Genomic DNA, 72,089 nt, shown 5'->3' on the forward strand with positions numbered 1-72,089 from the left:
CAGTAGAAACTAGTGGTAACAAGATTTTTGAAGAAAAATTTGTATACCCAGGCAAGCTATTAATCAAATGTGATTGACCTAAATAAAGATATTTTTGGACAAACGAGCCTTCAAAAAATGACTTCTGACTTTCATAACAAGTTCCTTAAGGATAATACTCCATCAAAAATGAAGGAGATCAATCCAGAAAGAGAAAAACATGGGATCCAGGAAACAGTGTCCAAACTAGGAAATACATTTAGAAAAATCCCAGAAGGACAGCTATACAGAAGACAGCAACAGGTCCAAACTCAGGAAGGAGAACTTAAGACCAGGAGAAAGACAGGGACTCTGTAATCATTGATATATTTGAAAGGCTTTGTAAACTTGAGGCTATGATAAAGGCACGTTCTCCATTTTGCTGAAAGAAAGAAGGGAGGGAAGGAGGGAGTAAGAAAGAGAGATAAAAGATGGGACATGTTAGAAAGACGAAACCCTAGACGAGAAAGTGGTAATCCAAATACAAAGCGAAGTAAAATGTAACATGATTTTAAACACCTGATAGATTGAAAGAAAAGAAAAACCATTTGACCTTGGTGTTGTTATGCCTCCTCTTTTCTGAGTAGCCCATAATAGTCCTGACATTGGGCGCTTAAAGAGGGACTTGGAATCCTAGCATATCGTCCCTCCCTGCAGTGGGCAATAATTAGTTGATCATAAGCAAATGCCTTTTAGTGGGTATTAGCTTTTTAAATCAACCATAGGGAAGCCTTTATTGTAACAGTAGAACTAAATGCAAATCTCATTAATGTTGACTGCATAAAAGCATAGGTATAGCTGAAAAAAGGGGCCCTAGATTAATTCAATGGGTGGCTTATGATCCCCATAAAAATGAAATTGCTGAGGAGGAATCCAGAGCGATCACATCCATATGAAATGACAAAATGCTAAATTTGGTGAATTTGTAAAATTTGTTATTTACCACATTGCATATTAGAGGCTTGGGCTACTTGTTACAGAAGGCGAGGGATGAAAGAGTGACACCTTATCTTTCAGAGAGGGGAGGAAAATATTGACTGAAGCTAAAAGGGCAAGAATTGGAGGTTTAAGCACATTATTTCAAGTTAAACATATCAGCAATGAAGAATATTTTTTAAAAAATAATATAACTATGAAACATTAGGAAGAGAAGCGGTAGGAGAATGCTGGGCCATGTAACCGAAATCCTCATCTATTATAGCAAGAAGTCAATAGAATGTTCTAAAACTGATGAAATTAGGAAACAGGAATGTGAGTTTATTATTTTGAATTATGAAATAAATCATGGAAGAATGAAAAATGGAAACCTCTTAATAAAGGTTTCATTAGGAGTATGGTACTAGGGCTTGGGAGAGCTAGGGCAGGGAGTAATGTTTTCATTATAAGCTTGTTTATGCTGCTTGACTTTTTACTAAGTGCATCACCTGTGTCAATAATGGTGTTGGGGTGTGTGTGTGTGTGTGTGTGTGTGTGTGTGTGTGTTTTCATTACAGAAAGAACCATATCTCATCCATCATTGTTTCCCTAGGTCTATCCTAATAATAGCAATAAAATAATAGTAAAATTGTCTGTTTATTAAGCCCCTACCATGCCCCAGACACTGCCACGTGCTGCATGCACATCACTGTTACTCTTTCCACAATTCTGCAAGGTCAATATTTTCTCCATTTTTCTGATGAGGAAATGAATACAAAGGAGTTTCAAAACAGAAGTTGTCCCAGGACATACAGCTAGTTAATGGCAGGATTTGAACCTAGATTTGACTGTCTCTAAGACTTTGGGCTTTTTTTTTTTTTTTTTTTTTACCTAAACTATCATTTCAATAAATGATCGTGAATGAATGATTATGAATAAATGAATGAATACAAAATTTAAAATGAATGTCAGTTATGTTGTTCCATGTCTCAGAAAATACCATATTATCTTGCCATCTAGATCCAAAATGCTATAGGCTCTTAAACTCACTAAAATAACTTGAAGGGGATATTGGGATATTGTGAAGTCATAAGTAAGGCCGGGTGGGAGCCAGAGGGGAAATTTAGATTCTCAAAAGTGAGTGGGGAGATTTTGTCCAGTAATAGAACAAATTGCAATAATCCATGCTGAAGGAACACTAGGTAGTAAATATATATTGAATCAACCTCAACATTTTCAGCTTCCTAGTTGAATATACTATTTCATGCAGATTTAAATGGCACAGGCATTAGGGCTTAATGCAAAATTAGTTTGCCTAAGTGGCTGTGTCTTTGAGCCCAAAGAAGGTCACAGAAATGCAAGAGCCTGTCCTGCCTCAGCAACAGGGCGTGAGTGGCAGGCCTTTCTGATCACTTATCCTACCAATAAAAATGGGGGTGCACACATCCCACCTATATATGCATTTATAAATCATATTCTGATCTACTTGATTAAGATATGCATTTCAGCACACATACAAAAACAGAAAATTTGAAAGGCTGGAATAAATTCAGCATAGAAACAGAAGTTCTATTTTTTCTTCTTACCCTCTCATGGGTAGTGTTGTGCAACCCCAGCTGTACCCCACTTGGGGGAACACTGGTTTGTAGGGTAACATCACACACTCAGCAAGTAGCCATGGAAGACAAGTTGTGTATAAAAGAAAAAAATATTACCATTGGAGCCAACATTTATCACACTCTTACATTTTGCTAGGCACTGCTGTAAGCAATTCATTTAATCCTCACAACAACTTATTTTTTTACTATTAACCTCTCAATTCACAAAAGAAAAAATTGAGGCACTGTGATTAAATAACTCACCTGAGGTCACATAGCTAGTAAGTGTTGGGTCCAGAATGCCTTTTTTAAAAAAAATAAACATTTTATTTTGGAACAATGTTTAAATTGTAGAAAAGTTGCAAAAATAGTAGAGTTCCTGTATACCCATTATACAGCTTCCCCCATGATTAATATCTTACATAACCATGGTACATTTGGCAATGTAAGAAACTAACACTGGTACCTCACTATTAGCCAAACTCCAGACTTTATGTGGGTTTCACCAGTTTTTCTAATGTCCTCTTTCCGTTCCAGGACCCAACACCTATGGTGTCATATTGCATTTAATTCTCTTGTTTCCTTAGTGTCCTCTGGTCTGTGACAGTTTCTTGGCGTTTCCTTGTTTTTCATGACCTTAATATTTATGGAAATTATGATTCAGGTATTTTGTAGGAATGTTCCTCAATTTGGGTTTGTCTGATGTTTTGCTCATGTGAGTTTTTGGGGAAAAAAAAACAATGGAAGTGAAGCGTCCTTTCATCATGTCATATCAGGGTACATGGTATCAACATGACAACGTCATTGATGCTGCCCCTTATCACTTGATTAAGGTGGTGTTTGCCAAGTCTCGCCTCTATAAAATTGCTACTTTTCCCATTCTGCGTTCTTTGGAAAAAATCACTGAGCCTATCCCACCCTGGAAACAGGGGAGGGGATTAGCTTTAGCTTCTGGAGTGAGGGGTATCTACTGGAATTTTTCTGTAAGGAAAATTTTTCTCTTCCCCCCAGTTTATTAAATCATCTATGTATAGCAATATGGAGTCATATGCTTATTTTTACTTGGCGTTACAATCCAATACCATGTTATTTATTATTGCCCAAATTATTCTACCTTTGGCCATTGGGTGCTTCTTCAGGTTGGCTCCTGTGTCCCTTGGACACGCCACCATCAGCATGGTTGGGCTTTTAGGTTTCATTTTGTTTTAGCACTTTCTTATTTTCTGGCACTGCAAGACACTCCAGGCTCATCTTTTATATTTTCTGTCCTAGACTTTAGAATAAGCCATTTCTCTAAGAAGCCCTGGTTCCCTTTATTGGAGAACATATTAGAAACCAAGATCTGGATGCTGGGAGTGCTCATTGCTACTGCAGTGATATTGTTTCTAGGGCTTCTTAGTGAACAGAGCAAGGAAATACATGTGTGTACACGTACCCGTGCACACACCACACACATCTCTGTGATTGCTCTTATGTTTGTATATATTAAGCCAAGCCTGAGTTTGTATTGATGGCCTTCAACTCTCATCTGGGCCACAGGGTATACTGTAGCCTTTCTTGCCTGCTTATCTGTAACTTCCCTGTCTGACAATGAGAAACCTGGCTCCCCCACCTGCCATCCATTTTCTTATTTGTTCAACCCCAGTATACAGATAAAGAGTTTTTCAGAACTGTTAACCCATAAGGAATAAATTTTCCAAGCAAAGTACAATGTTTTTGCCTTTAGCCTTACAGTTTCTAGTTAAAATATCTTTTTTTCCAAAGTTACTTAGGTCAGCTCCTTTCTTCCCCACCCCCTTTCATTGCTGTTATATCAGACATTGTGCATCATCAGCAAGAATTCTACCAGAGAAACACAGCCACAGACCCAGAGGGATAAGGAGACGCACATATATTTCCTTGGCTTATGTGACCTTCTTATTCCTGTGTCTTCTCATCGTCTTCTTTCTATGTATTTCTGTGTCCAAATTTTCTACTTTAAAAAAAAAAAGATTATAGCCATATTGGATCAGGCCCCATTCTAATGACTTCATCTTAACTTGATTATCTGCAAAACTCCTATTTCCAAATAAGGTCAAATTCACAGGTGCTGGGGATGAGGACTTTAACATCTTTTGGGAGTATACAGTTCACCTCCTGACACTAGCCAGGCCTAAAACCCACAGGGAATGAAGTCAGGAAGCCTTGGCCAGAAATCCTCAGGCAGCAGCTGGAGCTGCTGTCCCCAGGTAGAACGTCTTCAGAGAAGCCTCAGTTCTGCTCTAAATGCCTTTCAGCTGATCAAATCAGGACCGCCCAGATTATCGAGGATAACCTCCCTTGCTTAAACCCAACTGATTCTGAACTTTAATCACAGCTACTGAATCCCCCCACAGCAACATCTAGATCGGTGTTTAACTGAGAGACTGGGGACCATGACCTAGCCAAGCTGACACATAAAGCTGACCGGCTCATGTTGCAGTACATTTAGACTCGTTTGCCTTGGTCTGCATTCGATAGGATGCCTTCAGAGCTCAGAGAATACCCAAAGCCACTCGAGAAGCTACTATAACTATGAGCATCAACTGTGAAATCTTAGGCATCTACAAGACTTACTAATGCCAGACTTGTTCCACATGCTTTAGCTCATTCAACCCTCCTAGAAGCCTTTGGCGTTAGGTTGCCAGCCTTACTTGATGAGGACCAAGAGGAAAAGATACCTGCAGTGGCAGAAGCAGGACTGAAACCGAGGCAGGTCTGTTTGGCTCCAAATATCTAGGGTCTAAAACCTTAACCACGAAGTTGCAGTGCCTCTCTACTCCCTAAATGGGTCTTTTCAAACATACACAAGAAAACCTCCAGGGACGTATTTAAGCATTTTAAGGTCATGTGATTTGCATTTATCAAAAAATAATCTCATTTATTCAATTCAGTGCACCAGGCATTTCTACAAGAGGACAAAATTTGCACATAACATACAATTTACTATCTTAACCATTTCTAAATGTACAGTTCTCCCTTTGCCTCTTGAGATTAAACAGGTATGGGTTTTCTACAAAGGCCAGATGTTCCTCCAAAGTCAGTTAGTTTATTATTAAGGCTGTGATGACACCTCTCCTGGCGAATAGCAAAGGAGGGAAAATTCATCGAGTGGCATTCACAGGCAGAGGGCAACGGGCTTTGCAAGGCACGTGCTGCGGGAGGACCAGCTTCGCGTGGGAATGTCAGGATGGCAGCTCTTGGCCAGGTGGCAGAGATCAAGTATCCGAAGGGCCCTAACACACTCTACAAGGTTCTGCCGAGATGTGATATGAGTACTGTATAATTTTCTCTTCATACCTTCCTGATCCATTAATTATTGTCAAGTTTGCAAGTAAGGATTTTGATCATCCACCAAAGAATAGCAGAAACAACCTTTGGCTTGGTGTGGATCACCAGAACAGCAGTTAAGGAAAAGCATTCCCCACCACCCTACTTCCTGCAGGCAACAAAGGATTCACAGTCTTAAAGCTTGGTCATTAATCAGCCTAGTGTCCCCAGCAATGTCCAAACCCCAAGTGGGGGTGCATTTTATGCTTCTCTATACTTTATAGATGTTTGAACAGAAAGGAACTATTTTTTAAGAAAGAGCTACAAGGTGGTTTCCTTAAAATAGCTAACAAAGACGGGGGCAGAGTCTTATAGCGGTAGAAGGAGCCTCCAGCTGCTCACCTGTACCTCTCACCTGCTAACCTGTAGCTCTCGCCTGCTCCCTGCAACTCTCACCCGCTTCACCAGCAGTTCTCACCTGCAACTCTCACCTGCTCACCTCTGGCTCTCACCTGCTCACCTGCAACTCTCACCTGCTCACCTGCACCTGTGCTCCACAAGTCACAGGCTAATATCAAGAGCAGGTGAAAATTTCAAGATGAAACAATAAATTTCTCAATACTGGAAATCTGTCTATCCTACTCCAATTCGCCCACCCCATCTACCCCCTACGGATGAGAGCTAATGCTTTTCCCTCCATGGTATGCACAGTGAACTGCTCACAGACCACTGGGAATAACAGTGACCCAGTTCTATCCCAGACACCCTTGGGCATCTGCAGGAAATCCTCTCCTGCTTTCCAGCCGGAATCTCAGAGCTGTCTGAGAAGGGCAGAATGAAATTATTCCCCTCTCTGTGGAAGGAGCTAGCCTGGAGTCAAGGGTGTTACAATGTGAGGCTAATTACTGTAGCCTTTTAATATGCTCTTCTCTGAGGCCCTCCCGGGAAGGATAAAATAAAACGCTGCATAATAACAGGTGAAATGAATGGTGGACTGGGAACCTTCAGTAGCTCTGTGACCTTGGACAAAGTAGTTGACCCAGACTTGCAATCTTCTTAACACAAAGGGAGAAAGAGAAAGGCCCCCTTCTTTTCCTTGCCAGAGTGGAGGATCAGGGAGGAGCCAGGTGTCTCAGAGAGGACTCACCCAGGAAGTAGGCTGGGCAGGCGGTGAGCCCTGTTGGAGGCACCATGCGTGGCTTCTCAGCCTTGGGTTCTCTATTACTAATACCTCACATTTCCCCACAATTTCCATTCACTTGAGTCTCAGTTTTATTTGCTTTACTGCTGTTTTGTTTTAATTGTGAAGTATATCATACACACAGAAGAGTATAAAAAGCTTATGTAGGATTCAGAAACTCACAAAATGAACATCAGTGTATGTATTCACCATGGAGGAACAGAAATAAAGTCTTCCCATCCCTTAGAATCCCCACACACCTCATCTCTGTCACTCTTTCCTCCTTCCCCCAGAGCTAACTGCTGGCCTGATTTCCATGTTAACAGTCCCTTCACATTTTCTTATCACCTCTGAGTGTAACCCTAAAAATACATTGATTAATTTTGGTTTTGATATTTACATCAATACAGTCATACTGTTATGAATTCATGTGTGACTTTCTTCTTGGGCTCAAGTTTATGTTTTTAAGATTTCTTCATGTTATTGAGGGAAGCTGTGTATAATTCATTCATCTTCACTGCTTATCTCATTCCTTCATATATGGAATCAAATGGACCATAATTCATGTATTCATCTGCCGTTGATGAGCATTGTGTTGTTTCCAGTTTGGAGCTATATCAGGAGCAATGCAGCTATGAATTCTCCTGCATTTGTCTCCTGGCCACACATGTATAAGAGTGTCTTTGGGTAGGGGTGGAATTGCTGGGTCATAAAATATGTGAATGGTCAGCTTTACCAGGTAATACTAAATAATGCTGTTTTTCAAAGTGGTTGTACTAATGCATACTCCCACAAGCAGTTAATAATAGGAGTTCTGGTGGCTCCTCACCCTCCAAACACCATAAACTGTCCACTCTGTTGTTGTTTTTGCCAGGTTGCTGTCATAAAGTGGTTTCTCGTTGCAGTTTTAATTTGTAATTCCCTGGTTAATAATGAGATGGGGCATCCTTTCATATGACTAAGTCATAAGTGTGCTCCTCTTCTATAAAATGCTTGCTCATGTCTTTTGCTAACTATTCTATGGTATCCTTTGTTTTGTCAAATGACACCATAGAACAATGATTGCTTCACAAGAATGATTATATGTTCTGGAAGTCCTTTGTGGTTCTATATTGCAAATATCTTCCCACCGTTTATATCATCTGCCTGCTCACGATTCCTTTTCCTATCTCAGATATTCCCTCCTGGACCATTTCCTCCTGCCTGAACCACATGGTGTAGAATTTCCTCTAATGGGAAACTTCTGGTGATTAGTGATCCATTTTTGTTTGTTTTATTTGAAATATCTTCATTTTGCTTTTATTTTAAAAAATCATTTAGATGGATTTAAATTTTTGTTAACAATTATTATCTCTCGGCACACTGAAGAGAGTATTCCACTGCCTCCTGGCTTCCACTATGATGGGCAAGAAGTCATCGGTGACTCTAATTGCCATCCTTTTGTGGAGGGTCCATCTTTTCTCTCTGGCTGCTGTTAAGATCATCTCTTTTTCTTTACTTTGTACTTAATAGAATTGTCTCTAAGTATGAGGTATCTAGGTGTGTTTTATTCTTTTATCCATTCCCCCCTCAGATTTGTTGAAAATTAATGTCTTTTGAAGAGTTTTGGAAAATTTCAGTCACTATCACTTAGAATAAAATCTTCTCCTCATGCCTGGCTAAAACTTCTAATTTGTCTTCTCTCTTTTTCCCCCACATTTTCTAACTTCTCAGATTTATAAACATGATAATTCCATTGCATCCACCTTCATTATTTCTAACTATATTTATTTTTCAGGTTAGTCCATCCATTGAAGTTTTAATTTCAATTATCATCTTTTTAATTTTTAGAAGTTATCTTGTTTGGTTCGTTTCCAAGTCTCCTTGCTCCCTGCTCAAACTTTCAAGCTTCTTGTTTAAGTTTTTAAACATATTTTGCAAACTTATTTTACTTTTGGTATTCAATATAGCCAGTCTCTGAAGCTCTTGCTGATCTATTTCTACTACCTAAAGTTTTTTCCCTCCTGGTTCTCTCAATCATAACATTTGTTTCCTTGTGTGTTTTGTGATTATCACCTATAAGTTGCTCATTTTCTTTGGACATCTATCTGTGGGAATTCTGAGAGGCAGCAGGATTCTTCCAGAATATATTTTTATTTATTCAATTGATCATGTGAGGTTGTACCAAATTGAGAACACTTTAAATTTTCAGAGTTATTATAGCTATTTCAGACCACACATATGGCATGAATTTACAAATGCAACTGAGAGTATTTTGTGCCAGGCCAAAGTGATTGTCTGGATTGAGACAGACTTTTCTTGCGTCTCTTTCTGCATTTACCAAAAACATGTGTATTCCTTTGGGATTCTAGCTTTATTTGAGAATCCCCTATGAGGTACTCTACTTTGTCAAGACCTGGACTTAAACTCTTGTCTCCTGTGCTCATATAATCTCCAAGGATGAAGCCTGAGGCTCTGGCGTTTGGCAGAAATTGCCAGGGTGCAAGCAAGTTTGCATATTCAATTACCTCCCAGGGTTCTTGGTTTCAGTTTGTTTGGAGCTCAGAGAATTTCTTACTTCGACGTCAGCTCACAGATGCATTTTAAAAGATTTTTAAAATATACTTTATCCAGCATTTCAGTTGTTTTGGAAGGGAAACTGTTCCAGCTATCTAATTTACTGTATTGCTGGAAACAGAAATGATGGCGCTGGTTTATTTTTAGCCAGAGCTCATTTCCGGATCACTCTGCACCTGTGAACCTGAACCAATTTGCATGAATGTGACTTCTTTTCCTAGCTAAAAAAGAATTTCCAAAGAGGAAAACCAATGAACTTCAATTTCCAAAGTGAAAAACAAATAGCATGCCAGTCTACCTGCCCCACTGACTCCCAGAATGATGACCCTAACCTGCATTCGAAACCATCGAGTCAAATGTACTGGTAAGAACAGCTGATGTTCATCAGGGTAAGGCTTATTAGCATTTGCCAAACACTGAGTGTATTATACATATTACCTCAAGCTTCACAGCAACCATCTGAAGTAGTCATTATTATGAGCTCCATTTTACAGATGAGCACACTGAAGAGCAAAATGTTTAAGCAATTTGTCCAAAGAACGTGGTAGAAGTGGGAGGCAGCTAGGATCCAGAGCGCACATTCTTGGCCTTGCTGTTCTGCTCTCTGTTAGAGGAAAAGCAACTGGTGAAAATCCAGCTGCCTGAGAAATACAGCCCATGTTGGATTGTCCAGAGAAAATTATTCCTCTAGCATCATGGTTCTTAACCTGAGCAGCCTGTCAGAAGCACCTGGGGAGTATATTCAAAATACATCCTGCACTTTCCACGTCGAGATGCTAATTTCATTGGTGTGAGGTTGGGCTCTGACCTCTTTACTTTGTCCAGTCTCCCAGGTATTCTGATGAACCACCTTGGTTAAAATCGCCCCTCTGTGAGTTATCCAGGGCTACCGCCCTGGAGAGCTGACTCTCTGCCTTCGTTTATGTTGGATCACTTTATCAGGGTTCAACTTCCCAGAAAAATGAATGTGGGGCAAGAAAGAGAGTTGTCGTCCAATTTGTCACATCTGAATGTCCTCAAGCAATTCGCCTTTCCCTAAAACTGAGCCTCAGTTTCTTCCTGTTGAAAATGAGAATGGTTTAGTGCTAATATTCAAGACTTGAGAGTTTCTGAGTGGTTGTTGAATAAACCCAGTGTCTTTTGAAAATTAGCACTCTGTATGTGCAGGCCAGCCTGGGAGGAGGGCAGCTCTGCCTTAAATTAGCTATGAGGATCGTTATGGCTTTCATACATCCATCACTCCACATGCGTGAATATTGGGGAGTGAGAGTCACCATAGCATGCTGCCACCTTAGTGATCCTGAATGGTTTCCAATACAGAAGACCCTCGCTGAAAGCTCCGAGCTCTCTCCTTCCTGGTTCAAGTGCTTTCAAAAAAGCAACAAGTGCAGTTTGACTGGGGAAGAGTCACTAAGGCACAAAGTCCTAAAAAAAAGGAGAGGCCCAGATTGAGAATGCCGCCCACCGCCACACACACACACACACACACACACACACACACACACACACACACACACACACACACACACACACACACGCCCTTCTTCCAAGGGTGCTGAAGCCATCTGGACAGAAAGAAGCTGCCTCTAAGGAATTTGGCTTCGTCGCGCCTGCGTATAAGAAATTCCATCACACAAGTTCCTCCGCGACAGAGCACCTGACTGCTCTGGACCCATGTGGTGACAACTCTCCTTCTCTGGCGGGTTCTGGCTCCAGGTTCTCATCACGGGCTTGGGCCTTCTATTCAGAGCCCCTGGCCGGGGCCCTCCCAGCCGGGCCGGACCTCTCTGGAGGGGACACCCCCCCACGGCCCCCCACGGGGTTGCACCTACCGCCTCGCCGTGCTCGCCGCCACGGGCCCGCAGGGCGGTGTGGGGCTGCTCGTTACCCCGCGTACCCCCGGGCTCTGCGGGGCCAGGGACGGAACTTTCCCCGCAAGCCGTCAGGTGCCGGAAGAACATGCTGGGTTTTCTTCCTGAGGCCCCCTGAGCGGCCGTGGGCCCCGCCTCATAACGCAGTCCCGTGCACGTGGGGGCTCCTCCCGGGCGACTGTCCCACCCGCCCCCCGCCTGTGTCCGGGTCACCAGCTAAGTCTGGCTCCGTCTCCGGGGCTGCCGGTGCGACAGGGCATACGTTCCCGAGGAGAGGCGCGGGGTCCTTATTCTGGTTCCCTCACAGCAGAGGTTTGTCAACCTCAGAGCTGGCTTGGAACGGCCGCTGGGAACTCTCTGGGGGAAGAGTGCAGGGCACAGGCGGCGGCGAGAGGACCTGGCTGGAGGTCAAATGGGGTAGTGCGCTCAGCGTGTCACCTGGCACCTAGCAGGGGTCCCGCACACCGGTGCCGGCGGGGCGACGGGTCTTCCACACGCTGTGGGGAGAACTTTACATATATTCCCCCTGAAAGCCTACTGAAGTTCCTGCAGGGTAAAAAGGTATCCTATTATCACCGTTGTATAGATGAAGGAGCAGGAACTTAGGTTAAGGGACTTTTCCAGTGCCACGCAGCCACTGGCAGAACCTGGTTTCAAATAGCAATGAGTTTTGACTCCAAAACCCAGATTCTCTCCATGGTTCCAGGCTGTCTCATTTCCCCTGGGAAAAAACACCAAGTTTCCCAATGCGTTTATGTCTTAAAATAACTAATAAAATAATATTTTTTTAAAAAATGTTAACAAGCGCTATGAGGAAAAAAGTTGAAATGCCAGTCATTACAATCAATGCGGGCATTGCAATTGAGCATAAAACTATGCCCTGGTTGCTTGAAAGCCCAAAGAGGGGGGAAAAAAATAAATAAAATATAAAATAAAAATAAAATAAAAATTTGTCTTCCCAGCCCTCCTTGTCTGGTGGCTTTTCTTTCTACCACCTCTATCCCTCAGCAGAAGGGTGCTAGCGCTTGGCACTTGATCCCCAGGGTAGCACCCCATGCCCTGGCCCCTCTTTCTTCCCCCAGCCTGCCAAAGATCATTTCTGCCTGCGTTCTTCTGGGCATGCATAGCAATCAGAGAATAAGCCATGTGCGACAAAGGGCTGAGCAGGCGGCACAGGCGGTTGCAGACCAGGGCAGAGTGTGGGGTTTGCACAGGAAGAGCAGTAAGCTCGACTCCAGTGGAGGAGGCGTCGCCCGTAGTTGGCAGGGCTGTAAGAGAGAATTCAGAACTGGGGCGTCTTCTGGGACCCTACTTGTTGCATCACGAGGTCCGTTGTCTACCATGGGTAAGGTTGCTCGTTCTCTTTGCAAGTCAGTCCAGGTCAAGCAAGCTTTACCAAGCAATCCTGGAAGAGCAGGACTGTTTCCCCGGACACCAGTGTCCCCTTCCTCCTGAGCTGGTGTAGGTAGGGCAAAGGCAGCTAATTAAATCCTCAACCCCAAGGCGGAGTAGGTCAACCTGTGGCTCCCACTTGCTGGGAGCTGTGCAGATATTTCAGGAGTCTAAGAATCCATGTGAGCACCAAACATTTCCTGTAGACTGAATATGTCTGCCATTATTATGAGCCACCATTTCACAAATGTGTGTGGACACTGTTAGGCCAGAGAGTTCCAGCTAGAAGAGAGTGTTGAACACAGCAGGCCCCATGACAGATATTCCACACTTGATTGCACACCTGCAACATACCCTTCTTTCTGCACAGCTCCAGATCCATATATCCTGATGACTACACACATCGCTGCACACAACTCACCTGCTCCCAGCAAGGAGGTGACCAAAGACATATGTTCTGCAGGTGCTGTGTGCAGTGGCCAAGTCATGTGGCCCCTTGTAAGGCTGGTTTTCTGCATCAAGCCCATGATCCTCTGATGATACACATTCCTCCAATGTTCCCTCTGACACCCTTTCTAAGGGTCATTCCTCATCATTCTATGAACTTGAGCCAAGTGGTGAATGTATATAATACACACCCCCAAAACACCTGGTAAACATGGCGGAATATAAACAGAACTTTCTTAAGCTAGCAATAGCTAAAGTGATATCTATTTTGTTTTTCAAAAAAAATAAGAGAGGGAATGAGGTATGATTACCCAATTTTCAGATACGTTAGCAGAGAGGGGAAAATATACCTGAGAGAGAGAGAGATCATGCCCTTACTTCTACACCTGGTCCTGAGGCTGCAGCTACCATTTATAAATCCCTTCTTTACCTTTTCCAGGTTCCCTTTGCTTTTTGCCCAATGGGGTAACTCTAACTTTTGCTATCAGAAAATCTTTTGGCTGCAAATAATATAAAATCCAATAGTGACTTGAACCAACTGCAAATACTGGAAAAGCTAACAGTGGCTTAAATAAACAAGGATTTATTTTTTTCAAACAGTAAGACATAGAAAGCAATTTCTGGCATTGGTATAGCAGGATTGGCAGGTCTCTGGGTCACATCTTCATTCTGCTCTCTCCCTTTGCTTCATGATCACGAGTTGGCCACCATGGGCATCACGGCCACATTCAAGGCAGGGAACCTGGACAGGAATATTGACACCAGCCTGCTTTATCTGGACTTTTTATCAGCAAAGACAAAGCTCTCCTAGGAGCTCCCAGCAGGCTTCCCCTATGTCTTCCCAGCCAACACTGGATCACGCCACCACTTCTGGCTGTGAAATCAAATGTGTAGCAAAGAGAAAGGGGAATGTCCTATTAGCTTAAACCAAACGTGATTCTTTAGCTGGGTCATGGCAGATAACCTTCCACCAAATAAAATGAGCAGAAAAGAGTAGGGGAATGGCTGGGGAGATAGAGCACCTGCCTACAGGGTCACAATTTTCTACTAACTTTTAGAGTCTCCTGCGCCCTATTTTACAGTAGCACCTTTCCTTGATAATCAACATCAAGCTCCTCTGCTACTACCTTGTATCTCCACCATTTAATCAAATTGCCAGTGGCAGACCTAGCCCCAAAGGATTTTTATCATGTCTCTTAGTGGAAGTGTCTCTCCACTGTGTGGTGAAACTTGCAGACCAGCAGAGTCTGGCCACAGCGGTGAGATTGCATCAGCAGGTGTAAGCACAAGAGCATCCCCACCTCCACCCAGACATGTCTGGATCTTTCCTCCTGGCTGTGGGAGGAGATGGCGCCATATAAAAGAACTTAAAATTACTAATGAATCTGTGGTTGCTTTTTCTCATTATGTCTTTTCTCAACCAATTGTTACCAGATCAAGGGTTATATGAGTGTCTGTGAAATAGTTCTGACTTTCAAAAGGGCTCCTCATGCTTGAAGGAACTTGAATTCCCACTGGTCCAGTGGGAGGATCTCTAGGAGTTAGGAGACTTTCGTGCTAAGCCTGGCTCTGCGGCTAGCTAACCAGCTATGTGACCTGGGAGAAACCATCTCCCCTTGGTGGACCTTCGTTTTGTGCTCTGTAAATTTGGCAGCTTGGACCAGAAAGTTGTGAAGATCCCTTCCAGTTTTACATTTTTCTACTAATTTATTAGGATCTTACAACTCTAAAATCCTATGATCCTATTACTTTCAGGGTTGAACCTTCTTGTTTTTCTTAGTTTGCCTCCACTTCAGACACCAAAAAATGGACATCTTCTCATTTCCCCTAAAGGGACTGGGCTTTTTCTCTGGATTAATTATCCTGAATGTTGCAGTAGTATGTAAGAAGACTCCCCGTGGTCAATGGTCATACTGTATTAATCACAACTTCCATCTTCAAAAATAAGAAAAAAGGGAAGAAGGAAGGAAGGAACTCCATTCAAAAAGTCTTAAATTCCCCAAAAGTAAAATAAAGCCAATTGAAACTGTCTGGATATTATTGGGGCCTTTCACCTTCTAGACTAATTGGCAATGCATCAAGAGTATCACAAGTTTCTAACAGAATTCATTAATGCCAAAGTTCATTCATTTACACGTGGTACAAAAACGGTGGTGTACTATGGCAAAATAAACCTTCATTTAAAAAATAAATGTTAAGACTGTTTGAAGATTTTTTAAAAATTAATTGTTTAGTTTTTCATGCCTCTCTTTCTTGCCCATAAATGACTTCCGGATGGGCTTACAGAGAACTCTGAGCTGGGAACCAGTTATCAAAACTGCTGGTTGCACTAAATTTATAATCTTAACCAAGTCCCTTTGTATTGTTTAGCTTTAAAAGAGAGATGATAATAATTAACACTCAGAGTTTTGGGAAATAACATGATAAAATATGCCAAGGTTTTTATAAACTATAAAATTAAAATTAAAATCTCACGGTCTAAAATGGAAATGATGAAAAAAGAATCATTTGTAAGATATATGATTTGTGATTAATAATTTTGTTTGAAGTTCAAAAGATCCTGCATATCTGAGAACTTTTTTTTTTTTTTTTTTTTTTTTTTGAGACAGAGTCTCACTTTGTTGTCCAGGCTAGAGTGAGTGCCGTGGCGTCAGCCTAGCTCACAGCAACCTCAATCTCCTGGGCTCAAGCAATCCTCCTGCCTCAGCCTCCCGAGTAGCTGGGACTACAGGCATGCGCCACCATGCCCGGCTACTTTTTTATATATATATATATCAGTTGGCCAATTAATTTCTTTCTATTTATAGTAGAGACGGGGTCTCGCTCTTGCTCAGGCTGGTTTTGAACTCCTGACCTTGAGCAATCCGCCCGCCTCGGCCTCCCAAGAGCTAGGATTACAGGCGTGAGCCACAGCGCCCGGCCCATATCTGAGAACTTTTAAGAGATGTTTGCCAAAATCCAAAGCAACTGACTGTGTATAGATACACACATGCATAAATACTCTCCTGTAGTAGGATTTTAGAAATTTGTTTTCATTTCTTTGGAAAAATATTGTTTTGCAGGTATATACATACGCCAAAACTTAATCAAATTGTACACTTAAAATATGTGGAGTTTATTATATATCAATTATGCCTTAATAAAGCTGGAAAAATATTAACTCTAAAATGTCACGTAATATTTAGAAGTAAATCCTGGTTAGCCCACTCGTCTGGCTTCCTTCTCCTGGATTTTCCTTTGTTAAAGTGGCTGAATGTCTATACAAATGGTGGTATTTTAGAACGATGGGGTTTAGGATAGGCTACCCCAAAATATGGCACCTTGGCATATTGAATGTTTTAAGCTGAAGGAATTTGAGAAACAGCCTGTGTAGGAAGGACACTTTGCCCTTCTCTTGAAGCAGGTCATAGACTGTCATGTGAGAGGTCCCCTTCTTATACCCAGAAGAAAAGAGCATCTTTATCTTCGAACACAAAGAGACCTAAGCTAAGCTAGGTTTCTCCTAGTTCATTACACTTAGCTCAGACCTCTTTATCCTGTCATGTTTTGCCACAACTTTCTACTCCTCAAATTGACCATAAAAACACTGGGGCTTAGCTACTTCCTTGGGTATTCCTTTCTTTATGAAGTCTCCTATGTCATGTACAACTTATGTTAAATGAATTGGTACACTTTTCTCCTATTAATCTGTCTTTTGTTACAGGAGCCCTAGCCAATGAACCTAAGATGGGTAGAAGGAAAAGATATTCTTCCTCCCCTATCAAGAGACAAAGGATAATAAAGAATCTCAGAAAGGAAAGAGAAGGGAAATAATTAGTGAGCACTTGCTATATGTCAGACATTGCACATAATCCTTTGATTTTTCCAAAATGCTGATGAGCTGGGTATCATTGTCTACTTTTTACTGAGAAGGAAACTAAGAGACAAAATAATGTCATAAAGTAGTATTCTTGACTTGTATGCTCGGTGGGGGTCACCTGGGGAGCTTCAATGACACTGGGTCCCACCCCAGAGATTGTGGCCTGGACTTTGGCATTTTTAAAAGATCCTCCAGGGATTCTATTGTGGGGGCAGTTTGGGAACCACTCTCCAAGACTACTTGGTGGAGATGTTCATTGCACCAGTTCTTTCCTACTCTCTGGGCAGACATTCAGCTGGGATACATCCGTGTGGCCATACAAGTTGTATGGATTTTGAACTAGCTTCATATCAGTTGGTAAACAGCTGCTGCCTCAAGCCCCTGTCCCCACCCCATCCCCCATAACTCCACTTCCTTGTCCTGGCTCCCTAGCCCCTCCCCCAAGATATCTCAGCCCAGCAACTAAAGAGTTGGAAGCCTCTGATTGGCTCTGCCTGTGCTAGAAAGGTTGTTATCTACCTTGAAGGTCACCTCTGGCAGTTTTAATGCTCATTCTCTTTTTATAATACTTCAGTGCACACGGACAGAGTCAGAAATAAAATTTTGGGCAAACAGCTTTGTGAGCGTAAGTTTACAAAGCTGAAGACCCCCACCCCCCACCTGTCTTTCATGCTGATACTAACTGGTAATGCCAACAGCAAACTGGGAACTTGGCTCCTCTTTTGCAAGAGACTGCTCAGAACTTTGAGGTCAAAACATGTTTTGCCGCTAAAAATATTCCAACAGCATAGTCAGGTGGACTCTGTGAGTTGTCTGAAAAACAAGAAACACTAAGAAAACAAAAGGAAAAAAAAAGAAAGACAGAAAAAAGATTCAGGAAATGATCTCACCTTTCCCAGCCAACTCCATCTTCCTGTGATACAAAGAAAGAGCGGGTCCAGCCAGTCAGAAGTTTGAGCAAGACATTCCCGTCCTCTCTGGGGCAAAGAGCAGGGCTTGCAGCCTTCCATCATTAGCCAGAGTAAACCAAACCGCATTACATAGGATGATGAAGCAACGTGCAAGGACAAGCTAGAAGCACGTGGCCTCTGCAAATCTGGTCAGAGATAGCAACGACAGAAAACGGAAACAATACGTTCCACTATTAGCTCATTCCCTTTCATAATTATTTGCAGAAAATATGAGCAGGGATAAAGATCTTGATCACCTCCTCTCTCTCTTTCTGCATCCCTAGCTTTATTGTCTTCAGAAAGTGGGACTTTCTTCATTCGTCGGCTGAGCAGATACCATTTGCCAGGAACTCTGCTAGGAGCTAGGGTGGAATTCAAGCCTGAGTGAGACATGATGTTGGTTCTCAGGAGCCCACAGATCAGGAGCAGACATGCAAACAAATAATTATACTGCACGCCGGGGTGAGCTGTAACAGACTCTGTGCAAGGTGCATGGGAACTCGGAGCAAGGAATAATTAGTCTGGCTGCTGGGTTAGGAAAGACGTCATGGAAAGGCAGTATCTGAAATCACACCACAGATGGATGGGTCCACATGAGCCCTGTGGTTTAATCCAACTCTGTCTTCAGATTCTATAAAAGAAGAGAGAGTACAATGGAGACACACACTGAGAGCAGCCCTGGACAGAACGCGCATATTCCTTAAAGGCTCAGACCAAGAGTCAGAACCTCTCTTTATACATCACTGAGCACCCAAGAAAGTGGTCCGTTAATATCTGCTGGGTCTTGAAAGGTATCAGACCAAGGTATGACTTAGACATGATATAGCAAAATTAAAGAATCAACCTTCAGTGAGAAAATGGTGGGTCCTCTTACTATGAATTATGCATTTCCCAGAAATGTCTTGTTCCCAGAAATTTCCCTGGAAAAACTCCAAAATACACTAATGAACTATTCCAAATGGCACAGGTTTTGATCATTTTGGGCCTTGGAATTCCAGTAAGGAAAACTGGGCATTCCAGTAAGGAAAAGTCCCATTGAAGATTTGGTTGGGTTTCATTTTTTCACTACCTTTCCCACTGTTTCTTTTTATGGGTTTTGCTGGGAGTGATGAAAGAAAGAAAGAAAGAAAGAAAGAAAGAAAGAAAGAAAGAAAGAAAGAAAGAAAGAAAGAAAGAAAGAAAGGAAGGAAGGAAGGAAGGAAGGAAGGAAGGAAGGAAGGAAGGAAGGAAGGAAGGAAGGAAGGAGGGAAGGAAGATCTTTAACTTCTGAAGGAAGGAAGGAAGGAAGGAAGGAAGGAAGGAAGGAAGGAAGGAAGGAAGGAAGGAAGGAGAAGGAAGGAAGGAAGGAAGGAAGGAAGGAAGGAAGGAAGGAAGGAAGGAAGGAAGGAAGGAAGGAAGGAGAAGGAAGGAAGGAAGGAAGGAAGGAAGGAAGGAAGGAAGGAAGGAAGGAAGGAAGGAAGGAATGAAGGAAGGAAGGAAGGAAGGAAGGAAGGAAGGAAACCTCTAAATGGAATATTCCTAAAATGGAAATTATTCCTAAATGGAAACTTTGAAAAAACCCTGACAACCCTCTGGGAGTCTAAGTGGCGTTGCTGAATACTCTTCCCTAAAGAGCAGCCCCTTTTCGAGTCCTGGTGTGTGGGAGCTAAGCTGAGCAGAGAGCAAGGCAAAACCCAAGAGCAGACTTTGGTAGAGGGGAAAAGAATGAATTCATCAGTTCTCGCTCCTCTCATTTCTGCCCAGCCATCCCTGCAGGGAGGGGCTTCTCCCGGAAGCTCAGCAGGCGTTTCTGTCTAACGGCCTTCTCACTGACATCCATGCAACCCAGGACGCAGCCCCCATGCAGGGGAGGAAGCAAAATACAGAGGTCAAGGATGAGGCTGTCAAAGGAACTTTCACCCTAGACATAGACAGATTGTCCTGATTTATGATGGTTTGATTACGAGTTTTCGACTTTAGGATGGTACAAAAGTGAGACACATTCAGTAGAAATCATATTTCAAGTACCCAAACAACCGCGTTGGTTTTCGCTTTTAGTACAGTATTCAATAAACCGCATGAGATATTCAGCACTTTGTTATAGAATAAGCTTCGTGTTAGGTCATTTTGCCCAACTATAGACTGATGTAAGTGTTCTGAGCATGTTTGAGGTAGGCCAGGCCAAACTACGATATTCGGTAGGTTGGGGGTATTAAAAGCGTTTTTGACTTAATGATACTTTCAACTTGTAATGGGTTGATCCAGATGTAACCCCATTGTAAGTTGAAGAGCATCTGTGCATTGAGTTTATTTAAAAAAAAAAAAAATCCCAAGCAAAGCATGAGGGCAGTGCTGAGTCTCTTAATTGGAATCTGGCACCGGGTGTGCAAGGACCACAGTGAATTCTGTGCCTGAACATGGACAGTGTCAGGGAATCCTGCCAGGTCTGGGGCAAGGAGAGCCACTGGAGAACGAGGTGTTTGGGACATTCCTCTCTGCCCAGTTCCTGGGAACCGCTCTCCTCCTCCGGGGATGTGCTGCCATGGGTTCAAGGCGGCCCTCAGTGTGTCAGGGCATGAAGGCATTTGCTAAGTTACACTGAGGACAGTGAGTCTAAGGGAAGAGGAATTGCTGACTGAAGAGCTTCACACCATAAAAGCGGGCAACAAGAGGTCTGGACACCTGGCCTCACAGAGCTGTCAACCTATCACCAAGAGTAAGCAACTCACTCAACCTCTTGCCTCAGTTTCCTCACCTGTGACGTCACAGGTGGGTGAGACCATCTCTGCATTTCCTCCTCAGCTTCCCCAGGACCTAGGTGAACTGTCCTCCAGGGGCCTTCCTGGGTCCCCCTGAGGCTCTCACAGGAAGCCAGGGTGACCAGCATGCCACCCCAGGAAACCAGCCCGCAGAAGGAAATGAAGGCCCCGGCTGGGAGAAGAGTGGTCCTGTGGGAACGTCTCTGTTGTGAGTTAGTGAGTTGCAGTCGTCTCTACAACCTTTCTCTGTCTTCCAGAGCCCTGCCGGGTCGGGGTCCCTGAAAGGCTGAGGGACTGTCGCTGGACTAATATGCACCCCCAGGCCCTCCTGTGGGCTCCCCTGGCAGTCCCCATTCAGGTCACTTTCTTCTCTTCGTTACCTGCTACATGCTCGTCTGCCACTTACCGAGCCCCCCCTGACCCGGGAGCTTACGGTCTATTTGGGGAACTTGTGCCCTCCCAAAATTTATAAGTTGAAGTCTAACCCCTAGTATCTCAGAATATGACTTTTTCTGGAAATAGGGTGATTACAGATGTAAACAGTTAATATGAGGTCAATAGGGTGGGCCCCAATCCAATGTGACCCGAGTCCTTATAGAAAGGGGTGATTTGTGTACAGACACACACCGGGGAGAACTCCGTGGAAAGAGACACGCAGAGAAGACAGCCGAGCTGAGGGGCCTGGGGCAGATCCTTCCCTCACAGCCCTCACAAGGAACGACCCTGCCAGCACCTTCGTCCTGACTTCCAGCCCCCAGAGCGGTGAGACAGTAAGCCTCTACTGGTGAAGCCGCCACTCTGTGTGCTTTGCTTCCGCAGCCCTGGGACACCAGCAAAGAGGTGTCCCTGAAACCAACCATCAAGACGCAAGGCAAGGCCGAGGCCTAACTCAGGATTTGGCCGGTAGAGAAACAACCCGTTTTAGGCTCAGCTGACCACTGCTGCAGAGTGAAAGGAAGAGTAGCCAAAGATGCCAGCTCCTTGGGGGCCTTTGTGCAGGGTGACGCCAAATAAAAGGGGCCAGATGCCTGAAGCACAGACAATGGGACACGTCCTGTTGAGGACCCAATGTCCTCTGCAGCTGAGAAGTGGCATCCCACAGGGGGAGGCAGAAAGCCTCATGCCTCGTCAGAGCCCGGGAGGAGATGAGCAGCTGTCACAGGACAGCCGCCCCCTGACACAGGAAGGAGAGGGAGAAACGCCCTGTCGGGACTCCTCCAGGGTGCCAGGGCACAGCTGTTCCCCGCAGCAGCACTTGTGAGAGGAAGACGATGCAGCGGCAGGTCAGGGGCTCAGCCTCCAGGCTGCACAGGGAGGCCGGCGGGACTGGCTGGCGGCTGAGGGCTTGCAGGATGCAGCTTCCTAGGAGTGAACGTAGACCCAATGTGGGCTGTCAAAGAATGAGCTGCCTGCTTTTGTGAGATTATCTTTTTCAGAATTATTGGCATAGGGCAGGTGCAACATGCAAAATCTAGAAAATCAAAATAAATACAAAGCTCACAGACATAATGCTGAGCAAAAGAAGCCAGACACAAAAAGAGCATGAACTTCTTTTTTTTTCCCCTGAGACAGGGTCTTGCTCTGTGGCCCAGGCTGGAGTGCTGAGGCATGATCACAGCTCACTGCAACCTCCAACTCCCAGGCCTAAGGCAATCCTTCTGTCTCCTGAGTAGCTGGGACTCCAGACATGTGCCACCATGCTTGGCTATTTTTTTTTTTTAGAGATGGGGTCTTGCTATGTTGCCCAGGCTGCTCTCAAACTCCTGGCCTCAACGGATCCTCCCACCTTGGCCTCCCAAAGTGCTAGAATTACAGGCATGAGCCACCACACCCAGCCAGAAGAGCATATACTTTATGAGTCCATGAAGTATGGACTCATATGTGTCTATGAGGTTCTAGAACAGGCACACTCAACTAAGAAGAAAAAAATAAAAACAGAGCTTGCCACTTGCAGGGAGCGTAGAGACTTGAAACAGTCACAGGGAACTTTCTGGGGAAATGGAGATGCTCTATATTGTGATGGGGGTGGGAGGTACACGGGTATATTCATTTGTCAAAATTGTACAGTTAAGATGTGAGCATTTTGGTGTGTAAATTTGACCTTAAAATGTATAAAGACAATAACCATCACCCAAAATCACATGAACCCAAGATAATCTACGAATACTTTTTTCATTATCATATAGCCTTTTTTTTCTTATTAAGTTTATAAAGTTGAGATCATACTGAATATACAATTTAGTTTGCTATTTTATTTTTTAAGTTTACATAAAAAAAATTTCCCATGTCATTAAACATCTTAGTCCCCATCATTTTTAGGGAGCCGCCTGGCTTCCCACCGTTTGGGTGTACTCTAATTCACATGCCATTTCCACAGTACTAGGCACTTAGGTTGCTTTGGCAAAATAACAAATAACACTGTGATTAACATCTGTGCCCATACGTCTTTGTCTGCATTTCTGATTATTTCTCTAGAAGATTCCTGGAAGAGGACTTGCTGGGTAAAGAGTATGAATATTTTAAGGCTTTCCTGAACGTACTCCTGTTGGCCGTGTGGGCGTTGTGCTTTCCTCCCCGCTCTCGCCGACCTTGAGTAGAGTCCCAGTATTAATCTTGAATGATGCAAGAGGGGAAATGGTATTTTATGGCTGTGATTTGCATTTCTGTGCTTTCTGGTAAAACTGGGCATTTACCCATATGTCATAAGCCATTTTTATTTATTTCCTTATCTGCAAACTGTCTGTTCATGCTCCCTACCTACTATCCTATGTTGATGTTTTAGTGTTTTTATCCAAGTAGAAACTCTTAAAGACTGAGTCCATTAACTCCTCTTCTATCACATTTGTGATACATATTCCCAGTTGGCTTTTGGTTTCTCAGGTTGGGGCACACCGTTCCCCAGCTGAGCTGCCCATTGCAAAGCCAGCGAGAGCTTGAGGTGCTCCCAGTCTCAGCTGAGATGTGCCGTGGGTGGACAGCACATCCAGATTCCAATGAGTTAGTATGCAAAAAAGAGTATTAAATAATGTTTATTATTGATTGCATGTTGAAATGCTGACATTTTGGCTACATTGAGTTAAATAGAATATACCATTAAAATTTAATTTCACCTGTTTTGTTTTACTTTTATAATGTGGCTACCCAAACATTTAAATTGCTGTGTGTGGCTCCCATTCTATTTCTACTGGGCAGCTCTGGAATAAAGTCGGAGAACAGCCTTCAAGGACAGACCCTGACGTTTACCAGCGGAAGACCTTGACAGTGGCATTTCTATACTCCGCAGACCTTGTGCTGGGTGCTTTCATCTGCGTCTCTTCATGAGATAACTCACAATCGTCCTGCGAGTCAGCGCTCGTGGTCCCCACTGCGGAGAAGAGGGAACTGAGGCTGAGACCTTCAATAACATGAACAAAATCACATTGCTAGCACCTGGCAGAACCAAGTCTCGTCCTGCTTCTGGCCCATGACACACAGGAAAGTCACTTAGGCTCCCTGAGCCTCAGTTTCCTCATATTTAAGGGCTGTGTACGGATCAAATATATACTGAGGAAATAGATAATGAGAATATATATTATATATAACATATCCTTTTATATATATTATGTCCTTAATGTAAGGATCAAATGAAGGTATATAAAAAGAAGACATCTATCGAAATGTTATTATTATCTTAATTAAATAGTGAGTTATTACATCCTTCATGTATAATTGTGAGCTACTAATTGTTTTTAAGAAAGGTAACACCATGGTGATATTGACGTTCAAAGAATAAGCTGCCACCTACGTAGGAGATGGTTTCTAAATTAGAGATACAACACAAAGAGACTTGGTGGTGCTCAGGAGTGGTTCTTGCTTGAGTTGATGGAGAGCTGGACCTAGGTAATGGAAATGAACAGAGAGAGAGGCTGTAGAAGCTGTTTTAAGGGTAGAATTAACATAAATCGATGACTAGTTATATAGAGGGAACTAGTTTGAAGCCTGAGCTGTCAAACTTGGGTGGCAGGAAGTTAGAAGTGCCATTTTTGAAGGAGGCAAGGAAATTGCAAAAAGGACAAGATTTTTCAAAGGGTAACAAATTATATTGTTGTGAGCAGCTAAAAAGATAAAAGTCTCACTGTTGTCTTTCAGAATGTGAGTGGAAGCCCCGGACATAGGCAAACATGCCCAACAAATAAAAAGTACCTTCTCACCACATTTGCTGCTCAAAACCAGTGCTCAAAATAGCCAGAAAACACTATCCTAAAAGTAATCATACTCCATTATAGTTGACTCTTAAACAATATGGCTTCACACTGTGCAGGCCCACTTAAATGTGCATTTTCTTCTGCCTCTGCCACCCCTGACACGCTAAGACCAACCCTCTTCTTCCTCCTCCCCCTCAGCCTCCTCAACAAGAAGACGATGAGGATGAAGACCTTTATGATGATCCACTTCCACTTAATGAATAGAAAACATATTTTCTCTTCCTTGTGATATTTTAAATGACATTTTCTCTTCTCCAGCTTATTTTCTTGTAAGAAAGAATATAGTATATAATACAGATAACATACAAAATACATGTTACTGGATTGTTTTATGCTATCAGTAAGGTATCCAGTTCACAGTAGGCTATTCGTAGTTAAGTTTTGGGGAAGTCAAAAGGCATATGCAGATTTTCAACTGTGCAGGGGGTCAACATTCCTAAGCCTCACGTTGTTTAAGCGTCAACTGTAATTGATATCTTACCTTTTTCCAGAAAGAGTTGAGATTGACTCACAAAAATGTGTAAGATCTATCAAATCAATAGTAGGCAAAAAAAAGATGAGGCAGAGGAAAAATGAGAATGAGGACATAAACAGAGCCAGGAATATACAAAAATGCATATACAAAATGCATGCCAAGTATTTCTATCCCCTTGCTAAGAGTTGGTGCTAAACTTTTTATCACCTAAGAGTGAAAAGGTAAGAAAGAACTTGGTAAATCAGAGAAAGACGATGGGAGGGAATTGGGGTGGGTGTGGAAGGAGCTAGAGAATACAGAGTAAAGAGGTAGAGTCTCGTGAGAGACTTTGACTAAAGTTGAATCACCTTCAAGGGAAGGTGCTGGTATTGTGGACTCAGCATGTGGGAAACAAAACTTCACCTCTATATAGTGATGTATTAAGTTGGCTAAAGAAAAGTACAAGATTGACAGTACCTGACATTTATAGAGTCTGGAGGACAGATTGCACCTTGAAACATGTGCTTCTGGCTGGGCACCATGGCTCACGGCTGTAATCCTAGCACTTTGGGAGGATGAGGCAGGAGAATTGCTTGAGCCCCGGAATTCAAAACCAAACTGAGCAACATAGCAAGACCCTATCTCTACAAAAAATTTTAAAAATAGCCAAGTGTGGTGGCCCATGCCTATAGTCCTAGCTACTTGGGAGATAGGCAGGAAGATCCCTTGAGCCCAGGAATTTGAGGTTGGAGTGAACAATGATGATGCCACTACACTCTACCTCAGGCAACAAAGCAAGACTCTGTTGAAAGAAAGGAAAGAAAGAAAGAGAGAGAGAGAGAGAGAGAGAGAGAGAGAGAGAGAGAGAGAGAGAGAGATGAAAGAAAGAAAGAAAGAAAGAAAGAAAGAAAGAAAGAAAGAAAGAAAGAAAGAAAGAAAGAAAGAAAGAAAGAAAGAAAGAAAGCTGCAATTCTGCAAATGACACTAAGCTCTCTAGGCACCAAGGTGCCAAGACTACCAGAGTGGGAAGCAAGAAGATCACCGTGGCCTACACATGTGGGCACCAGATGGGCTGACAGCTATTGGTTCAAACACAGATTGTACCATGAGACTAAGCTCCCTGTCTTCCAGGGAAAAACATCACTTGGATTTTCAGGTTCAAGTAATGGCACAGTGGATAATTTAGACCAACCTCCCAACAAAGATAATTTAATGCGAGACAGCAATCATCTTTAATGTGGAGCACAAAACAATTGTCTATACTAAAAATCAATAATGGGATCTACAAATGCTGCTAGACCTAGTAAGTGAGTTTAGCAAGGTTGTAGGATACAAGATCGATATACAAAACCAACTGTATCCCTATACATTAACCATAAGCAGAAATTGCAATTAAAAAAAAAAACAGTACCATTTTCAGCAGCATCAAAAAATGAAATACTTAGAGATAAATCTGAAAAATGGTGTGAAAGATCTATACACTAAAAGATATAAAATATTGCTAAGAGAAATTTTAAAAAATCTAAATGCATGGAGAGCTAATTTATGTTCATGAGTCAGAGGCTTAATATTGTTAAGACATCAGTTCTCTCCAAATTGATCTAGATTCAGAGCAATCCCAACCAAAATCCCAGATGGCTCTTTTGAAGAAATTAACAGGCTGGTTCTAAAGAACCTAGAATAACTAAAAGAAATCTGAAAAAGAAGAACAAAGTTAAAGGACTAACACTATCTGATTTCAAAGGAAACTTTGGGGAATGATGGATAAGTCCATTATCTTCATCATTTCAGGGATATACGCATATGTCAAAACTCAACACGTTGTACACTTTAAATATGTGCAGCTTCTTGAATAATTACACCTCAAAAAAGCTGTTTAAAAAATATTTTTGGAGATACTGAAAGAAAAAAAAAAAAAACGATGAAAACACTGCCTTGGCCCCAGACCTTCCCTAAATGTGCAGGCTCGGTTTTTAAATAATCGTGGACAACTCAGGGTGAATTCATGTGCTAAAGCTAGGCCTTGGCTCTCTACGGACCTTTCTAAAATCTTCCAAAGCAAAGAGATTTCTTTCCCAACCACCAGAACAGAGCACCCCTGGGCAGAGATGGGAAGAAATGCAGTAACCTCTGCCTCTTATAACTAAGACCTGTGGGTTTATTTCAAACAGAATGTCAGGTAGGTTATGTACATTTGCTAGGCATACCTCCTTCTTGCCATTTTCAATCCTCCATTTGTTTAGCACATGTTAGCTAAGTGCCGAGTACCTGTGAGGCCTTATAATAGGGGACATGGGCACAAAAAAGACAGGCACGATCAGGTTGCATTATGACTTTTGTGGGTCCTAGGCACTTTTGACTTTTTGGGTCCCTTTCTCCATGAAAAAAAAAATTAATTTATATTTTATGGTTGTGTTGGTATAAAGACAAATATAATCCAGGGTGGATTTATTATTATTATATATTATTAGGTTATTTTTTTCAACTAATTCAAAGAACAGGTGAAATTGACACTTTGTTGTGGACCCCTAAAATGTCGTGGCCCTAGGCACTGGGGAAGTTGGCCCCAGGCATAGTCCCTGCCCCACAGAGTCTGCTGTCTGGTAAAGGACACAATCTTTGAACAGATACACTAATAACTAATAATTTACAGATGTTCTAGGCAAAGGGCCAAGAAAACAGAAGAGGGAAGGAACTTAACTAAAAGGCCAGTGGTTGCAGCCTAATAATAAAAGGGGTACTCAGTGAAACCAGAGATGTAAACTAAAATTGAATCATGTAGGAGATTGGCCTTTTATTTTAGGACTAGTAAGAAGCCATTGAAGGGCATCAGATGACACAATTATCAGAGTGAAAGGGCAATCCACAGAATACGAGAAACTATTTTGCAAATCATGTATCTGATAAGGACCTGATATCTAGAATATGTATTTAAAAACTCCTACAACTCAGCAAGAACAAAAATCCCTCTGATTTAAAAATTGGCAATAAACTTGAATCGACATTTCCCTAAAAATATACAAATATCCAATAAGCAAATGAAAAGATGCTCAACATCACTAATAATCAGGGAAATACAAATCAAAACCATGATGAGATACTACTTTGCACGCACGAGGATGGCTACTATCAAAACAACAGAAAATAACCAATGTTAGTAAGGGTGCAGAGAAATTAGAATAAGTGTGCACAATTGATGGGAATGTAAAATGCTGCGATTGCTTTGGAAAGCAGTGTGGTCATTCCTCAGATGATTCAAAATAGAATTACCATGTAATTCAGCAATCCAATTTCTCAAAGAGTTATTTATACATTCATGTTCATAGCAGCATTATTCATAATAGCCAAAAGAGGGAAGCAACCCAAGTGTCCACCTACAGATGAATGGATAAACAAAAGGTAATTTATGCATGCAATGGAATGTTATAGAGCCTTAAAAAGGAACAAAATTCTGACACATGCTACAACATGGATGAACCTTGAAAACATTATGGTAAGTAAAATAAGACAGTCACAAAAGGACAATTACTACATGATTCCATTTATATGAGGTATTTTAGAGTAGTCAAACCCATAGAGACAGAAAGAGAAGGGTGGTTGCCAGGGACTTGAGGGAAAGGAGAATGGGGAGTTGTTATTTAGTGGGTAAAGAGTTTCACTTGTGCAAGATGAAAAGTTCTGGAGTTTGGTTGCATAACAACTTAAATATACTCAACACTACTAAATTGTATACTTAAAAATGGTTAAGATGGTAAATGTTATGTTATGTGAAATGAATAAATAAAGCCATTAAGGTTGAGCAGTGGGGACAGTATAATACAATTAATATATTTTTTAAAGATTTTTCTGACTTTTGCGGAAAGAATGAATGAGAGCATGCAAGAGTGAATCCAGTGACGTCTCTTGGCAGAAGTTCAGGTGGGAGATAAGGGTGACTTGTCTAGAAATAAAGTGACTTAAAAAGGCAAAGCACATAGAAACAGGTGGATTGGAGCAATATATAGGAGTTAGAACCCATAGAACTTGGTAATTGATGAAGTGTGGAAGTTGAGGAAAAGAAACATATCAATGGTAGCTCACTGATTTTGACATGAACAACTAACTGGCTGACGGTGCCATCTACTGAGCCAGGAAACTCTAGAGAAAGAACCTTTTGCAGGAGGAAATGGAATTCCATTTTGAACATACTGAGTTTGAGGTGCCAAGTGTAAAAGTTGGGTTGGCAGCTGAAAATATAGATCTAGACCTAACAAGAGTCTATCAAGCTGGAGATGCATCAAAATACAGAAGTTTTAAAGTAACAGGTATAAAGCTGGGTGGGGGATTGAGAAGAGGGAGGACCTAGAACTGAACCCTGAGAAATTCCTAGAGAGTTGAAGTCAAGGATAGAAAAGCACTACTGTCCCATTTTACAGATGAGATAATGGGTTTTTTACTGTTCAGTCATTTGAGTTCCTCATATACTCTGAACATTAATTCCTTGTCAGATGAATAGTTTGCAATTTTTTTCTTCCATTCTACAGATTGTCCTTTTGCTCTGTTGATTATTTCCTTTGCTGTGGAGAAGCTTTCTTGGTTAACATAATTTCATTTATCTATCTTTGCTTTTGTTTCCTGTACTTTTGAAATCTTACCCATGAAAGATTGGTTATTACAGTTTTGTAGTATATTTTGAAGTCAGTTAGTGATGGCTCCAGCTTTGTTTTATTTTTGCTCAGGAGTACTTTAGCTGTTGGAGGTCTTTTGTGGTTTCATATGAATTTTAGAATTTTTTTTCCTATGACTGTAAAGAATGTCATTGGTATTGATAGGGATTGCATTGAATCTGTAGATTGCTTTGGGTAGTATGGTCATTTTACAATATTTATTCTTCCAATCTATGAACATGGGATGTCATTCCATCTTTCTGTCTTCTTTCAATTTCTTTCATCAGTGTTTTGTAGTTTTCATTGTAGAGATCTTTCACCTCCTTGGTTAAATTTATCCCTAGATAGTCTATTTTTTGTAGCTATTGTAAATGGGATTGCTTTCTTTATTTCAGCTAATTTGTTATTGGTGTACAGAAGTGCTACTGATTTTTGTAGGTTGATTTTATATCCCACAATGTTACTGAATTCATTTATTAGCTCTGAGAGTTTTTTGGTGAAGTTTTTAGGTTTTTCTATATGTAAGACCATGTCATCTAAGGATCCAAATAGATATTTCTCCAAAGAAGACATACAAATGGCCAAGAAGTATATGACAAAATGCTAAACATTACTAATCATCAGAGATATACAAATCAAAGCCACAGCGAGCTATCAGCCCACCCCAGTTAGAATGGCTATTATCAAAAAGACAACAAATAACAAATTCTGGCAAAGATGGAAATTCTGGCAGGGGAAAGGGAGCTCTTGTACACTGCTGGTGGGAATGTAAATTAGTACAGCCATTAAGGAAAACAGGATGGAGCCTCCTCAAAAAATTAAAACTAGAAATGCCATGTGACCCAGCAATCTTGTTGCTGAGTATTTTATCCAAAGGAAAGGAAATCAGTATAGCAAAGAGATGTCTGCAGATTGTCACTGGCAGAGAGGTTTGACTGCACAATGAATAGACAAGGTGCGCTTGGGTCATCCCGAGATCTTCCCATCTCCACCCTCCACCTCCTATGGGTGAAAGGATTGTCTTCCATGAAGCCAGTCCCTGTTGCCAAAAAAGATTGGGGGCTGCTGTCGCTAGCACTGTAGCGTGACTGCAGTTTAACAATAATCTATCGCATATTTTCAAATAGCTACAAGAGAGAATTCCAATGTTCCCATCACAAAGAAAGGATAAATGTTTGGCGTGATAGATACGCTCATTGCCCTGATTTGATCGCTACACATAGTATACATGTATTGAAATATCACTCTGTACCAAATAAATACATAGAATTATTACATGCCAATTAAACTTAATTTTTTTTAAAAAAATTAATGAATTCATTAATTTTGTTTCTAAACTTGAGGAAATGGGGGCTCTGGGAGATTAAGCAACCTGCCCAGGATCCCATGAGTCAGGGAGGGGCAGGGCCAGGATTTAGACCTGAAATCTACCCTCAACCACTATCCTCCTGCCAAAAAAAAATTTTTAAAAATAAAAGCAGGAGAGGCGGCAGGGAACTGGGGCATGAGCCTGGTCCTGGCCCCCGGCCAACAGCTGCCTCCTAGGGCAGGTTCCCTCCTTTGACTGTGACGCAGTTTCTCCATCTGCAGAAAGGAAAACGCGTGGTGTCCTTTTCTAGCGCACGGGGTTGTGACAAGGACCAGGTGAATCACAGACACAGACATCTGTCAAGTGTGAAAGACTGTCCGGTGGGGCTGCGGCACCTCTGAATGAGGACACGCTCCTCCCCCGTGGCTGGCCAACACGTTCTTAAAAGCCAAGGTCATAATCTTCCCATCAAGCTACACAAACAACCCAGTGAATGGATTCCACCTCAGGCCCACTTCCTCCTGTTTACCTTTCTCTGGGAACATCAGACCAGCCTAGTTCCCAGTCCCTGCCAGACCTGTCCCTCCCCCAGCTGGGCCACCAGATCCCTGCCGGAAGGCCAGCCCCCCTCTCTGCTGGGCTGGCCCTGACCCAGTGCCCGGTGCGGGGAAATTGAATCCTTATCCTGTTCTCCTGCTTTGGAACTAGAAACTGCCTTGTTTTCGGCAGAACCCCACCTCGCTGCCAGGACTGGAATGTGGCCAGAGGCAGGAGCCTGCAGCCTGATGCTGCTGCCCAGCCTGGACTTCTGAGGAACGTCCAGTGCTGGCCCCTGCCACCTGCCCGCTGCCCTTTGTGCAGCCGGAGGTGGACCACTTGCTTAGATCAACCCCTTTTCTGAGAATCACAAGCCTAGTGCTACCCCCAGGGTTCTCCACCCTCCAGCAGCCTCAGCTGGACTCCCCACCCCCTACCCAATGCCCCCATCCAGCGCCTGCCCCCTCCACCTCCTTACTTCCCTACCCCCTCCGTCCCCAAATGCACATGTCCCCCAAGATTTCACGCTGATGTCAGTTCTCTTCTCTGACACACCGTCCTTTGCCAATCTCATCCACGTCTGGGGTTTTAAGTAGCAGCTCCAGAAGGAAGAGGCCCAGGGATGCTGAGGTCATTTTCAAGTTAAAATCACCAGGACTCAGGACCAATGGGCAGGGGAGGGAGGAAGGAAGGGCGGGAGGGGAGGAGAAATCTGAGCTTGGAGAAGGCTGCTGGCCTCTCCCCACAGCTGCCCAGGGAAGGGCCCAATCGTCTCCGAATCCTCCCAGCCCCGGGCACACTGCCAGGCACAGATGGGTACAGAGTCTTTGCTGGATGAATGAATGAATGAATGAATGAGTGGATGAACAAACGAGTTGCTACTTCCCTCTCTGGGTCCTAGTGCATTTTCTAAAGCTATTCTCCCTCCTGTGTGGGCCACACACAAGACCCCAAGAGGAAGTGACTAATTAAAGTCAACCAAGTCCAGAGAGGAAACAGAAGATTTCCTGTAAGATCTGCCCAGGAAAACATTGCAAGGTGTTTCCTCCGAGTACTCATTGAGTCCCTTCAGGAGGTCAAGAGAGGGGAGAATGGGCACCCAGACTTTGAAACAGCACCCCAGCTCCTGCTATCTCCCTGAGAGACCTTCCCCCCTCCCCCCCAGCTTTTGTTCCCACCTACTGACACCATTGCCTACGTTTATTGACAGTCACAGCGTTGAGCAAGACTTGACCTTTATTATCTTAATTTAAGCCTCCCAAAGACGACCTTTCCAGACAGCTATTATTATTTTCTCCATTTTACAGATAAGGAAATCGAGGCGTGAGGTTAAGTAACTTAACCCGGATCCCACAGCTAATAAAAGTGACAGAAGTGGGGTTTTTCTTTTTCTTCTTACTGAAATGATATTATTTCATCTTCAGAATATCAGAACGTGCCCACATGCTCAGCTCTGCAGGAATGTGTTCTTTTCAAATCTAGCAATGAACTGTAGAATGGTAGAAGCAGAGGAGGCCCTGAGATGAATCGGTCCCGCCCAGGTTCGGGGAGGAAGGCTGAGCATGCACACTGCAAACCCTCTCCTCCCTGTTTGTTCTGCTCCTAAAATAAAACAGAACGAAAGATAGGAAAGTCACCAAATTAGAGAATTCAGTGTCTCCCTCCTAACTCCCTATGATGTTATAATTGAGGAAGCTAAGTTCCCCGGAGGGAGGATGTGATTTTGAAAGTAGAAGATGGCAGAGGTGCTGTGGTTCCTCCCACCCAGTGGGGGGCCTCTCCCATGAGCCTTCCTCCCGGGATGCCTGAGCCTGCAGACTGCAAATCCAGGAGCGGGCAGCCTTCCTGGGATCGGATCGCTGCAAAGTCAGGCAACCCTGTCCTTCAACAAGCCCCGCCTCCCATCTTCATCCCTAATTGGCGTCTTCCACTGCTCTTCCTGGTGACTTCACTTTTCACTCTTGGCTAAAAATGGGCCTCTGGTGATTTATTCTGTCCTGGGTGTTGACAAGCTCAAGAAGTTGTGTGGGGCCTGCTGCCAGGCACTCGGGTGACAAAGCATGACTCACCACTCCGAGGTCAGTGGAGGGACAGGAGGCGGGGGAACCAGCTGACAGTAGCCGCTGCTCTGCCACCAGGCCTTCTGCCCTCTGCCACGAGGCAGCTACGCCCCAGGGAATGAAAGAGACACCCCGGAACCCTGCGATGGAGGCAGGACAGGCAGCCCACAGGTCTGTCACATCTCAAGGCTGATTCTGTTTTGTTTGCCACCCCCAGTGCCAAATGCTAAGCTGCCTTCCAGAGAGAGAGCTCTAAAAGGGAACGGAGAAGCCAGCCTCCCCTGCATCCCCCAATCACATATTCACACACACACACACACACACACACACACACACACACACACACAGAGCCTTAGAGATCGTTTAGCTCAATCTTCTTATTTTATGAAAAATAACTTATTTTTTTTTATTTCAGCATATTACAGGAGTACAAATGTTTACATTACAAATATTGCCTTTGCCCCACCTGAGTCAGAGCTTCAAGCGTGTCCATACCCCAGAGGGTGCGCACTGCACTCATAGGTGTGAATATACCTTCCTCTCCTCCCCTACCTGCCCAATACCTGATGAATGTTATTACTATATGTTCATATCAGTGTTGATCAGTTAATACATGGAAAAGAATTGAGGCCCAGAGAGGTCAAGCCACTTGACCAAGGGCACAAAGTGAGTTAGAGGTGGAGTTAGGGCTAGGACCTGGGTCTCTGTCTCCCAGTCCTGTGCTCAGTCTACTCACCAGGGTGTCACGAGGATTAAACTTGTGCTCCTGAATGAGTGGGGCTGACCCTTTCCTGCATAAAGGAATGCCCTTAGGAGAGATAAGTTTAAATGACCTTTAAGGAGAGATAAGTTTGCTGGATTTTCGGCTTTGCCTTGTTCCTCTCTCAGATGGGCTCTGTGTTTGGCACTCCTCTCAGTTTGCAGGGACCCCCAGAGTCCTTGAGGATCAGGGTTAAGAATACCCTCCTCCAGAAACAGCACGTCACTTCCACAAACTGCGGAAGAGCCACAGACTACTTCCTGGCTCAGACAAGAGCAAGCTGCCCTTACGAGAGTTCCCGCATTCCATCTGGCTGCTCAGTGACCCCATTTCTCTTTTTCTTACTATTGACTTTCTGAGTAAACAGTGTGTTAGCTCAGAGGAGACTCAAACTGATGGAACTGGTAAATGAAAAAAGGCTGCAAAGTTCCTCTAGTGCGAACCTCCTCCACTCAACCAGGAATCCCTCCACAGCACCCCTAGATGGACACGGCCCTCCACTTACACACAGGAAGGACGAACAACTCTACCTCCCTTGCCGACGGCCCCTTCTGCGGCTGGACGGACCGAGCAATAGAGCTGGTGCCGGGCAGGCATCAGCCACTCTGTGATGCCAATTCCACCCTTTAGTCTGTCAACGGAAAAAAAGCCAAACTCTGTAAAATAATTTTAAAGAGATTTATTCTGAGTCAAATTTGAGGACCATGACCCAGAACCACTGCCAAAAGGCCTTGAGCTAGTGGACTCGCTGTGGCTGGGTTACAGTTTGGTTTTATACATTTCAGGGAGACAGGGGTTACAGGTAAAGTCATAAATCAATACGTGGGAGGCATACATTGGTTTGGCCCAAAAGGGTGAGACATCTCAAAGGTGTGTGTGTGTGTGGGGGGGCTTACAGGTTATAGGTAGATTTAAAGATTATTTGGCTTGTAATTGGTTACAGACATGAAGCTTTGTCTAAAGGCTTGGAATGTTTTAACATAAGGAAATGTTCTTAAGAGATAAGCCACCAGACATAGATTTGTTGTGTTAATTGAGGAACTGCAGGTTTGTCTTGCCTACCCTTAGGCCTGTTAATGGGTTACAAAGGATGTTTCCAAGAAGGGAGGGGGGCATAGGCATGTCTGACCTCCCTTCTCCTGGCAGACAATTTAATTTTAGGATATTCCTTTGGTCACAAGGGGGTCCATTTAGTCAGCCGGTGGGGAGGTGAGCCTTAAAATTTTGTTTTAGTTTACAAGTCTGATGTAAAGAAAGTGTTTTCCCTTCTGTAGACCACAGCTTATGTCTCCGCTCATGACTTATGGGGACAAGCCAAAACAGACAGAACCATCCTTGACCCTCCAAAGACTGAGTGTCCCGAGGGTGAGCTAGACGAGGCTCCTGCTAAATTTTGTTTTCCCATCCAATCACCATGAGTTTAAAAAAAAAAAAAGGTTTGCCCACGTCCCCTAAAAAAGTTGAGTAAGGAAAAACATTCAATGCCAAACATGTTCATTTGCTTCTTGCTAGCAATTCTGGCCAAAGGTCTGATGGGGAGGCTCTGGCCCATCCAAGGTGCTCTGCAATTAGCTGCTTTCACCCTCTTCCCCTTACCATTCAAGTAGGCCAGGATATTCACAAAAAATTTCTCATTTGCCATTTCATTCCTTTTGGAAACCACATGTGAGTTTCACCCAATTAAAAAAGTCACTTGAAGCTCTTACTCAAGGGGGGAGGAGGACATGGGCAATATATGTAACCTTAACACTTGTACCCCCATAATATGCTAAAATATAAAAAAAATAAATAAATTCTAAAAAAAAAAAAGTCAATGCCAGGTAGCAATACTGGCGAGGGAGGAAGAGTTGTCCGTCCTTCCCTGTGTGCAAGTGGAGGGGAGCGTCAATGTAGGGGTGTCCTGGTAGAGTGGAGGAGGTTCAGACTAAGTAAGATCAATACCAGGCAGCATTCTAGGGACTACTATAGTGAATGAAACAGACAAAGACAAGAGCTCATGAGCTTATGTTCTAGCAGAGAAGACAACGTTGAACCAATAGTTAAACAGTATAAATATAACACCAGGAACTCCATTCCTATGGGGGAAAACAGAGCAAGGTGAGGGACAAAGGTGATAGAGCTGCTGTTGGTGAGAGAGAGCCAGGAGGGGGCTGGGGGGAGAGAGTGGAGCAGAGTGAGGGACCCCCTCCTTGGAAATGTCTGGGGAGTGTTCTAAGATGAAAGAACTTCAAGGAAGACCTGATTGATGTGCAAATGGGATAAATTAGATTTTTAGGTGACTTTGCATGGATAGATATCATTTTCAAGCCAAATTTTGCCAAGAGCTGAGAAAATTTAACATGGCATTACCTGCATTTGGAAGTCTTGAGCATTCCTAATTTGATTTCCAGAAGTTGGGACTATCAGTGTATGAACGAAGTGGTCAGACAGTCTTACCTTTGTGAAAAGCTCCCTGATGTTATCCTTTTTAATGATCAAAACAACCCACAAGGTAGATGTTACTATCCACAGCAATGTTACAGATAAGGAAACTGAGGCAGCGATGAGTGAAGTGCCTAGAGTGTGGCAGACCCCAAATCAATAGAACTTCTTGTCGTGACTCTGGTCAGTTCCTCGTATGCAGAAGGACCCAGTTTCTTCGCCAAAACACATAGTGTACACTTGGGCTTATAAATTTAACAGCAAATCAGAACAATATCCATTGTTGGAGATCGATATTTCTATGGTAGGGCACCATTTAGCACTCCTTTAAGAGGATCTGCTAAACAGAGCAGAGTTGACTGACAACTCACTTAGCGCCCCTTGGACCCACCTCTCTGTTGGTGTTGGAGCCACAGCTCCCCTGGTTGGCTCCTGGCCAGTAGCTGAGCATGGTGGTGGGGGTACAAGTGCTTGGCCCATTCCTCCTGGACACAGGCTGCTCCAACAAGCAGCCTTTGGGTTCAAGGATTCCTGCTGACCTGGCCAAGATGCCCTGAGCAATGCACTGCAGTCTGGGGTGCTCTACCCAGCTCTTCCCTCCCTCCATCCTTTCATAGGTGGCTGACCTGCACTGTGGCCTGAAGACTCTCTCTCTGCCATCTCCTGCTGCCTCCCCTCTTGTCCCCCGACAAATCTCTCATATAACCAATCCTGTCTTGGCATCTGCATTTCAGAGAACCCCACCTGGCATAATTTCTAATCTACTTTTGTTTTACTTTCTTATAAAAGGACTAGCTTATTTGTTCATTGTATCTTTGGCTTTCTGGACTCGAAACCCCAAAAGAAAAAAAAAATGCTTTTTCTCAGTTATTAGTCTCAGACTTTTGGCCTCATTCATTGTCCATTTTAACAAAAACAAAAAGGACATTTCTGGGATTTTGCTGGTGTTAATGGAGGTGGGGATTTGGCCTGAGTTCTGGTTTTATCTTAGCAGTTTCCAATCTGCTTTCACAGGTCCTTGTCTAAAGCAAAACACCTCAGCTGCTTTGTTACCTGACTGTGAATTCCAAGCTTAGAGCCAGTAGCTGTCAGTATATATTCAGAAGTATCTAAGTGGTTATAGTAAGTTGTTGGGAAGGAACACTGAAGCCACTGGAGAGATCTGTTCCAGCACTGTCCAATGGAAATACAATGTGAGCCATACCGGTAAATACAGGCACACCACATTTTATTGTGCTTAGCAGATACCACGCATTTTACAAATTGAAGGTTTGTGCTAATCCTGTATCGATCAAGTCTATTGGCACCGTTTTGCCAACAGCTCATGTCTGTGTGTCACATTTTGGTAATTCTCAGAATATTTCAGACTTTTTCATTATTATTATATCTGTTATGTTGATCTGTGATCGGCCATCTTTGATGTTACTATGGTTTAGCCACCATCAACAACTCCCATAGATGCCGTGAACTTAATAATTGTTGTGTGGGTCCTGACTGTTCTTCCACCAACGCGCCATTCCCCCATCTCTCTCACTCTCTTCCTCCCCATTCCCTGAGACACAACAGTATTGAAATTGGACCAAGAACCCTGCCATAGCCTCTAAGAGTGTAAGCAAAAGGAAGAGTTACACATCTCTCACTTTAAATCAAAAGCTACAAGCGATTAAGCTTAGTGAGGAAGGTGTGTCCAAGGTAGAGGGAGGCCGAAAGGTAGGCCTCTTGCCTCAGACAGTTAGCCAAGTTGTGAATGCAAAAAAAAGTTCTTGAAGGAAATTGTAAGTGCTACTCCAGTGAACAAGTAAATGATGCAAAGGTTAAACAACCTTATTGCTGATAAGGAGAATGCTTTAATGATGTGGATGGAAGATCAAACCAGCCACAGCATTCCCTTAAACCAAAGACTAGTCCAGAGCAAGACCTCCAAGATCAAGGCAAAACTTTTCAGCAGCAAAAAGATTACGACTCACTGAAGGCTAAGATGATGGTTGGCATCGTTTAACAATAAAGTATTTTTTTTAATTAAGGCATGTATATTGTTTTTTTAAGACATAATGCTATTATTGCACACTTAATAGACTACATTATAATATAAACATAACTTTTATATGCACTGGGAAACCAAAAATTCATGTGACTCACTTTATTGCAATATTTGCTTTATTGCAATGGTCTAGAATTGAACCCACTGTATCTCTGAGCTTTGCCTGAGTAGCCACATTTGCAAAAGTAAAAATAAACCAATACATTTAATTTTAATAATTAATTTTAATAATATTTTATTGAGCCCAGTGCATCCAAAATGTTATCATTTCAACATATAACATATTTAAGCATTCTTGGTAACATATCATACTTTTTTCACTCTGAGTCTTCAAATAAGCTACATTTCTTTCAAGTGCTCAATGGCCACATGTCGCTACAGGCCACCATATTGAACCGTGAAGATCTAGGTACTCCTGAGTTTGAGAAATAATATTTGGATACGGAGCCCCTGACAAGTTGCTGTTCCCCTGAACTGGTTGTGGATCCCCACCTAACTCTACCCCCTTGCAGAACTTTTCAAATCATTTCCCGAGGAGATTTTTATTCAGGACTTTTTCCTTGTTTGCTAGAAAATATAAAATATTCATTTTGAAATAAAATATTCTTAGGATTGAGTTTTTAGGCACATGTCTTACCTTAGCTCTCAGAGTTATTTCAAATAAATCTTTGTAGCTAGAGAACCAAGTGTACGAAAATATGAGGCTATTTTCTTTTCCAAAATACAACTGGCTCTAGAGCCTCTAGCAGCTCCCCATCGTGTGACTCTGATTTCTTCTGTCCCCTTCCCCAAAGTAGCAATCTCCTACCCTCTGCTAGCCACTGACACTCCCAGCAGAGACCACCAATCATGTCCCTAACTACCGTAAGAAAGCGCCACGATACTGCAATTCTTTTAACTGGGATTATACATTTAAAACCTACTTCACATGAGGCAAGTATCCTGTAAGTATTTGCCTGTGCATTTGTTCACTTAATTTTCAGCCTTATATTATTGTCTCCATTTTAGAGTTTAAAGAAATTGAGTTTCCGAAAGCTAAGTAACTTGCCCAATGCCACATTGCGAATCACTTTAAAAGTTGGCATTGGGAGACTGATATTCTGAACCAATTTACAAGGTTGATGGCATTGTAAATTGGTTCAATCTTTTCTGAGATTAACTTGGCACTGTTTAACAGCAATAAAATGGTCCGTGCCCTTTTATACAACGATATTGGAATTTTTTTTCTAAGGGAATAGATAAAATATGCATGCACACAGTCACACATCAACTTGTGCAAAGATGTTTATGACAGAATAATATCCATAATAGCAGAAAAAAATTAAACACCCCAAACTCTTCCACTCATTTAACAAACATTTATTGAGTACTTTCTATGTGCTAAGCATAGTTCAAACATCAAGGATTCAGCACTAGAGAAAAAAAAATAAAAGAACAAAGATGATCCTTGCTTTCGTGGAGAGGTTTCATGCACAAATATCTTAGGAGTGCAAAAGAAGAATGAATAATGACAGCCACTTTACACAGTTTTAAATTGTCTAGTTGCCACATTAAAAAAGTAAAAAGAAACAAGAGAAGTTGCTTTTAACAGCGTATTTTATTTAACCCAATATATCCAAAATATTATTTCAACACGTAATCAAACATAGGAAATCAATTAATAAGATATTTCACATTCTTTTTTTCATTCTAAGTCTTTGAAATCCAATGTGTATCTTACACTTACAGCACATCTAAATTTGAACACCAAATTTTCATCAGAAATAATAGGTCTGTGTTTAGAGATTATAAAATTTACTATTAAAAAAAGAGATTCACATAACCACAGTGTTCTAAACATACTTAAAAGTTTCCCAATAATTTAATTCAAAGCCAAAAATAATTCTATTTTAATATTTGCATCCACATTGGCCAAATTAGTTCATCTTTTTTAGAAGAATTGATTTGGCTTTGGAGCAAAAGTGTATCAGTTTCAAGGCAACTTTTGTTGAAGTTAGGTAAATTCACTGACTCTTGGATCAGCTCAGTCTCATTGGCGTGAATTCAAAGCGATATTATATAAATTGGAAAAACAACCCTACATTTATCCGTATCAACTAAGAATCCTTTAAGTTTTTCTTGTAGTTTTTGCAGCCAATTTGCACAATACTCCAAGACCCCCACGGACACCAAAAGCCACAGATATTCAAGTCCCTTATATAAATGGCACAGTATTTGCACATTACTACACATACCCTCCCATACACAGTTGACCCTTGAACAATACAAGTTTGAACTGCACAGATCCACTTAATGTGCAGATTTTTTTCAACCAAATGCATATTAAACATACAGTATTAGAAGGATGCACACCCTGTCTATGCCGAGGACCAACTTTTCAGATATGCAGGTTCTTCAAGGTCTACTCTGGGACATGAGCACGTGCAGATTTTGCTATAAGTGAGAGGTTCTAGAACCAATCTCTCCTATATACCGATGAACAATTAAACTTTAAATCATCTCTAGATTACTTATAATACCTAATACAACATACATGCTATCTAAATAGTTGTCATGCTATATTTTTTAATTTGTATTATTTTTTTATTGTTGTATTGTTTTTTTGTTGCGTTTTTTTTTTCCTGAATATTTTCCATTCATAGTTGATTGAATCCATGAATGTGGAGCCCACAATATGGAAGGCCCACTGGACTGTCAATAACAATCATAATCTTCTGTAATCGATTCATGTTAGAAAAAAAGGTGTAAATTGTTATCATTGATTTGGATTATGAAAAGTTTTCGTTTTAATATAAATTCCTGTGCCTGGCTAGTTAGGTCACAAATAAATGTTTCCTTTACTTGGGACTTCAAATTTAGCTTGTTCATATGCAGTGTCATATTGGTGATAAAAAAAATAAATGAATCACACTGCCATATTGTGTCTTTGATTATTAGCTATTTGGCAAGTATTCCTTTCATTTCCAGAAAATTTTGAATTGGACCTAACAATACAGCAAATCTTTGTAACGCTCTTCCACAACTCGTAATCAACTAGTTTGGCAAAGAACACAGGATCATTAAATTTCACTGTCTTCTGTTTCTTTCAGCAGTTCCATAGACTGGTGATGATTCATACTATTTGCACCATGTTGAACAATTCTAACAATTGTATTTATAACACAATACATAGAGTCTTCTTTAGAAAACTGAGTACAAACAGTTTCAGTAGTATGTATTACACAGTGGAATTGAGGGAAACATCAGTCTTTTATTTCAAAATTCCAATAAATCTGAATTTTTCAACTGAAGTAGCCAGATCACAGTGAATCATAATAGAAACTAATTTTTTTTCATATTTAGCTGCAATTCTTCGATAGATATAAAAGATCCAAAAATATTCATGCTTTGAGTTCAACTTTTTAGGGCACAAATAGACATTTATTTATAATTTTGGAAGCTGTTGGAGAAAATAAAAGTCTCTAGGTGCTAATTGGCAGTGTCTTAAGTCACACAGCTCATATCATGCTAAAAAAAGTGCTTGCAATTTTTAAAATCTGAACCAATTTATCTTTGATATTATTAGAAAGATCTTATATTCTATTAACAATCATTTGTTGGTTTAACTGAAGATCTTTCACTTTTCCTAAAATAGCATTTTTAGACTTTTCCTTTATAATTTTCTAACAAATTTTCATAACTGAAATAATTTATTCTACTCTTTGTCCATATAAAAATGACTTTCCTTTATGTGCAAGAATCCAAGTCATTTTATAGCTAGCCAAAGTCACATGCTCAAATAATGTTAAAGGTTGTTTAAAATTTTTTCTTGGTCATTTAATTCTTATTTCAGGTGTTTAAGTTTCATTGATTCTTTTTTGACTGTTCGGAGGAAAGTTCTTGTCAAATTAATGCATTTTTGAAAATTTCTATTAATATTGTCTACTTTATTGTCTTTAAAATGTTTTGCACAATAAATCGCTTTTTCATTTTGTTCTACTATGGCAAATGGCAACTGCCCTGTATCCTAAAATTTTCTTCATTCTCTTTTTTCTTACTCTTCTTTCATAGTACTAGCTTCTGCATCTCCATGCCACTCTGTAGTAGCAGTATGCCTTCATTTTAAATTTAAATGTTTGTCCATTCTTATTTTTTAACTAGAAAAACAATTTAATTATATTACAATTAAAATAAATGTAATAATGTAAAAAATTTTAATAAATGTAATTACTAATTATTACTCATGTTGTTTGCATAAAATATTCCAATAAACACAATACAAGTTACATTATATACAATGGAAAAAAAACATTCAAACTGCATAATTGCCTGACACAGGCAAAATCCTGTGAAGTGTTTGTGTAGACTACAATAAGATCTCAGGCAACACAGTGAAATGTCCTACCAAAATATTAATAATAAAGTTGAGTTTAACAGAAAAAAAATGTTTGGAAACCGCGGAGTGCACGTGCATTCTCCTGGTTGAGTTTGTGGACTGAACTAGCGATGGACGCTTTGGATCGAGTTGTAAAGCCCAAAACTAAAAGAGCCAAGAGATTCCTTGAGAAGAGAGAACCAAAACTCAGTGAAAATATTAAAAATGCCATGCTGATTAAAGGAGGAAATGCAAATGCAACAGTGACACAAGTACTTAGAGATGTGTATGCCCTGAAGAAACCGTATGGCGTTCTGTATAAAAAGAAAAATATTACAAGACCATTTGAGGATCAGACATCACTGGAATTCTTTTCAAAAAAGTCAGATTGTTCTTGTTCCTGTTTGGTTCCCATAATAAGAAGCGGCCAAATAATCTAGTAATAGGTCGTATGTATGACTATCAAGTGCTGGATATGATTGAATTAGGTATTGAAAAGTTTGTCTCTCTAAAAGACATTAAGAACAGTAAATGTCCAGAGGGAACGAAACCCATGTTAATATTTGCTGGTGATGATTTTGATGTAACAGAAGACTATAGAAGACTAAAAAGTCTTCTTATTGATTTTTTCAGAGGACCCACAGTACCGAATATCCGCCTGGCTGGATTAGAGTATGTTCTGCACTTCACTGCACTGAGTGGGAAGATTTACTTTCGAAGCTATAAGTTGCTGTTGAAGAAGTCTGGTTGCAGAACACCGCGGATTGAATTGGAAGAGATGGGACCCTCACTGGATCTAGTTATGAGGAGGACACACCTGGCATCAGATGACCTTTATAAATTAGCTATGAAAATGCCAAAAGCTCTCAAGCCAAAGAAGAAGAAAAATATCTCCCATGATACTTTTGGTACAACTTATGGAAGGACACATATGCAGAAGCAAGACCTGAGCAAACTACCAGGAAAATGAAGGGATTGAAGAAGCGACCTACAGAAAGGATAACAGAAAACCAGGAAAAAAAAGCAAAGAGAATTAAAAAAAAATGATGGAGCTTAGCCAACAACAACAACAAAAAAAATGTTTGATACTGCTTGAGATTTTCCCTTAAATTAGATCAATTTAAATTACATTAATAATTCAGTTCCTCAGTCACTCCGGCCACATTTCAAATGCTCAGTAGCTACAATGGTCTCTTACCAGACAGTGAGCTCTAGTGGAAGGCAGAGAGAAGGTCCAGATTTGGGGGTCAGGGGGCAGCTTTGCATTTTCTTGGGGTTCTTTGAATCTGAGAAATTGAATAAACAGTCTGAGTGAGGCTCCCCCTCCTTCACTTCAACCAAGGTGGCTCCACTTTTATGTTTTATTTATCGGATCTTCATATAAGATTTAGTTGGAAGAAAGCATCTCACTGTGTTTCTCTAAGAGTTCGAAACCGTAGGTCCTCTCTGAGTAGGAGAACCTCAGTGTGGTTAGAGATGCAGGGTCTCAAACCACTGCAGGTGACTCACACGTGCATTAAAGTTTAAGAAACATTAAGCCATGTGGTTTTTCAGCACCGTGATCTCCTTTCCCTATGAATCTTCACACACACACACACACACACACACACAGTGTGTTTTAAAGAAGAATTAGCTACCCATCATACCATCGTCAAACTCTGGCATTTTGGAAGCAATCACAAATCAGGGAACGCAGCCCTTACCATCTCCTATTGGCCCATGTGACCCATGTGGCACTCCTGGATCCTGACTCGGAGCCCCAGCACTTCCCTCCTGCTCCAGTTGCTGCGCCTGAGGCAGCCCCTAGGAGCGCTGTCATTATAGTAGACTCTTCATTGACCTAGCAGAGCGGTTGAGGTTAATGGTTAAAGGAATAAAGCCCGAAGCCAAATCGAGGGGATTCAAATCCCAGCTCTACCACTCTAGTTCTGTGACCTTGGGAAAGTTTCTCAATCTCTCATTAGTGCCTCAACTGTCTCATCTGTAAAATGGGAATAATAATAGAATGCCCATAAAGGGCCGTTACAATGATTAAATGAGTTAATATGGGTAAACAATTTGGAATAATGCTTGGCACATAGTAAATACTATATAAGCCATATAAACACCAATCATTCTCTGCATATTTTCCCCAATTTTTAATATAAGGATAATGAAACTACTCACAGAATTTTCCTTAAATAATCTCCTACCTCTGGGCAAGAGCAAGTTTTATTTGCATTAAGTGGCCCATAAGGAGGTGTTCAAAATATGTCTGGGGAATGAATGAGTGCGTGAATAAACTGGTAACAGATTGGAATAGGATGTTATTATGTCCACGTGAGCTCAGAATTCCAGTACTGTGCTCCGAGTACCAGAATCCTGAGTCCTTCCTGGGAACCAGCTTTGTTTTATCTGTTCCCTCCTCCTGGCTGTTAACCCTAGAGCTTTCCAAGAGTCACTTGAGTGTAACCTCAATAAATGCTTTTCATAATTGAAGAGATTTCAAACCTACAGTCAGCAAAGCTCCCAGCACGAGCAAAACCAAAGCTAGAGTTTTGTGTTTATATAAGGTGAGGGGATTGGAATACAGAGTGAGGCAAAAATACAAAATAAAAAATGTAACAACAACAACAACAAAAAAAGGCTGGAGATATTTTGCTGGAGAATTGATGTCACCTTAGTAAAGGAGCATTCGTTATTCCTTCTCATTATTCTTTCCTAAGTGGTTCCAGTGAAGTTCAGCTTCCACTTTCTTTTAATGGGTCCATGACGGCCAAAATGAGGGGACTCCCTCTTGGGTGCAGCGTCCCCAGGGCTCTGAGAGCACACAGCTCACTCAGCCTCACAATGTCAGATGTGACATGGGGCAAGGTGGGAAGGAATAACAGGGAGATACTCCTGCCCACGGGCACACCTATTCTGAACTACCCTCTGATAAAAGAGAAAGGAGAAAGAACAACAGAAAGAAGTTGGAGGTCCCTGGCCCTTCCCTCCAAATTTGGCCGGGCATGGTGGCTCACTCCTGTAATCCTAGCACTTTGGGAGGTCGAGGCAGGAGGATTGCTTGAGCTCAGGAGTTTGAGACCAGCCTGAGCAAGAGCGAGACCCCATCTCTACTAAAAATTGAAAAAGGAAAAAAAAAAAGAAGAAGAAGAAGAAAGAACAACAGAAAAAAGTTGGAGGTCCCTAGCCCCCCCCTCCAAATTTCCTGGGAAAATTGCAAAGCAGATTGTCTCTGGCAAATGAGATAAGAACATGGGACAGAAGGCTTGTTGCTGAGAACAAAGGAGAGATTGAACAGAAGAATGGGGCTGGGCTGAGATTTGTTCGTTCTGTTTGCTGGAGCATCTAGCAGATAGAAGGTGGCTGTGTTTGGGGTCCCTCTGGGGAGAGTGGATAGGCTTCCTGGAGCTAAGAGCTGGGAACAGGTGCCAGCTAGAGTGGAGTGGCCACAGGCAAAGAGCTGGCTCGTACCATGAGGAGTCTTGAGGCTCCCACAAGGACGAGGCAGAGGATATACCAGCCGGGAGCTGGGAAGATTGCCAAGCCCTCTTTTATTATGGTGGCAGACTAGGAAGCAATTCAAGGGCAGGGACACATCTGTCTATCTTCAGCCTCTGGTACAAATGCATAGGAGGCGCTCTGGATGCTTTTGCATAGACGAATTAATGTAGGAAATACTCAAGTAAGGTGTTAAGTGCTTGAAGTACTTGAGCCCCTGGATGGAGCCTGGGGGTCTCAGGGGCCAAAGCTGAGCACTGGAGAGGGTGGGCTGGCCCTTGGCAGTGGGGTAGAAAGGAGGGAAACCTAGAAGCTGTGCCCTTTGCAAAGAGTTAGTGTCAGGAACATGGCAGAGGAGAGTGGAGAAAGTTAGGAGTCTGTGTTATTCAGGGTTCTCCAAAGAGACAGAACCAACAGGATGGATAGATAGATAGATAGATAGATGGATAGATAGATAGATGGATAGATAGATATAGATAGATAGATAGATAGATAGATAGATAGATAGATAGATAGATAGTGTTTATTAGGGGAACTAGCTCAGGCAATTATGGATTTATTAGGGGAACTAGCTCATGCAATTATAATTATGATTATGCAGAACTGAGATAGTGCAACTCTCCATCCAAGGCAGAAGGCCCAAGAACTGGGGAATCCTGGGCAAGTCCCAGAGTCCCAAAGCCAGAGAACCAGAGAATCTGGAGTTCTGATGTACACAGGCAGGAGAGGATGTTCCCAATCCAGAACAGACAGAGAGCAAATTTGCCTTTCCTCTGCTCTTTGTTCCATCCAGGCCTTCAGCCGATCAATGGTGCCATTGAGACCCAGAAAACAATAACCCAAAATGAAGACCTCAGAACCTAAAGTTTTTCTCTGCAGCTCTCTTGTCCTCCTGTCTCCCAGTCCCATTCTCCTCCAAGGCTAACCATGGAAACTAGAATCCCTCTTCTCCAAGGTGGGTCATAGAAACCCTTTTTCCCCAAAGCCAGCCATAAAACCTAAGACTATTACTCTACACAGAAAGGTGGAAGGTAAGTTAAAGTAATATTTTTAGGTCATAAAGAATTATCTGACCTACCATGTTTGACTCTGGGTCGTGAGACCCCCATTCCAGAGAGGGTCCTTCCCTGCATCCAGAAGGAGGGAATTCATGCTCAGAGAGGCCAAGAAGAATCGAGACAGACAGGCCTTGCTGGGTTTCCCCACTCAGTTTATTAGCATTAGGTCATACCCTTTTTGTCCAATCTTTTTAACATTTCTACATGGCTGTCCATACTTTGTTGAACTGGAAGCATAAAAACGGACAATTCCTCCTGTATCTTTGGGTCTTCATTCTGTAAGGCTCCAGCATATGTTTTAAATCAATTTGTATGCCTTTTCTCCTATGGTCTGCCTCTCATCAGTGATTTTCAGCAAACCTTCAGAGGGCGAAAGGGAAGCTTCTGTTGGCCCCAACAGTGCCCACCATGTTGGGTAAGGAAGACCATTACACAGTCCAATGATTCAAGTGTCAATCTCTTCTGGAAACACCTTCACACACATATCCAAAAATAATGCTTTACCAGCTATCAATCAGGGTATCCCTTGGCCCAGTCAAGTTGGCACCTAAAATTAACCATCACAGAAGCCTCCAGCTGCAGATACTCAAAGGCCACTGTGTGAGGAGCGAGGCTTTCCCGCAGTGTGCAGGGCAAGTAGAGAGCAGGAGAGGAGCTGCAAGAGGTATGGGCTGGGTCGAGAGGGCCTGCAGAGCTGCCGGGAATTCAATGCTGCCTCGAGGATGGCCATTGCCTCCTGCAAGACAATAGAGTAAGCAGGACCCCTCATGCCCATGGGCACCCTCTCTCTCTCTAGGGCTGTATTCTTAAGATTTCTGCATCTGCATTATGATTTCCTCTATTGCCCAGGTTCGATCCAGACTTCCTACGCTCACTAAATTCCAATTTTCTGCCATAAGTTCTCACTCTTTGAAGTTTCACACTGTCTACTGCTACCGACTGAATACCCATTGCTTATTGCTTCCTTGCCCAACTCCCTGAGCTATACCTACAAAATGAAGCCAGAAGAGAGTTGGCAAACACTTCACTCCACCCCCAACCCTCAACTCTGCAAGATGGAGATGCTGCTTCATGCTGTGGCTGAGAAGTTCTCTAGCTGATAGAAGAAAACAATGATGATGTAAAATATTCGTAAGAAAAGAACCAGAATGACTGCTGTTTTCTGTATTATACTCCCCATGATAAACCCTATGCTCAAAATTGGTGAACATGGCCAAGAAAAGTCCAGAATTCTCAAAGAATTTGTGGGTGCATTTGCTATAGGTGACCTCCACAGTGGAGTTCTGGGGAGAACACTTAACACTGACAAGGATACATTGTTACTGAAAGCTCACCACTTGTCCCTGAGGCCACATCAGAAGAAGGAAGACAATCAAGTTGAGGAAAAGGAAAGAGAAGTTTATTAATTTGCTGGCAAATGAGGAGGCTGGGAGACTTTCATCTTAAAGTACCATTGTCCTATCTATAAGCAGAAACACAGAGCTTTTGGGGGTGGGGTAAAGAACTCGTAAAACTTTACCTTTTCTCAGGCCATTCCCTCTGTTACAACGTTCCCTATTTGATCCAATGACAGTCAAGCTCTGTGTCATAGGTTCTTTAAATCAAGTCATGGCCTTGTCTCTTTGAGGGTCTAAACAAAAGTAATATGAGGGACACCAGTGTGGGGCAGAAGAGTTTGGCTGGGTCATTTCCAAACAATATCAAGTTTGCTACACGATATAACATAAAGCATCAGGTGGTAAATGAGAAGTAGCTGAGATCATTTTCTTTCCCAAATTTTTTTTCCAATTTAATTCTGTGTAAAAATAGCATAACTCCAGTTTAAGGATAGCTTTCTGATGTGGATGAGTTGGGATTTCTGGAGGAATGAGAATTTTCTCATCAAAGGAGGGGAGCAGCTAAAGCCCTAGCAGAGAAGCTTCCAGACCTTGGCGGCCAGCAACCTCACACTGTCCAGCCCGGACACTGCCCCAACCACCCCAGGACACCCACAGCTAGACACTGCGGACTTCCTGGAAATGCTAGGGCCCAATTTGGCTTGACGGGTCCCTTTGTTTGGGTACAGGGAGGAATGTGTTTTCGTTTTTTTCCTTTTAAATTCTTCCTATCAATTTTTTCTTGATAAAGTAATTCATGCTTATTGCAATAACTGAAGAAAATGTTGCTATACATCCTTCCTTAAACATATATGGAAAGTGGGTTTGTTTGTTTCTGACCTACACGTATTATCGCTTTACATCTTACTTATTCCATTTAACAATATATCATGTTGTGTTGGTTTATTTGTTTGATTTGTGTTTGGGGCACTGCACGCACGATTGCAGTAAGCATCTTTATAGATATATCGTTCCACAATGGACCTTTTATTTCTGAAGAAAACGTACAAACATGGAATTGCTTGGAAATGGGGTTGTGTTCTTTTTAAAATAGATATTACCAAATTACTTTCCAAAATTAGAAATCTACCCGCCCAAAAGCAAAATATGAAAATGTGAATGTTCCCACATCTTCTCCAGTGCTCTGTTTTTATTAAGATGTTTGCTGTTTTCCAAAGAATATGCACCCAGGGAAAGTAAGAAAACGGGTTACCTCATCACCTCAGCCCTCAACGCATCCAATTTACAGGCTGCTTTTACACACGAATATAACCAAAGGTCCATTAACCTTCTAGAAGTTTGAAAAGCCCTTCAAGTACACATTTTGTGGCGATCCCTGTGAGGTACCCCCCCAGCCCCTGTCCCCCAGCTTCTGAAAGTGACGTGGAGGCCATCCCTTAGGGGCCAGCCCTCAGGGGCCAGCCCTCCACCATCAGCATTGGGGAACTGCCTCAGCTGAGTGAAAAGTCCCTTCCCCAAGGTCATGTCACATTCCTGACTGATACAAGGGTATACATACCGGGCTGTTTTGCCTCACCCCAGGACAGTGCTACAGGGTCATCCCATCGTTAGAGCTGCCCCCGAGGTCACTGTTGCAGCTTTCCTTGCAACTACACCATAGCTGGACTCCCTCTGCTTGATCCGGCCCCCTCCCCAGGGACAGTCCCTAATAAATCTCCCATATGCCACACCCTGTCTCAGAGTCTGTTTCCCACACAGTAGCCATTCAGAGTTAGTTTTCTAACTTACAGAATTGATGACATAAAGGTTTGTTGATTTGGGTGGGCTGATTTTCCCATTTGACACCCCCACAAATGAAGAGACCACACATTTATATATCTATATTTACTAGGGGATAATTATACCTTCCCAAGAATTGTGTTGCTCGTCATTACTGTAAAAGAAGCTTGAAGGAGGTAGATAATTCACCAGAACTCTGTTTAATTTTTGCCAATCATCAGGTGAAAAATTAGTTCTTGCGGTGTTCTAGTTCTTTTCATTGGCATTCCCCCAATTACTATGGGATGAGTGTTCTCGAGTGTCTATTTATCGCCTGTTCATATACTTCTGCTGATTTTTCTTTTTGTTTCACCTGTCTTTGTCTTATTTATTGGTAATAAGTTTTTGGATATGTACTGCTTTTCTGGCTTTTTTAATGGCGACTTTCATCACTTTGAACACATTATATGTTGGTTTTTGGAGAATTACTTTAGTTTCAGTTTCGAAAATCCATATGCACCGAAGCATATGAGGAAGAAAATAATAATCACTCAAAATTTCTCTACTCAGAGACAATCACTTTGAAATTTTTTTATTTTTCCTTGTAATTCTTCCACGCCCAACTTTCACAATTCACAAGATACTATATCAGACTTTATATATGGTTTCGAATTCTTGTTATTTTCATATAATATTCCATTCCTAAGTATCTCCCTGGGTCATTAAAAAGCCTTAATAAATATCATGGTTGCCTTATAGTTTATCAGATGGATAAACTGTAATTTGATTACAGGTATTACTCCCTTCAGAAGTGTCTGACATGTGGGTCATTTCCAATTTCTCACTATCACGAATAATATTATGATGAGGTTCAGATGCATAGGTATGTTTGCGTGTCTAGTCACTTCCTTACATTCATCCTCAAGAGTGGAAGTAAATTCTAATCTCGCCAGCCCCCTCACCAGCCAGCCACGTAGTCTGTCTCCCACAGCCCCCGAGAGCAAGACCGAGGCACCGCTCCCACCACCCGCCCAGAGCTGCCTGTGCTCACCGCACACGGCGACCCTGGCCCCTGCAGGAGCGAAGCCAGCTCGTCACACCCGTGTCCTCCGCAGACTCCGGCCGGCCTAGCAACCCCCAGCTTTGCTGTCCCCCTCAGGCTTCCATCTATTGCTTTTTCCTGCAGATCCTTTTCCACTCGTGGCTCTGAGCTCCCCGCGCCCGCCTGTGCTTGAAAGAGGGGTCCAGGCCACTCCCGGGACACTCGTGTGAATTCGCAGCCCCGGTCAGAGCGCGTGGGGCCCTGCCCGCTCCACACCCGGGGGGAGTGGTGTTTTTACAGGGACTGCAGAGTGCGAAGGGTCAGTGCGAGTTGAAACGGCAAGCCTGTTGAGTTAAAACCCTTGCTTAAGTGGAAAGGAATAACAGTAATGATGAGAGCTACTGTTTTCTAAGGCACCTCACCATTTACCTGCGCTGTCATACCCATCGTCCCCGGGTTACTCAGCATCACCTGCTGAGGCAGGCAGGGGTTACTGACTCCACTTACAGACAAGGAAGGTAAAGCTGGGAGAAGTTAAGGGGTTGCAGGAGAACCCCAAGTTTCAGGGTGTTGGTGTTTGAGGCCTCTTCTGATTCCAGCAGTGGGGAGCCCAGGCCTACCCCCCAGGTCCCCGTCCACGGTTCCAGGCCACCCTGCCCAGCACAGCCAGCCAGCAGAGACGGGCAGGCCCACCTTGAAGAGGCAGCACGAGCCTCCAAACCGCAGCATACCAGGGCCTGCTGTAAAACACGACGCCCCAGAGAGCAAGGTGGACGTCGGCATCCGGATCAGAGACTCTATCAAGTAAGGCATGGCTGCGCCTCTCAACAAACCGTAAAGACTAAGCTGCAGAAGCTATAAACCTCCATCCTCACGGAAAGCAGTAAAACCACACTCCAAATCCCCTCGACTGGGCGTAAATGTACTGCCGGGATTGATTATACAACAAAGCAAATTCAACCACATATCGTCCCCATCGCATTTCCCTCCCTTCTCCCTAGTACCCTGAGAGCCAGGTTTTGCCGCATGCAGGAAGAAAGCTCTTTTTAATTCCAACAAGTGGGAGGAACCTGGTCTGGAAGGCGGCTCCTGCCAAGAGCGGACCTGGGCGTGGACCTGAGGCTGTGCTCGAAGGATTTCCTCTCCATCCTACCCAAGCCAGAATGTGGGGCCCACTTCTCACTGTCGCGTCCCTCCCTTTCCAGCTCCAAAGCCCTGCTCCTCTTCTAAAGAACTGGCTTCTAGGAGGAGAAAGGTGGGCAATTCTTAGGTATTTACACAGAGTACTCGTCAAAGGACAGGGCCCTAGAGACGTTAAGGAGACGTGAATAATACAGAACTTCTGCAAACACTGGCTCATCTGATGCGAGATTTCCCCGGGGGAGGAAGTGGAAAAGCCAGGTCTAGGATTAGGATTCCTATGGGCATCGATACTGCGGTTGGTACTGGCATTAGTATTTGTGTCTCTAGGATATCTCTATTCACATTAATATTTGTGTTCGCAGTAGTATCTGTATCCATATTGGTATTGGTTTCAGTAGCAGCACTTTACAGGACAAAGGGTGGGTGCCACAAACGGCTAGAAAGCCCAGCACTGCCCCATCTTCCCTCTATTCTCGATGAAGACTAGAGATCATCTTTGGCAACAAGTATGTTCAGAGCGACTGTTGAGTTCTGTTAAACCCGGGGCAGGAACAGCATGACAGCGCCCCCCCCCCCCCCCCGGGCTCAGAGAGAGGAGGACGACTGCAAGTCAAGCCTTAAGCACAGCCCCCAACCCTGCGCCAGGACAGGGCTGCGGCAAGGCAGTGGGAAAATGCTGGAAATGAGGACAGGAGGGCAGAGTCAGACTCTGAATGACATTATGGGATGGAATAAGGGTTTTTCCTACAAAATGGGTCGCATTTCGGTTCTAAGGGCTCTCTCTCTTAAGTCCTAGGATCCAGGGCTGGGAACCTTTCTCTTGCCCCAACACACCACCCCACACATGTGCATGCACACATAACCACACACTCATACACATACAACAACACACAAATGCACACACAACCACACACATACACATACAACCACACACATGCATACACAACCACACACATACACATACAACCACACACATGCACACACAACCACACACATACAAACACACACATACAATCACAAACGCATGCACATACAACCACACACACACACACACTGTGCACAAAGCCTCAGACAGCCACCCATACACCACTCTGTTGGGCCGAGAGCACTTGCAGAGCAGAGAGTCAAGCTTGTCAACTTAGCCAGAGTGGGCTTCAGGCTTGTTCCGTGGATGTCAGCCCCAGGCTGGCTGGTGATGGTTATGTCATTCCCAGAGATTCTACACAAGCTCAGCACTTCCTAACAGGAAAACAAAGCCCCTGGGCTTCCCAAAGCATCAACAGGCACCATTTACGGCACCATTTAGCCTGTGGTCGGCCCGGGGTGCAGAGGTCTTTTGTGGGTAACAGGGTCCAAGGTGCTTAGTCGCCGTCAGTAGCAAATGTCCTTCCAAAAAGGGCCAGTACCTCATGTCCAATCTTTCTTTCATCTCACATCACGCATGAGAGGACTCAGTGTGAGACTTCACATCTCTGGAACTTTCCATGGCAGGAGGCCAATGCAAAGCCGTGGGTTTCCTTTTTTCATGTTATTTCATGACATAAAAGAAAGCACCCACCCAGGGAGCTAGAGTCTGAAAAATATGCACGTTCCCCTACCTCGGCATCCCTTTGATCTGTAAGGACAGCAGAGGGAGGCATCCTGGACTTCATCCTTTCCAGCTCATTGCCTCCTTCCTGCTCGGAGGGCACAGATTCTTACACATACTTGGAAACCAGGAAAACATCTGCACCAGAGAAATACACAACTTCCTGAAGCACACTGACAGTCAAGCTCTGGCATTAGAGTCAAACCTTTAACATCACCAGCACAGCTCCTTGTGCTTATATTTCATACCATTGGAAAGAATCCTACAATTTTCCATATGAATGATACTTAAGAGCTCATGTGACTTCATGATTTTATAGATGAGAACATTTAGGAATTCATTTCCCCAAGTATAATCCTCCAACTGGTTGGATCAGAATCGCCTCTGGGCTGATCCTTTAGATTTTCCCACCCTGGATTGGCTGGAGCTGCATTTGCAAGGAAAAGCCTAGGAATCTGCATTTTCAATAGACTCTAAACAGGTTCGAATTCATGTACCTGACAATGTTCTAGAATTACAGCTGGTTCGTAGGGGTCTGAGATCATAAGGGTAATCATAGCCTCTACAATACTGAGGAGAGACCAATCCGGAAGCCCCAGAGCTTCCTCTCCTCTCCACTAGGAAATGGGCTCAGCAGGTCTGAGCCAACCAAGGGGGAACTCACTGTTCCAGGTCGCAGAGCCCCAGAGGTTCCTCCTCTTCAGCCAGGGAGCTGCACTGACCCACAGATGTTCCCTGCCCTCCAGTCCCTGTCCTGGGGCAATAGATGTCACACTGCCGGAGCTCTTTCCATGGTACGTGCAGTCTTGCAATGTCCGGCGCAAACATGCCTGTCCTTTTATGTATTCGGCAAACATCTATCAAAGGAGCTCTGTGCCAGGCATTGTGCAGGTACCGGCAACATGACAATAAAAAAAATGAGCATGGCATCCAAAAGGGGGTGTCTTGCACAAGAAGCTAACAATTGCTCCTCCGTCCCATGCCTTAGAGATTGGGTTGGAAAAGCATTCAGAATTGGGTACTTCCCAGATAGGAGGTGGAAAAGGAAAGAGCTCTTCTCCAGGGGGGGCCTGAAGGGGACACCAGGGGACATATCTTGAAAAGCACCCTAAAAATGTGTGTCATAACTTTCTGTGTGGCCTCAGCCTCGGACAGGAAGTTGCACAGGGAATGGCTGCCGGTTTGGAAGCACACACTTGCCCACTTCCTGCTGTTGCGCCAGTCGCAGAGCAGCCATTATGACACACAGACAACCTCTGGCTGGACACCTCCCCTGCAGTCCGAGTCAGCTGCAGCCAGACCTGCACACCTGCATCAAGCCCACAGCCTTAGGCAACCTCTAAAACACACACACACACACACACACACACACACACACACACACACACCCCTAGGTGACCCAGAGTCCACTGCTTATGCTGTGCTGACCATGGGCTCCTGCACAGTGCTTTGTCACTCCCCCTTTCTCAGTCTCATGCCCACCCTCAGGCCCCAGCTGGGTGACTTAGGTTTCTGCCTGAAGTGCCTGCTCCGGCAGTGCCCCTCTCTAGGTCTGGAGCCCTAATAACCCTGAGCCGCTAAGTGGGGCCTGCTCCCTGGTGACTCTGGCACCAGCTGCCTGCCTGGTTCCCGTTGTTGTCTTGGCTAATGATGAGAGCAAGAGCTCTGGAGTCAGACAGGCCTGAGCTGCAATCTCAAGTCCACCACTTCCTAGTCATGTTACCTTGGACAATTTCCTTGATCTCTCTAAACCTCACTTTCCACTCTGTAACATAAGAAAAATGAGACCTACCTTGCAGGATGCATTGTAAATTCGAGATGGCCTTCATGATACCAAGCATCACGTCTACGTCTACACAGCAGGTGCTTAATAAACAGTGGCTATTGCTATCACTCTGTATGCACTTAGTCAAACAACCTAAGTGCCCCAAAGGACCCATGCACTCAGCCAAATACGTGCTGAACACCTACTCTGTTCCAGACCCCCTTCTAGGCACTGGAAATATGCCCTGAACAAGACAGAATTCCTGTGCTCATGAAACTCAGATCTATAATAAAGGAGAGAAAGCGCCTGTATTCGTTTGCTAGGACTGCCACAACAACGTGCCATAAACTGAGTGGCTCAGACAACAGAACTTTCTTGTCTCACAGTTCTGGAGGCCAGCAATCTAAGATCAAGGTGTCAGCAGGATTGGTCCCCTCTGAGGGCTGTGAAGGATAATCTGTTCCCAGCTCTTCCCTAACTTCGGGCTGCAAGCTGGAAATATTCGCATTCTCTGCCTTGTGGCTGCATCACCCCAGTCTCTGCCTTCACCCTCGCTTGCTGCTTTCCCCACGTGCTTGTCAGTTTCTCTTTTTATCAGGACAGCAGTCCTATGGGCTTCCAGCCCACTCTGATGATCTCATTTTAACTTGCTGACCTCCACCAAGATCGCATTTCCCAACACAGCCACATTCTGAGATACTAGTGGCTCCATTTCAACATATCTCTTTAGGAGGGGATGTGATTCAATCCATCATCGTGCTCCTTTCTGTCCGCTCGCTCTGCCTCATTTGATTGGTGAGCTGAGTTGAGTCCACACAGGCCTCCTTCTAATCCAGCTTAATCTCCTAGAATTCAAGGTATCCAGCCTGCCCTGTTCCTTTAAAGGCTCTCTCCAAGAACCATCTCTGTCTCTCTTCTCTCTGCTCTCAGGGAGGTAGAAGAAGACTCCAACATGCACGGACCTTTCCCTGTCTCAAAGGAGGGACCACGTGAAGCCCCGACAGGGGCTCGGGTCAGAGCCCAGCCCTCTTCCAGGGTCTCTGCCTCCAACCTTCTGCTCCACAACCACAGTCCCTGACGCATGTGCCCTAGACAGAGGGTTTCAGTCCTTGCACCTATATTCCCTCTCTCACGCAGTCATCTCATATAAATGGAGAAAGCATCTCCTTGCGAAATTGACTATCTCCTGCAGCTTAAGTTGGAAGAATGTTTACTTATTTGGGCCCCAGGGAATCATAAACATCTTGCAGCGTGTGTTAACAGTTACTGCACAACACCATTCATTTTTAGTATCTAAAATTACAGAGTGTTCCCACCAGGCCTCTCCTCCAGTGGCTAACAGACGGATGGGCTCCATTTGCCTTGTCTCGGGCCTCAGAGGAGCGACGTCACTGGCTCCGGTTTGTCCCCTTCAGGAAAACAACGTCTCTTACTGGGAAAAAGCAGAGGGACCAGCCACCAGGAATAAGTCTTGTTGCAAACTGCCCATAAATTCCCAAAGGAAGGAAAAGTCAATTACTAAAAGTGATCGGTGGTTGCCAGGGTTTGGGGAGAGGAAGGGATGACAGAGGAGATTGGGGGCAGTGAATCTTCTCTGTATGATGCTGTTACGGGGGAGATAGGTTAGTAAACATTTTTCAAAACCCACAGAATGTCCAACACCAAGAGTGAACCACAATGGAAGCTGTGGACTGTGAGTGAGTGATAAGAGTATGTCAACATGCATCCATCAATTCTAACAAATGTACCACTTGGGGTGTGGATTTCAGGAGTGAGGGAAGCTGTGTGTATGTGGATGGAAGGGGCATAGGAAAGCCTCTGTACCTTCCTCTCAGTGTTGCTGTAAACCTAAACTGCTCTAAAAAAAAAAATAGCCTATTACAAAATCCATTGCTACAAAAGAACAGCGACCATTAGATTGGGTTTTAAACAATGGTTCCTAAATGCAGGTGAGTATAAGCCCGAGTGACCCTGAGCTGCATGTAAAATACAGACACCTGGAGCTCACCCCCCAGGCCCCCTGTCCTACTGCCTCTGTTTGCTTGTGCTGCTCTAAAGAAATGCCACAGACTGGGTAATTTATAAACAATAGAAATTTGCTTCTCACAGTTCCAAAGGCTGGGAAGTCCAAGATCAAGGTGCCGGCAGGTTTGGCGTCTACTAAAGGCCCCATCTCCACTTCCAAGATGATGCCTGTGGCTGCACCCTCCAGAGGGGACAAGCGCTATGTCCTCACGTGGCAGAAGACAGAAGGGCAAGAGAGCGCTGCCTTCAACCTCCAACCCTTTCATAGGGGCACTGACCCCATTCACGAGGGCAGGTGCCTCACCACTTAATCACCTTCCGACGGCCGCACGTCTTAGTACCGTGGCATTGGAGATGAAGTTCGGACAGCACACCGTTATTCAAACTGCAGCGCCTACTAAAAACCAGAATCTTAGCAGTAAAAGCAGGGAAGCTGTGTTTTTAAACAATGCTGGGGAAGCAATGAAGCAAGCAGGTCCAGAAAGACCTTTAAGAGTCTAAAGACAAACCCTCCCATAGCCCGTGTGCCTGTGAAGTCCTCTCCTCCCCAGCTCCAATCCCCTCCTCTCCAGACCTCTCTCCAGCTCACCTGGCCCCTCCTGGTGCCCTTCCTTGAGGTCTACCTTCCCCCTTACATCATCACTGCACTGCCAGCCCCCGTCTTCCTCCTCACGCCCAGCTGCCGTGAACATCTGCAGGCATGTAGTACCTGTGTTCCTGCACACGGCCCAGATCCTGGTTCACACATCCTTGTTGCCTGAATGGAATCGTCCTAGGCCCATCCTAAGCTTCTGTGACCACCCCAGTAGGCAAGCCCGTGCTCTCTCCCATTCTCTTTCTCGGTGTTCACCCTGAACTCTCAGCACTGATCTAGAGCTATTGCCCGGAGCTTTCTTACACTGCTGTGAGCTGGGACTAGCCCTCTGTTTGTATTCCTCCCAGCCCTAAACGTCCAGGCCCATGCTTGGCAACCAGTAGACCCCTGTGGACATTTGGGGATGGGTTGGTTGGTGGAAGCATAAAGTGGTACAGAGGAAAGAACTCAGGAATGCAGAAGACCTGAATTCAAGTTCCAGCTTCACACTTAGTGCATTTGCTGCATAATCCAGATCTCAGCCTTTGCCAACTGTGGTTCTCGGCCTCCTTGTTTGTAACTAGGGTTTTTCTGCTCTTCCCAGGATGCAGGTAAATTAGACAGAGTGAAGGAACAATCTTAGAGCTGTGACAGTCCCTAAGTCTGCAGGCGCAGATGTGCCCTGAGTTACCACGGAGCCAGACCACAGTGATACAGTCCCATGGAGCAGTGCGACCACCCCAGACCCCAGAGCCAAGGGGAAGGAAGGGGAGGGAAGGAAAGAGGCACAATGTACCATATGAGCCACACAGCAGCCACAGGGTCCAAAATCAAAGCCCATTCACCCTCGGGTATTGCCTCCACCAAATCCATGACCCATCAACCCTTCTGTCCCGCAGAACGTTGGCTGGGGAAGCCAAGTCATGCTCCAGTAGCCAGACCTGAGTCCAGTGCACAACTGCGTGAGTCAGTACACCGCAAGACAAGAGGCAGCCTGCTGCCAGCCCTCGTAGACCAGGGGGTGTCGAGGTCTCTCATGAGTCCGGGCCCGCATCGTGCACAGTAGGAGTGCGTCAACTGCTTCCAGGAGAAGAGGTTGCTGGCAGAGCTGGCCCCGTAGAAGCCACTGGCTGGAAGACACATGGAGATTGGCCAGCCCTACCCGAACTGCTGAGAGGGTGACATTCCTCTCTTGGGAGCAAGACTGTCTGAAGGAAGCTCCCCTGTGGTGCCCCTACCAAGAACTTTCTGGGACCCCCAGGAAGACACCCCTGTTCCTCCTCCCCAGGGTCAAACAGGTGAACAAACACACTTGGGGCTTTGCAAAGCACGCGCAGCCCCTCTGTAGACATGTGCAGTATTAATTGCTCCACTGTTGTCCATATTATTTTTCTACCCATGCTAACATTTGGGTAGACCATGGGAGAAAAGCTGACACCAGGGTTGGCAGAGTGGGTGGCAGCCGATTTGTTGTGACTTCGTTCAATTGTCCACCAGACACCAAGTGTCTTATGCTGTGCCAGCGTCTGTGCCTAGAAGTCTCATGGTCCCCTAACTTATCCAGGAGATTTGTGGATTTCACAACTCGGAGACCCTTTGTTACAACCTTAATACACCAGCTTTGGAAGAGAAGGCATAGGAGGTCTCTGTTAGTCATTTACACTAAGGTGTAAATTCTTCACTAAGTGTGAAGCTACACTAAGGTGTAAATGACTATCTGCTGATTTTCAGAGGGAGCTTTTATTTGCGGAAGGAAAAGAAAACTCCTCCTAACCTTTCAAGGTGTAGCTCAAATGTGTCCTTGACAGAGGTTAGCTTTCCCCTGGAATGAAAACAGCACCTTAAATTTTCATGGCTTGCCGGGCGTGGTAGCTCATGCTTGTAATCCTAGCACTCTGGGAGGCCGAGGCGGGCGGATTGCTCAAGGTCAGGAGTTCAAAACCAGCCTGAGCGAGACCCTGTCTCTACTATAAAAATAGAAAGAAATTAATTGGCCAACTAATATATACATATATAAAATTAGCCGGGCATGGTGGCGCGTGCCTGTAGTCCCAGCTACTCGGGAGGCTGAGGCAGGAGGATTGCTTGAGCCCAGGAGTTTGAGGTTGCTGTGAGCTAGGCTGATGCCACGGCACTCACTCTAGCCTGGGCAACAAAGCGAGACTGTCTCAAAAAAAAAAAAAAAAAAAAAATTTTCATGGCTTGTTTTTATTGTCAAAGCGGTATTTCTTATATTCCCTTCACAACATCCTTGTAGTTCAACATGGACAGCAAGTAGCATTTCCCCATTTGACAATCTAAGAAAAAAAAAAAAAACCTTGAAAGTGTCATGTTTAAGAGAATCCGACACTTTTTATTTTTAGCTGAAAACTATAGGAGAATTTTAAGTTTATAAATAGTTGTGGCATTGTTAAGGGAACTTGATCTGCTATAATTATATGTTCATTGGATACAAGAATAATTTAAATGCTTAAGAGGGTTTTGCTTATTAATATTGTAAGTTTACCCTGCTAGGCATGTAAAGTGTTCAAAAAGCAAACATATTAATTTATAAATGTGGTTGAAGATGTTTAAGGGAATGTAATGATCTAAGTTTGTAAATGGGACTAATTTTACTCTGCACCCATGAGTTAATTGAAAGTCAATGAACAAATGAGAGTGTTTATTCTTTTTTTTTTTACAAGAATTATGAGATGCATAAACAAAAAGATTTGAATGTTGACTTTAAGTGCATAAAGAAAACCAGCCTTTTACATTTAAACTTGGGGTCTAAGTAGACACCTCTCACACATCCAAGGTGGAGCTATCATCTCCCCACCCTTCCATCTCAGTGCTCGCCACCTCCCTGCTTCCAGCTGCACAGGACAAAAAACACCTGAGTCACACCAACCCAAGAGAAAGCCCCAGTGACCTTCAAAAGACATGCAAAATCCAACCAGGTCTTAGGCTGGCCCTGCTGCCTCCCTGGCCCAAGCCATCATCCTCTCTCTCCTGGATTATTGTGCTTACCTCCTAACTGTCTCCCTGCTGTCACCCTCAGCCTCCTCCAATCTATGCTCAAAGCAGCCAGGGACATCCTGTGAACACAGAGTCAGATCACCTTGCTCCTCCATTCACGACCCTCGGAATGAACGTCAGGGTGCATGGTTAACTGCAAGCTAAGGAAAGAAGCCTCAGAGGAAGTGAACCCTGGCAACACCTTGATCCCACACTTTAAGCCTCTATAATAGTGAGAAAATAAATTTCTGTTGTTTAAGCTACTTAGTCTGTGGCAGACGTCCTCAAACTACGGCCCGCAGACCACATGCCGGCCACCTAGCATATTTAGCCGCCCCTCCGGGTGTTTTTGCAGCCGCTGCCTGTCCTGCTTAGCAGCTGACTTGTCCCGGGCCCACATTGCACACTCTCCAACGGTCTGAGGGACAGTGAACTGGCCCCCTGTTTAAAAATTTTGAGGACCCCTGGTCTGTGGTATAGTAGCCCCAGCAAACTGATGCAGGTTGTAATTAGCTAAGCTGGAGATGAGAAGATTATTCTTACAGAGGAAGAAAATAATTTCCCTCCAGCTTCTCTGAGTCCTTAGTTGGGATGGATCCCTGTAACATAAGACAGATCCACAAGAGAAAAACAAATAGAAGTTTATTAACTTGTGTGCTTTATATATACATGGGAGATACCCAGGGAAAAGGGAGTATATGTCCAAGAGGTGACTTTTATTAATAGTTTAGACTTAAATATCATCTTCAAATGAAACAAAGGAAGAAGGGTGTGAGGGAACCCAATTATGGAGAGATGTCAGGACAAGAACAGTAAACAAGAGCAAGGTTTGTTCTGAAGATTTAAGGGAAGAGTCTCTAGTGGTTTGGAGTCATCCTTCTTTTCCTCTACAGACAGGGGACACTCTTACAAATGTAGATTTCCTTTAGAGATGTAAATTTCCCTTATAGAAAGGTAACTTTTACTCTTTGTTTTTAGAGCTTCTCCTGTGTCTACAGTTTCTCAAAATAATCACCTCAAAATCATCCTTATGTTAAACAGGCATATTTTGGGGTGGAATATTCTGGTCTCCTACAGTCATATTTTGGAGTAGCATATTTTTGTTCTCCTACATCCTGAATTATCCAAGTGGGCCCAGTGTAATCACAAAAGCCCAGATAAGAGGAAGGGGGGGTGCAAAAGAGAGAAAACCAAAACATGACAGTGTGAGAAGGACTTGGCCTGACAGCGTTGGCTTTGAAGATGGAGGAAGAGGCCACAAGCCAAGGAATGTAGCCTATAGAAGCTGGAAAAAGGCAAGGAAAGGAATTCTCTTCTAGAGCCTCCAAGAGAAACACCGCCCTGCCAACACCTTGATTTTGGCCCAATGAGACCAGTTGGGGACATCTCACCTCCAGAACTGTGAGACAATAACTTTGTGTTGTTCTAAGCCCCTCTGTTTCTGTGATCACTTGTTACAGCAGCAACAGGAAACTAATACACTCTCATGCAGGTCTTTTTGTCTAATCCACTTCTCAATGCAGCTCCTCTTGGCTTTCCTATTGAAAATTCAGCCCCTCCCCGCTCCCATTTCCTGCTTTATTTTTCTCTTTAGTATTTATTACTATCTAACATACAACACATTTGGACTTATTTGCCATGTTTATTGTCTATATTCTTTGCTTAAAACATAAACACACAGAGTAAGAGTCTTTGCTTCTTTTGAATAGTCTATCACATAGTAGGTGTTCAATAAATATTCAACATACTGGTTAATAATTTATCTTAAATAGAGTAAGTATTAATTTAAGACTATGTAGTTATAAACAATCCTGTCTCCCCAAAACAAAACTTTAACAATTTGTGGAGGTTGTCTCTTTGTAGTTGCTTAATACAATTTTAGAACCAAAGGAAGTCTGTTCCATCCATAATGCAAGTCAAGCAGGATGAGACATCAGAAATGAGGAGTCATAAAAACAGCTGCATTAGTCGGGGTTCTCCAGTGAAACTGAACCAACAGGAGATATAGGTATATATACAGACATGCACCACTTAATGATGGAGATAATGTTCTGAGAACTGGGTCAGGCAATTTTGTTGTCATGTGAACGTCATAGAGTGTACTTACACAAACCTAGATATTATAGCCTGCTACACACCTAGGCCATATGATACAGCCTGTTGCTCCTAGACTACAAACCTATACAGCATATTACTGTACCAAATACTACAGTCAACTGTAACACAATGGTAAGTATTTGCGTTTCTAGACTTATCTAAACATGGAAAGAGTATGGTGTTATCATCTTTTGGGACCACCATCATGTATGGGGTCCATGACTGACCTAACTGCCGTTATGTGGCGCATGACTGTATACATAGATAAAATAAGGAATTGGCTCCCATAATTACAGAAGCTGAGAAGTCCCAAGATCTGCAATTGGCAAGCTAGAGACCCAGGAGAGCTGATGTGTAGTTCCAGTCCAAGTCTGAGGGCCTGAGAACCAGGAAGAAGGTGATGTAAGTTCCAGTCTAAAATCCCGTGGACTTGAGGCCCAAGAAGAGCCCAAGTTTTCGTCTGAGTCCAAAGGCCAGAAAAGATAGATGTCCCAGCTCAAGTAGTCAGGCAGGAGGGGTTTCCTCTTGCTCAGCCTTTTTTTTTTCTATTCAGATCTTCAGTTGACTGGATGAGGCCCAGCACATTAGAAAGGGTAATCTGCTTTACTCAGTCTACCAATTCAAATGTTACTCTTTTCCAAAACACCCTCACAGAAATACCTACAAATGTGCCCTGACCAAATATCTGGGCACTCCCTGGCCCAGGCAAGTTGACACATAAAATTAATCATCACAACAATCAACTTTACATTAATAGCTTTGGACAGAGAGGTTTAGGACGTCTAATGAGTGGAACGTAGGAGTGGCTCTGCTCTGACCCAAGCCTGAGCCTTGGATCCTCCCCGAAAACTTGGGCTCTTCTTGGGCCTCAAGTCCACGGGATTTTAGACTGGAACTTACACCACCTTCTTCCTGGTTCTCAGGCCCTCAGACTTGGACTGAAACTACACATCAGGTCTCCTGGGTATGCAGTTTGCCAATTGCACCCTCCCCCACCCCTATCTCCTATGCTTGGAGAATAGGAAATCTTTGGAAATATTGGTCAGTTCCCTAGAACAGGTGCGTGCATTTTTCTAGCGATAGAATGCATTGGTTTCCCCAACTTCTCAAAAGAATCAGTGAATATTTATGGATCCTTGTCCCAGAATCAGCCATTTGCCTATAAATACTGCATCAGTTCTCACCTGGATTCCAGACTCTACACACACAAAACATTTTTGGGTAAATTTTTAAATACATTCTTTATGAAATAAGTGTCTAATGATCACGTTTAGTCATTTCATTTTTAGAATAAATTTTCTGGCTGATTCAACCTTGGCCCAAACTTTTTAGAACATCAGCTTTGCACTTGCAACAAACTATTCAAAAGTATTCATAGAATGAGACCTTCCCTTAGAGCTCTGATAATGTAGTCCCAGTCTTGCTGCTGGGGAATTTGAACATCTTCCTGAGTTATTTCTCTGATTTTATGTGTGTAATCATGGCAACATTTTCTTCTTTTCTTTCTTCCTCAGACATTTATTGAGCAACTACTGTATGCTTGCTAGTCTCAGTGATGAACGAGACAGTACTCCTGCCCTCAAGTGACTCAGTCCAATGAAAGGGAGACATGGAAATGAATGATAATAAAATGTGATGAGTGCTGTCACCGAGATACACAAGGTACAGAACAGTGTGATAGGATAGCTATGAAGGTGGGCTCAGAAACTAGACCACTCAGATTCAAGTGCTACCTCCACCACTATTGAGCCACATAGCCTCACAGATTTAAGCACCTGTGTCTCATTTCCACAACCATCACGAAGATAAGGAAAATGCAGACTTTATAAGGCTCTCCCGAGGATAAAATGAGACAATGCATGGAAGGTATTTGGACAGCTCTTGGCACAGGGAGAGAGGACAGTGGATATTCAGAGCTCTCAGTTACTACTCAATGGAAGTGCAAAGACATGACTAAAAGGGACTAATTCCACGAAAGGGGGTCTGGGAAGGCTTCTCAAGGGAGCAACAAAAGATAAGTCCTTGGGTAACTACACACGAGTGCGATGCGCACCATCTGGGAGATGGACACGCTTGAAGCTCTGACTCGAGGGGGGAGGGAGGGCTAGGGCAACATATGTAACCTTAACATTCTTACCCCCATAATACGCTGAAATGAAAAAATAATAATAATAAGTCCTTTCCCAGGAAGGAAGGAAGGAAGGGACGGGCAGTCCAGGTAGAGGAAGCAGATAGCCAAAGTATCCTCAGGGTGATGGGAAGCCACTGAAAGTTCTGAAGCAGTGAAGTGACACAAATAGATATATGCTTTACAAGAATTTGGGGGGGGGGCATACAGAGAATGGAGTCTGCAGGCAGGGAGATGAGTTATAATCACCCAGGCGAGAAGTGAGAGAGGCCTGGGTGAAGGCAGAGGGAGGGAGAGGAAGCAATGGCCTCTGGGGTAGAATCAGTAGCACTGGTGACATACTGGTGACAAAGCAAGGGGAAGACCACAGTGGAAAGAAAACACTTGTCCTTAGGACCTGCAGGGCTCCTTCCTGGAGGCTGTTCGGGATCTCGCTGTTCAGCCACCAGCAGCCATCAGCCCCTTCCTTAGCTGATAAAGATGTAGGATTACACCCGAAGTAAAGGGACTTCCAGAGCTGATAGTCAGAAGCATGAGGGCTCTGAAATGGAGTCCTGGAGCAAGAGAGAAATCAAAACCTGCTCCGAACTCAGGATAAGCTACAGGAAAGCAGAGACAGCATCTCCAGGTGCCAAGACTCAAAGCCCCTGGGTCTCTCTCTGGACACTTGGTCAGGGTTGGTAAGCACTTGTCAGGCATGAATGAGACTCAGTGCCTGGCCCAGAGGAAGAGAGTAACTAATACACTGTAAGGAAAAAAAGACAGACATCTTCCATTCCTACCCCTTGGCACTTACTCTTAGTTCCTCCACAAACTGGACTGCAAGACACAAACAGGAGACTTGGAGCCAGGGGCTTTATTCACCCCCATTCCTTCCTAGCCTGTTTTATTCCCCTCCCTCTAAAAACTATGAAAGAATTCCCCTGGTTGCTTACAAAGACCTATCGCTCAATCACATCATACACTGTGGAGTTGGTTTGTTTTGGAGTTTTTGCTTTTGTTTTTGTTTTGTGAGCCTGTGTAACAACAAGACACAACACATTAAACATTAAACCTTCAGATCTATATTTGCCTGTTGTTGTTGTACTGACTGCTGCTGTTTGTAAGTGCCAAATACACAAATATCCAAACATCTGAACACTGTTCCTCCAAGTATAACTACTCTTCAGAATTTAAATAAGGCTCCCATCTAGAATTTTCTTTTATTTTTCAGATGCCAAGTCTGAGAATTCTGAGACCAAGTGCAATAAAGGTATTGAGTTTTCTGCAAAGACTGTGGCTGTCTAGCCACCCACTGTAAAGAATCAGGATATAGCCAACGTGACTGCTCCTCCCTGTCTCAGCTGGTCTCTTCCAACCAGGGGAGAGGGGACCCTGGCTGCCCTGGGGAATCAACCGCTCCACCATTGCATGATGCAAATCTCAGTAACTGTTTCTTACTCAGATTTACCCTGGGCAGGCCCTGCCTTCTGGAGTCACTCCTGGGGCTGCTCCTTTGTATGACTGTTTTAAAAAACAAACAAAAAAAGCCCTAGAGATTTACACAGTTCAAAGGGCAAACAGGAACACCTGAGTGTCCAAGCCCACGCAAAGGTCGGGTGTCCACTCAGTCTACCTCACCATTGTTTCTCACTACCATTTGGTCATACTATTTTTTTTTTTTTTTTTTTTTTTGAGATATAGTCTCACTCTGTTGCCCGGTCTAGAGTGTTGTGGCGTCAGCCTACCTCACAGCAACCTCAATCTCCTGGGCTCAAGCGATCCTTCTGCCTCAGCCTCCCGAGTAGTTGAGACTACAGGCATGCACCACCTGTAATTATATATATATATATATATATATATATATATATATTTTTTTTTTTTTTTTAGTTGGTCAATTAATTTCTTTCTATTTATAGTAGAAACTGGGTCTCGCTCTTGCTCAGGCTGGTCTCGAACTCCTGAGCTCAAATGATCCTCCCGCCTCAGCCTCCCAGAGTGCTAGGATTACAGGCGTGAGCCACCGCGCCTGGCCAATTTGGTCATACTATTGAGCGTGATCCTTGGAACTTGGAGGAGGAGGCTGCACTACCACACAGCTGAGCTCAGCCAGTGAGGCTGCAAGGTCAGGCCCCCAGGTCACAGTGCCAGAGCTCAGAAATTCCCACCCCACGCATGCCCTTGTTCCAAGTTGGCAACCAAAGAACCTGTCGCCCTACCCATCATGTCAGAGATTCTCGCTGCTCTCCCACTTTCACCTTCTGCCTTCGTATCCTCAAGAAATCACACTCCTTTTCAATCCCTGAAATGCAGGGGGTCTCATCACAAAGGGTCTCTTTCCTCAAACAGTAGAATCACCAGCCCAGAGTCTTAAGAAGGGGTAGTGACAATAGACTCTAGGGGTCTGTCTTACTCAGCTCAGGCTGCAATAGCAAAATATCCTAGACTGGAATGGCTTAAACAACAGACATTTATTCCTCATGGCTCTGGAGCCTGGGAAGTCTGAGATCAAGGTTCTAGCAGATTCAATTCTCGATGAGGGATCCTCTCCTGGCTTGCAGATAACTAACTTCTCACTGTATCCTCACATGGGAGAGAGAGAGAGCTTGGCCTCTCTTCCCCTTCTTATAAGAACACTAAGCCCATCATGGGAGCTCCACCCTCATGATCCCATCTAAACCTAGTTATTTTCCAAAAGTCCCACCTCCTAATACCATCACATTATGGGTTAGGGATTGAACATATGAATTTAGAGAGACACAAACATTCAGTTTGTAACAGAGTCTGAAATCTGGTTGTCTCTTTCCCCTTGGGGAAGGAGCTTCTTCTAAGCCAAAAGGAGACTGGTCTTTCTCCAAAGTGGACATGGTTGACTTGCAAGGACTTCCCTTCATTGAACAAATAAATGGGAAATAAATATACAAAACAAGTTAAATCTTCAGTGGGGTGAATTGCTGCACGTCTTGATAGCTATAGAGTGATAAGGCCCGTGGGCCTTGCTTTTCCCTTTTCTACAAAAGTGACTCTCTTCATTCAATGTGGAGTAATGTTATAGAAGATTCGAGGAAGAGGAAAATGTGTACAAATGCTAGTCATATTGTCACAGAAGTTGAATCTCAGTGTTGAAAGGGATTTTGATATCACTATCCAACCCCACTCAATGCTTTAATCCCTTCTGTATCTCTGCCAATAATTATTTAGCTTATTTTTTTATAATTTTTATTTCAAAATATTGGGGGATATAAGTGTTTTTGTGACATGCAGAAGTCAGGACTTTTAGTATACCCATCACCAGAATAGTATACATTATACCCAATAGGTACATTTTTACCCCTCACCCCCCTCCCACCCTTCCTACTTCTTAGTTTCCAATGTCCATTATACCATGTTATGACCATGTGCACCCATTGTTTAGCTCCCACATATTAGTGAACACATGTGGTGTTTGGTTTTCGATTCCTGAGATATTTCACTTAACGATAATGTTCTCCATTTCCATTCAAGTAGCTGCAAATGATATTATTTCATTCTTTCTTATGGTTGAGTAGTACTCTGTGGTGTAGGTTTAGTACTCCATGGTACATAGGTATACCACATTTTCTCAACCTACTCACAAATTGATGGGCACTTAAATTGATTCCACATCTTTGAAATTGTGAATTGTGCTGCAATAATCATTCAGGTAAAGGTGTCTTTTTTATAAAATTACTTCGTTTGGTTTGTGTAGATACCCAGCAGTGGGATTGTTGGATCGAATGTTAAGTCTACTTTTAGTTCTTTGAGGAATCTCCATCTGGTTTTCCATACAGGTTGTACTAATTTACAGTCAAACCAACAGGCTATAAGCATTCCTTTTTCACTGCATCCATGTCCAATATCTATTGTTTTTTTATTTCTTAATAATGACCATTTTGATAGGGTTATTTCATTGTGGTTTTAATTTGCATTTCCCTGTTGATTAGTGATGTTGAGCATTTTTTTCATATGTTTGTTGGCTACTGGTATATTTTCTTTTGAAAAAACTCTGTTCATGCCTTTTGCCCACTTTTTAATGGGATTATTTGTTTTTGTCTTGTTGATTTATTTGAGTTCTTTATAGATTCTGGATATTAGTCCTTTGTTGGATGTACAGTTTGTGAATATTTTTTCCCATTCTGTAGATTGTCTATTTACTCTGTTGATTATTTTCCTTGCTGTGAAGAAGTTTTTTTAAATTTAATTGAGTCCCATTTATTTATTTTTGTTGTTGCTGTATTTGCCTTCAGGGTCTTAGTCGTAAATTCTTTGCCTAGGCTGACGTCTAGAAGAATTTTTCCTATATTTTCTTCCTGAATTTTTATGGTTTCAGGCCTTACATTTAATTTTTTAATTGATTTTGAATTAATTTTTGTATGTGGCAAGAGATAAGGATCCTGTTTCATTCTTCTGCATGTGGTTATCCAATTTGCCCACACCATTTGTTGAATAGGGCGTCCTTTCCCCAGTGTATGTTTTCTTTTGTCTGCTCTGTTGAAGATCAATTGGTCATAGCTATATGGTTTTATTTCTGAGTTCTCTATTCTGTTCCATTGTTCTATGTCTCTACTGTATACCAGTACCATACTGTTTTGGTTAGTATAGCCCTGTAGTATAATTTGAAGTCAGGTAATGTGATGCCTGCAGATTTGTTCTTTTTGCTTAAGATTGCTTTGTTTATTTGGGCTCTTTTTTGGTTTCACGCTAAGATTAGGATTATCTTTTCCAGATCTCTGAAAAATGACATTGGTATTTTGATGGTAATTGCATTGAATCTGTAAATCAGTTTGGGCAGTATAGATATTTTAACAATGTTGATTCTTACAATCCATGAGTATGGGATTTTTTCCATTTGATTGTATCACCTATAATTTCTTTCATCAGTGTTTTGTAGTTCTTGTAGAGTTCTTTCACCTCCTTGGTTAAGCATATTTCAAGGTATTTTATTTTCTTTGCAGCTATTGTAAATGGTATTGTGTTCTCTATTTGACTCTCAGTATAAAGAAATGCTACTAATTTGTGTACATTGATTTTGTAATCTGAGACTTTGCTGGAGTTATTTATCAATTCTAGAAGCCTTTTGGTGGAGTCTCTAAGATTTTCTAGATACAAGATCATATCATTGGCAAACAGGGCTAGTTTCACCTCCTCTTTCCCAGTTTGGAAGCCCTTTATTTCTAGCTATTGCCTGACTCATCTGGCTAGAACTTCCAGTATTATGTTGAATAGAAGTGATGACAGTAGGCACCATTGTTTTGTTCCAGTTCTTAGTGAAAATGCTTTTAACTTTTCCCCATTCAGTATGATGTTGACTGTGGGTTTGTCATATATGACTTTTATCATTTTGAGGTATGTTCCTTATGTGCCTACTTTGTTGAGGGTTTTTATCATGGAAGGGTGATGTATTTTATTGAATGCTTTTTCTGTGTCTATTCAGATGATGAAGTGGTCTTTGTTTTTAC

The 72,089-nt window shown here is 43.2% G+C and overlaps 1 long non-coding RNA gene and 1 pseudogene across 1 annotated transcript; one reads left to right on the forward strand and one right to left on the reverse strand.

The window, feature by feature from the left end:
• Positions 1-13,827: 13,827 nt before the first annotated feature.
• On the reverse strand, positions 13,828-18,153 carry LOC142871399 (uncharacterized). Its single transcript, XR_012919648.1, has 2 exons — positions 18,015-18,153; positions 13,828-14,007 (listed from the first exon to the last, which is right to left on the reverse strand). It is a non-coding gene; the product is annotated as an uncharacterized LOC142871399 (long non-coding RNA).
• A 25,566-nt stretch (positions 18,154-43,719) lies between these two features.
• Positions 43,720-44,697, forward strand: LOC105881365 (ribosome production factor 2 homolog pseudogene; annotated as a pseudogene).
• Positions 44,698-72,089: the final 27,392 nt, after the last annotated feature.

The sequence above is a fragment of the Microcebus murinus genome, chromosome 6 (assembly GCF_040939455.1).
Source record: "Microcebus murinus isolate Inina chromosome 6, M.murinus_Inina_mat1.0, whole genome shotgun sequence".
Lineage (NCBI taxonomy): Eukaryota > Metazoa > Chordata > Mammalia > Primates > Cheirogaleidae > Microcebus > Microcebus murinus.